The 72,089-nt window shown below is 37.8% G+C and overlaps 4 protein-coding genes and 1 pseudogene across 9 annotated transcripts; 4 read left to right on the forward strand and 1 right to left on the reverse strand.

Moving 5' to 3' along the window:
- The first annotated feature begins 27,152 nt into the window (after positions 1–27,152).
- Positions 27,153–29,059, forward strand: LOC103435237 (probable zinc transporter 10). Its single transcript, XM_008373627.4, has 3 exons — positions 27,153–27,828; positions 28,286–28,435; positions 28,514–29,059. The coding sequence occupies exons 1-3, from the start codon at positions 27,190–27,192 to the stop codon at positions 28,817–28,819; spliced, it is 1,095 nt and encodes a 364-aa protein (XP_008371849.3). The 5' UTR covers positions 27,153–27,189; the 3' UTR covers positions 28,820–29,059.
- Positions 29,060–30,746: 1,687 nt separating this feature from the next.
- LOC139196251 (fe(2+) transport protein 1-like) lies at positions 30,747–31,966 on the forward strand (annotated as a pseudogene).
- Positions 31,967–32,628: 662 nt separating this feature from the next.
- Positions 32,629–33,288, forward strand: LOC103435253 (uncharacterized). The gene has a single exon (XM_008373640.3). It carries the CDS (start codon positions 32,629–32,631, stop codon positions 33,286–33,288), a length of 660 nt encoding a protein of 219 aa, XP_008371862.3.
- A 5,535-nt stretch (positions 33,289–38,823) lies between these two features.
- LOC103419773 (E3 ubiquitin-protein ligase RSL1) lies at positions 38,824–42,843 on the forward strand. Of its 4 annotated transcripts, none has more exons than XM_008357867.4 (4): positions 38,824–39,177; positions 39,461–40,119; positions 40,580–41,340; positions 42,176–42,843. In XM_008357867.4, the coding sequence occupies exons 2-4, from the start codon at positions 39,697–39,699 to the stop codon at positions 42,564–42,566; spliced, it is 1,575 nt and encodes a 524-aa protein (XP_008356089.2). In that variant the 5' UTR covers positions 38,824–39,177; positions 39,461–39,696; the 3' UTR covers positions 42,567–42,843. The 4 variants fall into 4 exon arrangements, with proteins under 4 accessions (XP_008356089.2, XP_008356090.2, XP_070678791.1 ...); XM_008357868.4 differs by having other exon boundaries at positions 38,830–39,177; positions 39,470–40,119; XM_070822690.1 differs by having other exon boundaries at positions 38,862–38,927; positions 39,470–40,119.
- Positions 42,844–44,812: 1,969 nt separating this feature from the next.
- On the reverse strand, positions 44,813–48,100 carry LOC103435234 (O-fucosyltransferase 23-like). 3 transcript variants are annotated; one of them, XM_070822691.1, is made up of 4 exons: positions 47,341–48,100; positions 47,010–47,191; positions 46,709–46,826; positions 44,813–46,605 (listed from the first exon to the last, which is right to left on the reverse strand). In XM_070822691.1, exon 4 carries the CDS (start codon positions 46,391–46,393, stop codon positions 45,041–45,043), a length of 1,353 nt encoding a protein of 450 aa, XP_070678792.1. In that variant the 5' UTR covers positions 46,394–46,605; positions 46,709–46,826; positions 47,010–47,191; positions 47,341–48,100; the 3' UTR covers positions 44,813–45,040. The 3 variants fall into 3 exon arrangements, with proteins under 3 accessions (XP_070678792.1, XP_070678793.1, XP_008371845.3); XM_070822692.1 differs by having other exon boundaries at positions 47,367–47,563; XM_008373623.4 differs by lacking the exon at positions 47,341–48,100 and having other exon boundaries at positions 47,010–47,240.
- Positions 48,101–72,089: the final 23,989 nt, after the last annotated feature.

Consider the following 72,089-nt stretch of genomic DNA (forward strand, 5'->3'; position numbering starts at 1 on the left):
CCCCCCAACACAGTGGGTCACCTCTCTTCGACATGGGTATCCCTGATGAGGAGCGAGCTAATCATCAAAACATTGATCAACATGAGACTTCTCTTAACCCAGATGCTTCGACCCGAAATAGAAGAAGTGGAGGAAGACACCTCCTTGTAAAAGGGTTGGAAGAATTGAAAGCCATTTATCGTGACTGCCGAGACTTCCTAAAGCAACGTCGAGAGAATCCCCTCCACATATGCTCGAAGATCAATGACCCAAGGGTTTCTGAAAGACTCGGTCCCCTCCCACGACCCAGGCCAGCTGCCAATCTAGGGAAGGAACGACAGGTCCCAGAGGAACGTGAATGTACGGGGACTCTGAGGTATTCCGACAGACTCGCCCTAAAAGTTAGTATGGCGAGTCCAAGAAAAAACCACACGCCCTTTCTCAAACTTTCCTACTTCCAAGAGGCGATGGAGACTTACGAAAGAAAATTCCAGTGGTACATGACTCCACTTAGGACCCCCTTGTCCTACAGCTCATTGAGGAAGTAAACAAGTTGAATGCCGAATGTCAGGCCGAGATACCTGACCGGAACCAACCCAGGCCTGGCCCTCTCACAAGAAAGATCATCGACACCCCCTTCAAGCAAAGATAAAACAAAAGCTTGGTTTACAACTCTATACTGGAATGGAGGACCCAATTGAACACCCTAACCTCTTTGAGTCCACCATGGCATATCGGATGTACACCGACGAAGAACGATGTCTTCTCTTCCCCTCCACCCTCTCTGGCGGAGCTCTAAACTGGTATTGCCGTCTTCCACCTGAGACAGTAGACTCATTTGAGGAATTGAGGAAACTGTTTCTCTCTCAACACATCTTCCAGACCGATCACTTGCATTTTGCAGATGATCTGTACACTATTCGCCAGAAGCCGGACGAGTCACTATGAGAGTATGATGGTCGCTTCAGCCATGAGTATTCTCGCTGCGCTGAGGCAGATGACAACACTGCCTCAAGGCCTTCACGGTAGGCCTACGTGATTGTTTCTTCAAGTACATGATCAATGCCAACACTTGGAAGACTTACTCTGAGGTGATGGCACAAGCTTACAACCACGCCTCCGCCGAAGCAATGACATACCAAGGGAACCCCCATATGGTTAACCCATATCAACAAATGGGAAGTGGAAGTCAAGTTTTACCAAGTGAAGATATATTGACCATTCAGACACCCATTGCATCATCTCCTGCCTCATTTAGTTACTCACTAAGTCACCAAACGTATCTGTCTCTTGGTAAGATGAATGATTTTAACTCTCAGCAAGCCCATTACAACAAGAGGGATAAAAGTTCGTATCAAGACAACCAGGGGTGAACGTACCATTGATTATTATGACTATGGGGCCAAGCTTCACTCTTTCAAAATGGAGGACTATGTACTGAAGGAAATGCTATTATAAGAAGGCATACACATTACAAATGTTTTGACTCTCAATCGCTTGAGATCTTTTGTCACACAAGCCATTCGGCAAATATTTAAAGAAGAGGGAATTCAGACAACTTCTTCTGAATCTTTTGCGTTCTTAGCACTAGAACACTTGGTCTACGCTAACCTACCCTTATACTCCAACTCAGAGCTTCAACATGCGTACTTTGACACAAAGTATGTGATACTAAGTGTTACAACCAACATAGTTCACATATCAAAAGCATGGATCCCTTCATGCATAGCAAAACATTCATAAGCATCACTCATATAAATCAACATAAACATTATACATTCCAACACATTCATACATAAACAACATACATTCCAACACATTCGTACATAAACATCATACATTCCAACACATCCATACATAAGCCAATTGTGCTTCCAAAGGGTTCAACATACTTTGTGTCTTCGACACTTGCTACAATGTGCCTTGACACCTTGCCTTTATTCTCACCAACCAGGTGATGAAATGTGAAGAAGCAACTCATCTTCATGCCACCAACTAGGTGATGAAATGTACAACCCGTACTCTAATATCATTTGGCAACTTGCCACTCATGCCACCAACCAAGTGAGGAATGAACTCATCTTCATGCTACCACCCAGGTGATGAAATGTACAACCCGTACTCTAATATCATTTGGCAACTTGCCACTCATGCCACCAACCAGGTTAAGAAGGAACTCATTTTCGTGCCACCAACTGGGTGATGAAATGTACAACCCGTACTCTAATATCATTTGGCAACTTGCCACTCATGCCACCAACCAGGTAAAGAAGGAACTCATCTTCCTGCCACAAACTAGGTGATGAAATGTACAACCCGTACTTTCTTTCATGCCACCAACCAGGTGATGAAATGTACAACCAGTACTCTAATATCATTTGGCAACTTGCAACTCATGCCACCAACCAGGTGATGAAATGTACAACCCGTACTCTTTTTCATGTCACTAACCAAGTGATGAAATGTACAACCCATACTCTAATATCATTTGTAACTTGCCATTCATGCCACCAACTAGGTGAAGAAGGAACTCATCCTCGTGCCACCAACCAGGTGATGAAATGTGATGAAAGGTGATGAAAGGTGATGAAGGAACTCACATTCGTACCACCAACCAAGTGATGAAAGCAACTCACCATTCATTCTACCTACCAGAAGACGAGTGGTACAACTTGTACATGTGAACTCCTAGCATTCACAAATAATCAAAAACCCTCAAGCTTGACAACTCAACTAGGGGAGCACTTATGCCCAACAAGAGTTATAGTCACCAACAAAGTCTTATTGCAAGCCAACAACAACTTCAGTGCATGGCATACGAAGATCAAGCTATTCAGCCCTCTTGCATCTGCTTCAGACATTTCCCTTCTGTAACAATGCAAACACTACAACTCGTAGAAAGTTTTACACACTCTTAATCAAGACAGTGTGAAACAAAACCAATTTATGGTGCCAACAAAAGCTTCATCAATGGAGGGCAACCACAATTCTCAAAAGCTTCACACACTCTTGATCAAGACAATGTGAAGCAAAACCAATTTATGGTGCCGACAAGAGCTTCATCAAAGGAGTTCAACCACAATTCTCAAAAACTTCACACATGATAGGAGCATATTTATGCGACTTAGTTGGCTTGTTCTTCTGCATTTATGTCGTGTTTCCTTAGTTATTTTAATGTTTAAAGTCATTTTCGTGTGTTTTCAGACTCTAAGTACAAAGTATGCAAGAAGATGCATTTTGGAGGCCTTTGGAGCATGTTTCGGGCTTGGAATGGATAGCAAATGCATGGGCCAAGTGGATGGACGAATTTGAGAACTAAAGAGGCCAAGAATATGAAGAATTATGGTCCAAAAGATGAAGAAAACAGCCCAAAAATCTGTCACCCCAACTTGCATTCCTTGCCATGCAAACCACATAGAATTCCCTTTGGATTCCATGCCATGCTTGATCACTCTTGTCCCCTACATAATTTCTAATTTCATGCTTCAATTCATTTAATTATTACACTCAATTGCTTGATACCTCTTGTTCCCTTCACTCATTAGATTTTAGACAACATTTACATCCATTACATGCACCAATTGATGCTCCATCATTCACATTTGGAATCCCATGCCTTGTGTACCACATGTTGCTGCACCTTTGACCCATTTATTGACACATTTTCACCTCCCTTTCCATCTCTATGCAATGTACACAATCATTCATGCCCCCTAGCTACAATACCACTCCATTTTACCCTTCACACTTTGCATCATCACTTCATTTTCACCCTTGGACCATTGCACACCACACACACAAATTGCCATGCATTTCATCCTTAACCTAACATGATTTTCTAAGGTTTTTGGGGCCTATAAATACATGTTTACACCCCTTGGCCAAAGAATAATCCCCCATATTCATCATTTTATCACAGAAATTCGTCCATACACACCCTAGGAAGCAAAACACCCCAAAAACACCATTCTAGTGCCTAGAAAATATAACAACCACTCCACCTTCTTCCACCCTCTTTTCCTAGTTCTCCACCACCTTCCAACCATCAAACACTCTTCCACACTCACCCTAAACCCCTCCATATCATTCCCCATCCATTCTACACCATAAATCCACCCAAAAATCTGTCCACAAGCTTCATGCCGCAACAAGGAGGAAGGGAGATCCATTGATGCACTTGCTTTCCAAGTTGGAGCATTTTAGGTGTTTTCTTTCCTTTGATTTTAATGTCTAATTTTATGTATCTTTGTATTGCAAGAATGAGGAACTAAACCCCCTTAGTTGGGGGGTGATTCGAAACCATGTACATGCTTGCAATATGATTTGATTACATTCAGTTGTTATTTCATAAGTTGCGGATTCAATTCGTTCATCTACTTGATTGATAACTTATTTGTGTATGTTGATTGAGAGTGCACGCTTAGTTTTCATGCATGAATATAATGCTAGATTATGAGGGAGTTTCACCTAATAGTTACAATCTTATAATCACAAGTAGTGAATGTCGCTTGAAAACGATCGCGTTGAATGAATTCTTGGCACTAGTTTCATGCTCATCATAGTAACGAATGCCTCGTCAACACTTATAGTTCTCATTGTGCTTCATGATTCTTGATTGTATCTTTATTGTGCTCATCACGTAAGGAACCTTTGAGGAATGCTTTGAATTGTTGTATGCGCTTTTCCATCCAATTCATTAACTTAAGGAGAACTTGAAGGTTAATTTAAGCGTATCTAATTAACTTGGGGTGTTGAGTTTCATAATTTATTGAAAGAACAACTGAAAATCATTTTGTTTGCAAGTGTGTCATGTGTGGAGAAGAACCTCCTAACTAGCCTTTTATCCATCATTTTCATCCAAAAATGTTTTACAATCTGTTTTGTTTTAAAGTTTCTGTTTTGTTTTCAATTTTCGTCCAAAACAAATCCCCCTTTATTTTGAAGTCTTAGATTAGTTAGAAAGTGTTTTGATTTACGTTTCTAAGTGTTTTGATTCAAGTTTTCATCCAACTTCGTCCAAGTTCTTGTTAGGTTCTCAAAACTGCCCAGAAAGTGGTTTTTAGGCAGTTTTGAGTCATTAGGTTGCTGTTTTGAGTTTTATGTTTGTTTAAGTATTTTAAAGTATAGTTTTGCATTCTTTGAGTCTAGTTTAGTGTTTTAAATTTTGTTTTTATGTTTTTAAGTCAGTTTTCAAGTGTTTAGCAATCCCTCCTAATCCCCGCCCTAGAACGATCCCTACTTACATACTTTACTACATTTGATAAAAAAAGGGTTTAATTTTGTGTGTTAACTTATTTTACGCATCAACACACTTTTGATCAAGACAGTGTGAAGCAAAACCAATTTATTGTGCTAACAAGAGCTTCATCAATGGAGGGCAACCACAATTTTCAAAAGCTTCACACATTCTTGATCAAGACAGTGTGAAGCAAAACCAATTTATGGTGCCAACAAGAGCTTCATCAAAGGAGTTCAACCACAATTCTCAAAAGCTTCACACACTCTTGATCAAGACAGTGTGAAGCAAAACCAATTTATGGTGCCAACAAGAGCTTTATGTATGGAGGGCAACCACAATTCTCAAAAACTTCACACACTCTTGATCAAGACAGTGTGAAGCAAAACCAATTTATTGTGCCAACAAAAGCTTCATCAAAGGAGTTCAACCACAATTCTCGAAAGTTTCACACACTCTTGATCAAGACAGTTTGAAACAAAACCAATTTATGATGCCAACAAAAGCTTCATCAATGGAGGGCAACTACAATTCTCAAACCTTTGAAGCAAATTCAATTTTTATGGTTCATCTAAACCTTCAACTACTACAAGGTGTGGCTTGCATCACAATCTCTTGCTCAACAGTGTGGAAGCAAAATTTGTATATGTTGACTCTCCCACATTTTCAAATTTCTAGTTTCCCAAAAAAAAAAAAAAAAAGGGAAATTCAACAAAGCTTCATCAATGGAGGACAACTACAAATTTTCAAAAGCTTCACACTATCTTGATCAAGATAGTGTGAAGCACAATCAATTCGTGGTACCCAACAAAGCTTCACCACAAAAGCTTCACCACCAAAAGCTTCGCCAGTGGAGGACAACTACAAATTCTCAAAAGCTTCACACTATCTTGATCAAGATAGTGTGAAGCAAAATCAATTCATGGTACCCAACAAAAGTTTCAACTCCAAAGCTTCACCAACAAAAGCTTCATCAATGGAGGACAACTACAAATTCTCAAAAGCTTCACACTATCTTAATCAAGATAGTGTGAAGCAAAATCAATTCATGGTACCCAACAAAAGCTTCAACTCCAAAGCTTGACCTACAAAGCTTCAACTCCAAAGCTTCACCTACAAAAGCTTCACCCACAATAGCTTCACCCACAAAAGCTTCACCCATAAAAGCTTCACCAACAAAAGCTTCACCTACAAAAGATTCACCCATAAAAGCTTCACCAACAAAAGCTTCACCCACAAAAGCTTCACCCACAAAAGCTTCACCCACCACAAAAGCTTCACCCACAAAAGCTTCACCCACCACAAAAACTTCACCTACAAAAGCTTCACCCATAAAAGCTTCACCTACAAAAGCTTCACCCATAAAAGCTTCACCAACTGGAAGCCAAAATCAAATCTCTGTTCCATGTTGCTTGCTTAGAAGTCTGATTGCTTACCTTATCTGTTACCTCATTCGGCAAATCTCCTAGCTCGGCGACTTGAGGGACTCCTACTATAGGGTTTGTATCGCACTTGACCAAGCCCGAAACTACAAGTAAGCTTCAAGTGAAATTGATACATTACCTTGTGCATCTTCATCGGTTAAAGATACCACCCTAGATGGAGGAAAAATACTTCCAGAGAATATGCCACATCTACATATGAGACAGATAAGGCAAGTGAAAATGATAGGACACTTCGGTACTTAAAAGTTTTGTGATTACTCAATGGCTTGGATCTTGCAAGTCCCCAACCGACGAGCTTCTCTCACTCGGGAACTTAGGGGAGCACTGTTTGTACCATACTTGACCAATCCCGAAACTACTTAGCATCGGTCAATGTTATACCGTCAAGGACCCATAAGAGTTTCCCTCCAACCAAGAGGCCAATCATAGCGCGACATGTGTTGACATCAGAAGTCAATCATAGTGCGACATGTGTCAACATCAGAAGCCAATCACAACACGACACGTGTCAATGTCAGAATGAAACTAGAAACTCTCTTCTATAAATAGAGATCATTCTCTCACAATATTTTCTAATGTCATTTGTACTAAATCATTCACTAGTACTCACTAAATGAGAGCTTGAACCTATGTACTTGTGTAAACCCTTCACAATTAATGAGAACTCCTCTACTCCGTGGGCGTAGCCAATTTGGGTGAACCACGTACATCTTGTGTTTGCTTCCTTGTCCCTATCCATTTACATACTTATTCACACTAGTGACCGGAGCAATCTAGCGAAGGTCACAAACTTAACATTTTCTGTTGTACCAAAGTTCTCGCTGATTTTGTGCATCAACAAGCTTAATTAATCTTAATCGCTGGATTACAAAAAAAATTAAAATCCAACAGTTTAGATTGTGACACGTGGCCCACCGTAACATGTCTGATTTTTTTTCTTATTATTTTTTTAATTCTTAAAGCCAAAAAAGTGAACCGTTGATCTAGAAATCAATAGGGCCAGATTCAATGGTAACTGAGTGAGACTAACACACGGGCCTCACCGTCTAAAAATATGTCGGAGACGCGCCCCCACGAAGGCATGTTGCCTACACGCCTGACACAATTTTTTTTAGAACGTGACTGACGTTAGCCAAATGTCACTCCTCCGGCACTCAGACCTTGGACTTCAGCCTAACCTTTCCCACAAGTTCCCCTCAAACCAATTGCCCTACTGGGCTGGCGCAACTTTGGGGGGCAATTGGATTGGATTCGTTGCCAATCCACCACAGTGGAGTTGCTTTTATAGAGCTCCGAGGAATCTCTAGGGATCTATAAAAGAATATCTCCCAATGAGGGGCTGTTTAGTTTCAGGCTTTATATGAGGCTATATATATTTATTTATGTAGTAATTTGATTACGTAATAAATTTCTTTTGTGTTAACTTTTCTCTTAAGTTTAGTTTTTAGACGTGTTACCTCAAAAAACAATTTATGAAAATTTCCACCAAAAATTCAAATTCTGACTAAGTTAGATTTAATCACTTATGAACCGTTAGATTAGGTTTTCTTATCTTCTCTTATATGTTGGTTTGTTTCTCTGGAATCAGACAAGATAACATTTCATCTAATAACTAAATATTGTAATGTCCTTGAAATTTACGTATGTTGTTTGTTTATGTTTTCGGTTTAGGTCTCTAAACTTCCAATGTCATTTTAGTATGTAATGTGTTTTTATTTGAAAATTAATAAAAGTAAGCCTTTTTAGTAGAACATCGTATATCGTTCTTCAGCATTAGAATACAAATAAAATGGAGGAGGACCTTTGGTACAAAAAAATATGTAAAGAAAAAGAATTAAAAATAATAATAAAATGAGAATATAAGTGTAATCGCAAGTGGGGAGAGAGTGGTAGAATTGGCTCACATGGGTAGCTACTTTTAGGGGTGGGCATAAAAATCGTGGAACTGCGAAATTGAATCGAACCGCGACAAAATAAACCATAAAAAACTACATTGACAAGAAAAAGTCAACTTAGGTTCAAAAATCGAACCGAACTGTTTAGACTGGTTCCGGTTCCAGTTTTCATGTTGTCAACCACGCAGAATCAAACTGAAACATGAATATAAATAATTAATTAAATTTAATAGTATACACATGTCACTAAATGAGTGTGATCCCCAAATTTAGTAGCTCACAAGCTCTCTCCAAGAGATCGAGGTTCACACAAAGTTCAATCTGGCAATTACAGTTAGCCTTCTTTACATCCGACAATTTAATAGTTGTGATGCTTCGTTCTTGAAGTTTTCACTACTGTCTTGCTTTTCCACCAAAAGTCTTACCATATACCCTAGTTTTTCATTAGCCCTCTCAAAGCAATTGGCAATCATGTAAAGTTCTTATTTTGGTGTCTTGAGTCATCACATTTAGGAGACAACCACATAAACGCTTATCTAGTGTTATATAAATTCTAGAATGCAAGCATGAAAATAAATAAATAAATAAATAAATAAACTTTAAATACTATTTTGATTTTGTATTCAAATGATTTAGTCTTCGAAACCATAAACTGGCATAAAACGAATCGTACAGTTTTAGTAATAAATTTAAGCGGAACTGCACCGAATCAAATTTTAGATATTTTTAGGTTACTGTTTTGGTTTGTATGTGGAACCGCACCATGCCCACCACTAGCTATTTTTCTTGTGGGATCCATGGCTTTTTAGGGGTAGATGAAGCCTAATTTTTTGTTACCTAAAGAAGGAAGTTGCTAGCCTAAGTGGTTAATCTAGTCTCATTTTCCGGCTTATTGGGATTGAAATTTCTCACTAAGTAATCAAATGTAATAGCTTCATGAAGGATAAAGTCTCCAATGAGGATGCTCTTAAAATATTTTTTTGGCCCAGTGCATTAGGTTTTTTGTTTTTATAGTATAACTCGAGTATAAATGGGGGTAAGGCTAGCCGACATTCACCTCTCCCAGACCCTGCGTAAAGCGGGAGCCTTGTGCACTGGGTACGACCTTTTATAGTATAACTCGAGTATGTTATATATTAGATTTTTTACTTTCCCATATTTGTGTTAGTGCAGTAGAATTCAGTTTATTTGGTTAGGGTTTTGTTTTGTAATTCATGTGAGATTCGGTTTCTTGCAAGTCAAGTCCATACTAAAACTCTAGCCCCCTTTTCTTCAGTTTTTCTTGCCGTCCCCTACTCTTGCCCTCATGGCTTTTTATGCCGCTTCTATCTCCTCCTCCGCCGGTTCTTCTCTCTTTGGCCCTAACGCATTCTAATTTTAACCATCTCTTGTGGCTTAGTCAGATGAAATTCTTTGAGCGCGATTAGTTTAAAATATACTAGCATATAGGCACACACAAAGTATGTAAGAAAATTTTTTATTTTTATTTTTGAAATAGAAGGAGAAAGAAAGAGTGATAGAAAATGTGGGAGTGAGATTTTTTTTTTAATTTAATTTAATTTATTTTATTTTAATTAGAGATATGTTAGGATTACTTATATGTGAGGTTTTGAACAAAAAAAAATCAAAATTTGATTGTGTGAAATTACATTTTTATCCCATATTTCTTATTCATGTTCTGTTTTAATTAGAGGGTTAAATTGGCAATTTCATAAGATTTTGATTGACAATGAGTGTTTTATTAATTAGTAGAGATTAGTGGTTCTTCTAAATCCCATGGACCACTCATTTTACTTAATTGAAGAACAAAGTATAAGGGCTAAAAACTCCAGAATACAATTCAAGCAGTTGATAAAATTTTCGCATCGCATCAAGAATTCAACTATATATCGATATTATTAAATTTCCGAGCGATACGTGATGGATACGTTGGTTGGAATTGTCGATCCATCTTTTGCTCCAACAACACAAGTGGCACTGAGAAGCTCTGATCAAACCCCCAGTTAATATTACAATAATGTGCTATATTTGGAAGATTTCGGGAAGTGGGGTTGGTTTGTTTTTGGGTGTCTCATCTCATCCTTCGTAAAAAGATATTGTCCTTTGAAACTCTCAATCCCACATTAGACGTTGTGCATCTTCTTGTGGTCTCAAACTCTTGCTATATGTTATAACGTTAGATGTGGATGTCTTTGCTTTTTCACACATGCGTGTACTGATGTTAGTCATTTCACAATATTCAGTCCCACATTTTGCAAGCTTTGCAATATTCTTATTCATATATATACATACATACATACATTTTGCAAGATTTGCAATATTCTTATTCATATACATACATACATAGCATCTTAAAAAAAAATTTAATTTTTGTTAAACCAGCAAGTGAATAGTGTAAAAACTATGTTAGCTACTTAGTTTAATTTTTCATCTCCAACAACACTTTATTTTTTAACAAACTTCTAATATTATATTATTAACTTCAAACTCAACCCACTCATTTTTTTTAACAACTTTCTCTCTCTCTCTCTTTTCTCCTTGCTCAAGGTCAAGTGTACACCTTTGATTTTTTTTTTAGAAAAAAATTTGTATCCGGTCTTTAGTTTACTTTTCAAATTTTTTATATGTCAATTACATATTTTTTTAAATAAAAATTAGTAATTGATTTAAGATTTTAATACTCACACTTTTTTTTAGTTCCTAATTAATTTTCAATTCAAAATATTTCCGAAAAAAAAAATTAGAATAAGGTTGTAACTTGTACCCATTAGTTTTTTTTTTTTTTAATAAGAGATTCTCAAATTTTTTTTAATCTTAAATGTTTTCAGTCAGAGAACTTTGATATCTAGGGACTACATCCAAAATCTCCCTTTATTTTTTTAATATTTAACTTATGAACAATTGCTTTATAAATTTAAAGAGTGACTGTTCTTGCTATAATAGAGTCTTTTACAACATCTTTTAGAGATAAATTTTCTTTTTGGCTCTTTAAAATAGAAATTTATTTGTTCAACGACATCTCTTGGAGATGCTCTTAATCAACATAATATTAATACCCAACTTGACTTTGAACTCCATTACTAATGGTAAGCATGCTTGCTTACTCATTTTCTTTGCTTGGTGTTTAAGTTTGATCTTGTTTTTAGGTATTATATGTTGTATTCTTATTCTCTATAAAATATTCTGCTCATGTCAATGAAGGTTATCCAAAATAAACTATTAACATCACATATATGAATAGTAACATATACATATATACATAATATATATATATATATGTTAACAAATATATTATTAGTCCAATAGCACTCTCCTCATAAAATAAGCGAGTTATTACAAGAAAATCCATTGTTTTTAGAGATAAATTAATGGGAGAGGGAGGTGATAGAATAAATTATACTTAGAAGAACCTATGGAGGTGAATATTATATAAATCTATGCAGAAGGGATTGAATCATTGAATTGAATATGGTGTTCTTGTGTTTACTTTCGAACAGGGTTTTGGGATGCTATGAGAACTTCACAATTATAATAAGCTCAACATATCCTTGGGCAACATGGCCATAGACATAGACATGCTAACTGTGTATCTGACACAGTACACACCACTCTATGAGTTCCTGCAATTACGGTCTCTTTCTTGGCAATAACCAGAAATACTTCTCAAGAGTTTGAGCTCCATCGAGAAAGACATAAATCCCAAAACCCTAATTTATTTTCCTAATTATTTCAGGAATGGACTGTAACTGCCCCCAGAAATATTGTCCTTGTTTATAAATATTTAGATTTACCATGATTTATGGGAATGGAGATTTAAAGTTAAGTCCAGGATCTGACATATTATTCTGCCTTAACATTTTGTGGTCATCATAGATGTTTTTGAAATTAAAATGTAAATGCGTTACAATGTTTGATCAACTTAACCAACTAATTAATTAGCTGGTGGTATCCATTTAAATTAATGCACTTTTGGTGGTGTTTAAAGGGGTGGCGGTGGACAAAACCAATGCATATAGTATTGTGGATCCAGTGATGTCTCAATTGTGGTCCATCATTTTCAGATTTAATCGATGGTTCCTTTCTTCTCCAACACATTTTTATACTTTACAAAATGGGCCAACAAATTATTCATGCAGGACAACTTTTTGAGAGAAATCAAAAGGGAGGTGGGGAGGTTTTGATGCTTACTGACTCTGCCATGCTCAATTAATTTAGGATCGCAGTGGCCTTGGGAGCATAAGGTAGTGGAGTAGACTGTAGTGCAAGTTAAAGCCAACGGTAATATGCTCGTGATCATTTGCTTCACGTCGTCTATCAAAACCGATGAGAGCTGTTGGAAAGTAAAAGGTTAATTTATTCTTTAGCTAAGCACTTTGTGAGGTATTTAAAATCGGGCCACCAATTATCATATTTTGCTACAAAAGAAAAGTTCCATGTGCTAGGCTATATATATAGTCCGTGCAGATACCCAACTCTCATATTCCCTTAAATGGTTGTGTATTGGCACTTTGGCAGTACTCTTGCTTTTCGGTTGAACCTTCAAGTCCTAATCGCATAACTCAACTACCCAGCAGATGAAGATTTAATACACAAAAAGAAATGTTTAATGGATACAAAATAAGCAAGGGATTTAACTTTTACGTAAAGAAATCTTAATCACTTAAACTGTTTTGAGAATAATTACATTGCAATGTGAAAGAATTTATGTGTTTTAAAGAAGATGTTGGAACCAAAATTGGATATTTTGGTAAGAAAGTTGAGGCAACTGAAAAAATGTAATAAGAAACAAAAAATACAAACATATCAAAAGTATATATCCCTACATAACTACATCTAAAGGCAATGGCAATTATTTCAACCGGTTCGAAACTACCAAGAGGGAAAAAAGAGCTAGAAGCCAAAAAAAAATTACTGTACAACAATAATCACTTTCAAACTAAAGATTTTGCTATCTCCGTATGAGCCAACTCCACAACATGAAGCTCCGCATGGACAAAAATTTGACACTAGACTGAAAAAAACACCACAAAAACAACCCGAAGAATCTTGAAAATTCTTTAAAAATCCACCACATTCTGCATTACCCAAACTACGTATACCTATAGCAAGCACAACCGTTTATCAGGGAAACAAGCAAGAGGAATTACTATCCAAATTAAGTAGCAAGCCAAAACCAAGCGCACATTGCACAAACTCACATTAAAAAATAAATTATCATTGGTTTCATGATTGTTGTAACATAAATAGACAAATTGAAACTAAAAGAAGACCTCAACGTTGTAGTTGATCTCAATTGAAAGCTTATGAAAATATCCTGCAAACTAAAATGGAGTAGCAGAACCAACGACGAACAGTTTCATTAAACATTAGATCCTTATTACATGGATACTTACTACCACAGTTATTTATCAAATTGTTTAATTAGCAGGCCCGTCCGATTCACCCCAAACTCAGTTGTACCAATTTAGGCTGAGCCTGGGACAGACATAGGCCCCAAAGGAAAAAGTAAAATGGCATGACCCATTTTATAATGGGGTTTGCATGCCCCCACAAAATTTCCTGTCACAACTTTTGTGGCATTAGTGTTATCCTTCAGCCATATTCAGTCTCATGGTCGACTCGTTTGACATGGCTTGCTGTAAGAAAATAGTCCCCAGCTTAACGTGTGATGCAGGATTAATCAAGGGATTATTTCTTAATTTGTAATAAATTAGGTTTTTTATTTTATTTTCATAGACAAGGAAATTAAGTATCTTATTTCTTGTTTAGGCTCTAGGTTATTTTCTCTATTTAAACACAACGTAATATAGAGTTTAGGAGACTTTTAGAATATTATTATTGAATATTGCTCTTTGAGCGGCAAAGGTTCCTTGCGTTTTATCCCTTTCTCGTGTTTTTGTTCTATGTGCGGTTGTTGTGATGTGTGTGCTTCCGGATCCACATCAATGTGCCAGCCAGCACTAATTACAAACATGCTAGTCACAGTGTTCATGGGGTGATCGTTGCAAGTGGATTGCAATTATTAAGCTAACATTTTGTAGCTTAAGTAAATGTTCTCTTATCAAACAGTCTGTAAAATATTGTATCATGAACAATAATCGATCAAACTAATTTTTATCCCTTGTAGTAGGCGCTAGACTTGGAGAATGTGTTTCGCTCAGTAGCGATTGGACTCTCAATGGAAGCTACAGATAAGATAACCCAACCACAATTAAGCCGTTAATTACCGCTCTCTGCTTCTATCAACTCTTTGAAGGAATAGTACTTTGGGGGATGCATACTGCAGGTATAATTGGCTAAACAATGTCTACAAAAATGTGTTATCTCACTAATTAGTTTTAAATTGATAATTTAACATTGTAACAGTTCTAACCGTAACGATTTCACCATGAGTTGGGCAGAACATATATCAAGGTGAAGATGAAAGCTACAATGGTGTTCTTCTCATGCACAACTCCTCACTCCCAAAAAGAAGGCTTTCGGTACATTTAGTCACGAAAAAGTTTGTTACTAAAAACCCTATGACTAATTGATTTAACCTATGACTAATTGATTTAATCACCAATAAAAACACATTCGCTGCCTGAAAATGTATTAGTCACAAAATTCCTTGTTACTAAAAAAAAAAAACCAAATCCTAACTTTTAGTCACAACATCCTTTCAATTAAAACCACTCTTCATGATTAAAAAGACTCGTAACAACACTCTTATAATGACTAATAAGTATTTAGTCACAACCAATCTTCATGACTTAAAAAGATATATATAACAACCACCCGCTATGACTGAAAATCTTGATAACTACTATAGCAAAAGCTCTATTAGTCACAACAGCATTTATGACTTAAAAGAAAATAATAACTATCGACTATGACTAAAAGTCCAGGGCTTGTAACTTCTTCATATCAAGACTAATATCTTCCATTCTATCACTCACAAATGGTTTTCATGACTAATATTTCTAGAAGTATCATCATTAAAAGACGAAGAAATACCATCAAGCTAATCAAATCAATTGAAAGTTGTTTTAACAAGAATCTATCTAGAGCTATAGGAACTTCCAATATTCAGTTTTCAAATGCCAACAATGGAGAAAAGCTTCAACAACAATCTCTAAAGCTGGATGCCTTAACTATGAGGCTATATTGCTGTTGCTGTGCACACCAGGCAGAGAGAGAGCTCAGGAGCCGTTGTTGCTACTATATTGCCGCTGCTACTGTGCACCAGACATATAGAAAGCTCAGGTGCCACTGAAGCTATATTGCTGCTCGTGCCATCCATCTACACTGCTTATGTCACCAACTGAAACCAATTCTGATCATGGCTTGTAGTGCCTCTTGGCATCGCTCTAGGGATAGGTTTCTCTAAAGTATACGGTGAAAGATTTGTCCGACAGGTCTGATCGTGGTGGAACTATTGAACGCTTCATCAGCTGGCCTGCTCAATTATATGGCATCGATGGCTTTGCTAGCATCTATTTATGGGCCCCAAATTGCTAGATACCATAAAGTTTTAGATAATGGGCTTACGTACCAGTTCTTTCAGGCACTGGAGGCATGTCCTTGTTGGCTAAATTAATGGGCCTAGAGGAAGTCCAAAGGGCAAATCATTCCATAATTTCTTTTTTATTTTTTGATTGCACACAATATTATTATAAGTTGCATTAAGAGGGGATAGAGCGTTTGAACTCGAAATACAGTAAACTGATGAGGAAACTCTTGTGAAAGATGACTACTTGTAGTCATTTTCCATTTTAAATGGATGAATAGTTAGTGTGGAGCAAAAAATAATCAAGAAAATTATGGAGATGACACGTGTACTTTTGGGTTAAAATGACAAAATTACCCTCGAGACATACCGGAATTCCCACGCGCATGCAACTGACAATAACGGCTCAATCAAGGAATAGTCAAAGGTGATCAAAATAGTATTTATTCAAAACTTTCTCATCACTCTTCATCAAATCCTCACTCAAAAGGTAACTTTCAATTTTCCTATTCAATTTGGGATCAATTGACAAGTTAATATTTCACATAATATCTTGCAATTACACTAACAATTTGACCATATGTGGCCAGCCCCTATTCTTCAAATAGGATCAGTCACTCCCCTATAAATAGTCATGTTTTCCTACTAAAATGTTAGGTCATCATCTCCTCAAAAATCCCTAAACATTTTTTCTCTCAAATTCTAACTTTGGCATCGGAGATTATTCGGTCAAAGCTCCCTCCAATTCATCGTGGGCACGTGAGGCTTTTGACCTTAATCTTAGGTGTTATTATTTTATAGGTGCATTTTCGTCAAATGAGAAGACAACGGAAATTTGCATCCACAAATTGATGCTTTCATTGAGAGTTTGATTCACACGCTCGAAGAAGACTCTCGCATTCAAAGTTTCTCATTTCTCGTTCGTTTGTAAATTTTTCGTACTCTCTTATTCCTAGATTTTTTTTAATTCTTTGAATAGAGGTAAGGGAAAAATACAATGATAGGAAATTTGGAAACCACAACGAACGGAACTTCCTACATTCAAAGATCTGGATCAAATGATGGAAGACGAGATGTAGCCTCACCACAACGATTCACGAGGCTCAACGCGATGGCAAGAGTAGCAACTTTGTCACCATGGTAGCCATGAGGACCCACGTGGCAGTGGGGAATGGGCCAGCTCCATGGTAGCAAGACCATCATGCCATGGCCCAAGAGGCACAAGCCTTGGAGGCAGCCTAGCTTGCTGCCACTTCAGTAGCTAAGGCCCAGACGCTAGCAGGAGTAGCCTGGCACGCCCAAGCCCACGCCACACATCAACGTTAATCATAGGCCCGCACCATTTTGCAGTGCCAAGCCTAGGCCCACACTGCACAGTAGTCGGCCCAAGTCGGGCTGAAAAAAGAGGAAACCCATTGCACACGGGCATCCACGGCCCACCGCTCCCGCGACTCGACCAGTTTCCTTGGTCCGGCCCACTTATATGGCCCACAAAGCAATCACAACCGGTCCAAGACCGGTTCAACCGTCTTGGCTTCAGATTTCTGGACCGACGATTGAACCCGGGGTATTTTCATCCCATTTATCTGCAGATTTGACATATCCCAACTTAAATCTCGCGCCCGGAGTCCATTACACTTCCACTACTCAATGAGAAGTATACCGTCTAAGCTCTTCCACCCAAAATGGCGAACAATACTTGTCTCAACAAGTCATAGAGTTGACAAGCGCCATCGTGTAGCAGACTACCTTGGTGAATCAGCTCTTACAGCGTACTGAGATGCAGTGTGCCCCATACGAGATGTCCCGAAGTACGACAATGATAGACAACAAACCTTTCTAGCAGCTATTCGACCAGTCACAAACTGAGCGTTCTGGTAGTGTACACTTCCTACTGGGCCCATGAGATAAAATATACTCTCGTCTTAGCGTGCAGATGAGCGTGCACTCTTGGTTAGGCCCACTGATGATCATACATTCACGGTTGGGACCACCTTTCGATAATCAACATGAGCAACCTTTCAAGTGAAGTGTTCATTCGCGGTTTTGCCAGCAAGCATCTTCCACCTCACATCGGAGTAGGCAACACGACGGACGACGAGAAACAGTCACTCAATCTGGCTTAAGCTCAACTGGTAGCCTACGAGTAATTCGCTCGCCTGTTAGGAACGTATCACATACACCGCAGCCGCGACATAGACGAGCAGAGCATATAGAAGAGAAACCTAAACCAACAGGTCACGACTGAGGGCAGTCGAAAGCTCCGCTACCCCCACTAGAGGAAAATTCAGGAAGAAGTTGAGAGGTTCACGACCGAACGATTACGCGATTTATAGCGCAACAAAGCTACTAACGAAACACTCCGACGAGACATGACCAACATAAGCGAGTCACCTTTCATTGACAAGATCGAGCAAACAGGACTATCCTACATAGAATGTCGAATACAAAGATTACTTCTGTTCTAACAAATGCAACAACTTAGCCTAATGGTGCACCGGGGGTAGACGAGTACAAGAAAGACACACCAGCCCCAGCTTCGCGTTCACAACCGTGCCTACCTGCTTCATGGCTCCTAGCAGCCTTTGATTTATCACCATGGCTCCTAACTGTGTTGATCTTGCACCATGGCTCCTAAATGTGCTGATCTTGCACCACGGTTCCCAACTATGTCGATCTTGCCTTGTGGCTCACGCTGACCAAACTCATTGCACTACAAACTTCAAAACATCAAACGACGGAATAGAAGATAAGATTTTATTAGCAGCCCTTGCTAACGAAAGACTTAACGGTGAAGAAGCTTGCAATCCATTCAGATTCTCAGTTGATCACCAACCGAGCCTCAAAAAGGCACACGACGAAACATCTAACAATGGCGCAATACTTGAAGAAAGTCTGGGAGCAGCTCACCGTGCTTCCCATGTACACCTTTACGCGGGCACCACAAGCATTTCTGTCATATCCCAGTCTCGACTCCGTCGTAGCACGATATTGTCCACTCTGGGCTTACCATTCCCTTACGATTTTGTTTCTGGGAACTCAGGAGCAACTTCCCAATGGGTCACCCATCATAGGATTGCTCTAGTCCAAACTCGCTTAACTTAGGAGTTTCGATGTAATCCGAAGCCAGTGAGTTCCCAAAAGGCCTCGTGCTATAAGAACCAAAAGTGATTGTCCCATGATGTTCTTCTATCGAGTACTACCATTTTAGCACCAGGTTGTCGTTCATGACATTCCTAAAATCTCGACGAAAGAAAACTTTGTGGGAATTTTATTATATGGTATTCTAACTGATACCGCCAATGAGTCAAAACTATTCTTAGCTTCCATTCTCGAAAAGGTTGATAGAAATGACTAGATGGTAGTGGAATTGGTGGGTAAATCCCCCGTGATGCACAACTATCCATATAGTAACCCTACTTTAGGGCTATCAACTTGTCTTAAATCCACATCTTTCCTTGGCAGGGAGGTTCGTCGCTTAAATCTAGAGGCGTCCACCAAAACGATGTTCTAGAATGTTGATAGTTGTCTAAGTCATTCAAAACTTAGAGAAAAAGTTAACACATATTTCGTACTCGACGATGTGGCAAGATTTGAAATTTAGGCTCAAGAATAAAAAATGCTTACATCACGCGTGTGATGAACGCAATACTTCCTAACTTGTGCTCTGATACCATTATGTCACATCTCAGTCTCAACTCTGCCGTAGCACGATATTGTCCACTTTGGGCTTACCATTCCCTCATGGTTTTGTTTCTGGGAACTCACGAGTAACTTCTCAATGGGTCATCCATCACAGGATTGTTCTAGCCCAAACTCGATTAACTTTGGAGTTCCGATGGAATCCGAAGCCAGTGAGTTCCCAAAAGACCTTGTGCTATAAGGAGGGGAGTATCTACATATAAAGCACATCACCCCTATCCGTTGGTCGATGCGGGATCTCACAATTTCGAAGTCTCAAGCAGATTGTCGAACAAAAGCTCACAAGTTGAAGATTATTTCAGCTATCAAGAAGTCCATTTTTCCGCAGCTATGCTCACAACAACGACTTTCATGCTCTCCAGTGCAAGACGGTAAACCAATTCCTCGACATCCATATGGGTATGCTCTCAAGTAGGATAAGGTAAACTAATTCCCTGACACCTATTTGGGTATGCTCTCTAGTGCGTGAGGATAAACTAATTGCTTTCCACTGCGAGAGTGTAAACTAATTCCCTAACACCCATCTAGGTCTGCCCTCCAGTGCGAGAGAATAAACTAATTGTTCTCCAATGCGAGAATGCCACATAGCTCAAAAGATCGAATACTCGAAAACTAGCTAAGCATCAAATGGTCAGGGGGCAGCATCCACTTCGCACTTAACAGTTCGCTCATTCGTCACATCATCTTCAGCAACTCCGATCTTGGCAGCTCCGTCCTTGATTGCTTTACCTACGGCAGCTGAGAAATCAAACTCAACCAGTTTCCTTATTCTTGGCAAGCAGCCCAGACGTGGCAGTCCAAAACGTGGCCCATGCCACGCCATTTCCTCGGCCTATGCTGAGCTAGCCCTTGCCTTCAATCAAGCTGAGTAGCACAAGTTGTGGCCCCTGCCACACCACCTTCTCGGCCCATGATAAGTTAACTTCTGGCCTCTGTCAGCCGACGTGCCGCATCACCCCAACAGCTGCCTAATGGCAGCACCATCCAAGAAAAAGACAAAAAAAACTAAGTTTTTCTTACATTGGTGTGGCCAAAGAAGACAAAGAAATCAACGGAAGATGATTCTTTACACAGGCAAGCAAAGAAGAGTGCTAGGGGAGGAGGAACAAATATCCACTAGTGTTCTCTCTTTCTTGTAAGGATAAATAATTGTCTTCTGAAGTTGATTTAATCCCCTACTTAAGGTATGCCTAAATAAGCCTTAGAGGCGATTGATTTCACTTTCCTAGAAAATTCTAATTCCAAGTCCAAGTGGGAATCTGCATCAAAGTTAGAGATCTCTACACCTGCTGCATTTTCCTACGAGCAGCCCAACAAGTATGGGGGCATTTGGGAAGGCAAAAATAATCAAGAAAATTATGGAGGCAACACGTGTACTTTTGGGTTAAAAGGACAAAATTACCCTCGAGGCACACCGGAATTCCCATGCACATGCAATAGACAATAACGGCTCAATCAAGGAAAAGTCAAAGTTGATCAAAATGGTATTTATTCAAAACTCTCTCATCACTCCTCATCAAATCCTCACTCAAAAGGTAACTCCCAATTTTCCTATTCAATTTGGGATTAATTGCCAAGTTAATTGTAAGATATTGTTTCACATAATATCTTGCAATTACACTCACAATTTGACCATATGTAGCCGGCCCCTATTATCCAAATAAGGCCGATCACTCCCATATAAATAGCCATGTTTTCCCACTAAAATGTAAGGTCATTCTCTCTCCAAAAATTCCTAAACAATTTCACTCTCAAATTCTAACTTTGGCATCGAAGATTTTTTGGCTAAAACCCTCCCATTCATTGTGGACATGTGAGGCTTTTGGCCTTATTCTTAGATATTATTTTGCAAGTGCATTTTCATTAAAGAAAAAGACAGTGAAAATTTGCATCTACAATTAGTATATCAATAATCATTAGCCACTTCACACACTGTCTGCTACTATTGACTTTTCGCACGCAAGCACTGTACCGTCCTTTGTCACCTTTTGCATATGTATCTTAGATTTGGCCATTAATTCTCATTTGATTTGTTTAAAGGAAAATTAATGAAAATGTTTGAAAACGTTGAGTTTTAACGATAAAGACAAAATAAAGGGAAAAGTGAATAGTACCAAGATTGACTTTTTAGTGTAAAAATATGGGGTTTCGTTAAAATGAACAGTACCACGGGTTTTTCGTTAAAACTCCCTTTGTTTAATCTAACAATTGGGAAACAGGAGAGATGCGCGGGAGGTGAAAACGGTGTGCAAAAAAAATATTCTTTATTATCTAATAACCTTTCTCTTTCGTACTCAGCTTAACTAAGTGGTAGTTGTTGGTATATTTTGAAAGATATCATACAGAATTCCCGTTCCTTGTATATAAAATGATTAAGAACTGATAATCACAATAATGTACTTCTTCGTACCACCTGTAACGATTAGTGAGGGATAATTTTTAAATTGCTTCTTCACTTGTACCATTTTGTTGACAAAACTTGTTCCGCATCAATATAATACAATAATTCAAGGGGACAAAATTTGGATGATGCATTCCCTGTGATCTCCGTTGCAAGGCGTCTGAAAGACAAGCATTGGCTCCATAAATTAGTATAATTACTAAATTAGACAATCGAAGCACAAAAAATATGGGTTAATTACAGTGCTACCTGAGCATATTGACTTTTCAAGAGACATATTAGTTATTTAAACTGATGAAGAAAGTGATACAAGTTTGCTGAAGTACTAGGCATTACTAATGCAGCTTATCGGATGGATAAATCATTGACTAATTCTCATTGGAAATTATTTTTTATATTTTTTTTTGTCGACTCATTGGAAAATAGTTAAATTAACTAATTATTCCAAATGGTACGAAGAAGTACAAAAGAGGGCATGATGCATGCCTCCGATTACTTAACAACCACGAGAGATTTTTCAGTGTGACCGTCACACTATGTAGTACATCACCTGCCTATATAAATAATGGGTTATGTGTGTTAAAATGTTAATAACTTAAAAATTAAAATTTTCCACCACTTGCATAAAAACACGTGGTGTACCATCTGTATTCCTGTCACAGCTAAAAATTTCTCAACAACCACCCCTCATATTTAAATGCTGGTGACATACACCATCAATAGATATTTTGATAGGAATCTATCAACAAGGATCCTCTTCGGATCTTCTTTGTGGGGATCCGAAAATCAATTAATCTTATATGTTTATCATATATCGTACGGTCAGTTTTCGTTAAGTATAATTTATATTCAATTTTAAATTAAGAATTTAAAATGATTTCTAACTGCACGATGTATGATAAACGGATACAATTAATTGATCATCTGGATCCCCATAAAGAGGATCCTATTCTAGAATCTATATACACAACGCTAAGAAGACTCTTTCAATACCACTTAGTACTATGGTCTAGTAGTGTTCCTCTTCACTTGTAAGTAAGAGGTTTTAGGTTTGATTCTCGCCAAAGACGAATTTGAACCACATTATTGATTCTCGCCAACTCCCCCACTCTTTAGTGTAGATAATATCGTTTGTTCAAAAAAAAAGAAGGACTTTCTCAATTGAGACTCTCAAAAGTACGACTTTTTATGGACTCTCTACCACCCCATATTTTTAGCATAATGTTTTAAATATTGACACGAGAATTAACGTTATACTGTTAGGTGATTGAGAATCTATAGAAAGTCTCACTTTAAGAGAGTCTCTTAATGTTTCTTTAAGACTAATGCTAGGAAGACCAAGTTTCTAAATTAAATTTTAGGGTAAAAGACTGTTTACTACCCTCATGTTTCGTGGTTTTCAACATTTAGTAGATCAAGTTTTTTTCATCTCAAATTCATACCTAAAGTGTAAATTTTGGGACAATCTCATATATCCGTTAGTCAAACTGTTAACTATGCCGTTAATTGTGATGTGGCGCACATGTGGACAATGACTGGACATCACGTGTCATCCACGTATTTTTTTTTTCCTTCTTTCTTCTTCTTCTTCTTCTTCCTCCGACTGTAGCTTTTTTTTTTTTTTTTTTGTTCTTCCTCCTTCTCCTTCTTCTTCTTCTTCCTCCGAATCTTGGGAAGTTTTTTTTTTTTTTTTCCTTCTTCCTCCTTCTTCCTTCTTCTTCCTCCGAATCTGGGGAAGATGAAGGTTTTTTTTTTTTTTTTTTTTGAGGATGATGAAGAAGAAGGAAGAAGGAAGAAGGAGGAAGAAGAAGAAAGAAAAGAAAAAGTTGCAATTGGAGGAAGAAGAAGGAAGAAGGAGGAAGAAGAAGAAAGAAGAAAAAATAAATAAAAACCTTCATCTTCCCTAGATTCGGAGGAAGAAGAAGAAGAAGAAGGAAGAAGAAGGAAGAAGGAGAAGAAGGGGAAGGAAGGAGGAAGAAAAAAATAGTTGTAGTCGGAGGAAGAAGGAGGAAGAAGAGGAAAGAAAGAAGAAAGAAGAACAAAGGAAAAAAGTTGCAGTCGGAGGAAGAATGAGGAAGAAGAAGAAAGAAAGAAGAAAGAAGAACAAAGGAAAAAAAAAAAAAACCGAATCTGCAACCCAGATTCGTCGGAAGAAGAAGGAAGAAGGAGGAAAGATTCGTCGGAAGAAGAAGGAAGAAGGAGAAAGGAGAAGGATGAGGAGGAGGAGGAGGAGGAGGAGGATGAGGAAGAAGAAGAAGAAGAAGAAGAAGAAGAAAAAAAAAAAAAAAAACTTGATGTACTAAATGTTGAAAACCAAGAAGAAAAAAAAAAACTTGATGTACTAAAAGTTGAAAACCACGAAATATGAGGATATGAGGGTAGTAAACAATCTTTTACCCTAAATTTTATAAACAAAATAATGTAAACCAAATTTCGAAGAAAACTTGATATACTAAATGTTAAAAACCACGAAATATGAGGGTAGTAATCAATCTTTTACCCTAAATTTTATAAACAAAATAATGTAAACCAAATTTCTAATATTAATCACTATTCGAAAACTTGATGTACTAAATGTTGAAAACCACGAAATATGAGGGTAGTAAACAATCTTTTACCCTAAATTTTATAAACAAAGAGAAGAAGGGGAAGGAAGGAGGAAGAAAAAAATAGTTGTAGTCGGAGGAAGAAGGAGGAAGAAGAGGAAAGAAAGAAGAAAGAAGAACAAAGGAAAAAAGTTGCAGTCGGAGGAAGAATGAGGAAGAAGAAGAAAGAAAGAAGAAAGAAGAACAAAGGAAAAAAAAAAAAAACCGAATCTGCAACCCAGATTCGTCGGAAGAAGAAGGAAGAAGGAGAAAGGAGAAGGAGGAGGAGGAAGAAGAGGAGGAGGAGGAGGAGGAGGAGGAGGAGGAAGAAGAGGAGGAGGAGGAGGAGGAGGAGGAGGAGGAAGAAGAAGAAGGAGGAGGAGGAGGAGGAGGAGGAGGAGGAGGAGGAGGAGGAAGGAGGAGGAGGAGGAGGAGGAGGAGGAGGAGGAGGAGGAGGAGGAGGAGGAGGAGGAGGAGGAGGAAGAAGAAGAAGAAGAAGAAGGAGGAGGAGGAGGAGGAGGAAGAGGAGGAGGAGGAGGAGGAGGAGGAGGAAGAAGAAGAAGAAGGAGGAGGAGGAGGAGGAGGAGGAGGAGGAGGAGGAGGAGGAGGAGGAGGAGGAGGAGGAGGAGGAGGAGGAGGAGGAGGAGGAGGAGGAGGAGGAGGAGGAGGAGGAGGAGGAGGAGGAGAAGAAGAAGAAGAAGAAGAAGAAGAAGAAAAAAAAAAAAAACTTGATGTACTAAATGTTGAAAACCAAGAAGAAAAAAAAAAAACTTGATGTACTAAATGTTGAAAACCACAAAATATGAGGATATGAGGGTAGTAAACAATCTTTTACCCTAAATTTTATAAACAAAATAATGTAAACCAAATTTCGAAGAAAACTTGATATACTAAATGTTAAAAACCACGAAATATGAGGGTAGTAATCAATCTTTTACCCTAAATTTTATAAACAAAATAATGTAAACCAAATTTCTAATATTAATCACTCTTCGAAAACTTGATGTACTAAATGTTGAAAACCACGAAATATGAGGGTAGTAAACAATCTTTTACCCTAAATTTTATAAACAAAATAATGTAAACCAAATTTCTAATATTAATCACTCTTCGTTTAGGTATTGATACCACTCAATTTTATAAACAAAATAATGTAAACCAAATTTCTAATATTAATCACTCTTCGTTTAGGTATCGATACCACTCCTCTATGCATTCTGCCATTCTTAATTTTTTTTCCTCAGTTGACATGTTCCAAAGAATTATTATGGGACATCAACTAAGAGTGACAATTCTATTCATCTTCATATATCTTTTAATGAATTCCAAATCCCCACTTATTATCTTACGCGACATGTAAGATATTTAAGATAACTCTAAATCAAAATTTTAAAAGCTACTCAATACTACGGTCTGTGGTATTCCTCTTTGCTTAGAAGTGAAAGGTCTTAAATTCGAATCTCGTGGATGACGAATTCGATACCAAATTAGGCTGCTTATTGTGTGACTTAGCCGAATTCTCTTTCTTCCTAGTGTAAAAATATCGATGTTGTAAAAAAAAAAATCAAAATTTGAAGTCCAATGTATTCTTTAATTTACATTAATTTTCATGAAGATCAGAAGCTTAATCAAATAATTGCTAATTCCTCAAAAGTATATGTCAAAACTAATTTCATAAAAAGCCTGATATGAGCTGCTTCTTTTTTCATCAGAAACATTGAATTTATAGCATGGAACAAATTAAGAGCAACCAAATTTCAAAAGCCCATCAGGGAAAGAAATGGTGCCTAATTACAAACAGGGAGATAAAGATCCCAGACAATAAAAAGGCATTACGCCAAAAGGCCTAGATATACAGAAGCTGAGGAAGGCAGTACGCAGCTGCCAACCTCAATCCGAAGCCACCGGAGGACATGGCGAAGCCGTCACGTGAAAGAACACCACCAAAGAGGGATGGGACATGGAAGCCCAACAAAGATCATAGCACACACTATGCTTGTAATTGGTTGACCTGCCAAAATATTAACTGAAATATCTTCATCTGGACGGACAACGGAGTTTTACCAATTGTACATATTGTTGATATATATAAATTATAATGTTGAAAATAACCAGCTTCCTTACTTTCATGCATGGTTGCATATATAAATATATCAATGAAGAATAAAACATTTCCGTACTGCAATTCATCAATACAAACGACTTCTATTTTTTAAAGCCTTTTACAAGTCCGCAGCAAAAAAAAATATTGGACAAATCAACAAGTATATAAAATAGGTACAATATAAAATAGAGTTTGTTATTTTTTTGGCCAATAGGTATAACATTGAACTTATCACCCTAATATTTTATGTTATTGATTGCATAATAAATCTCAGAGACCTCTCTATATAAACAAGCTCTAATACACTCAAACCCAATAGTACCAATAATAACTTGAGCTAAAAATCAGGGTCAATGGCTGCCACCAAGTCACATTTGAAGCTCATCCCAATTATTTTCTTCATCCTAATTATCTCCATCCTCACCCCCAAAGCTTATTCACAGTCTGATGAGGACGAGTGCAGCACTGAAAACACCTCCTCCTGCAATGACAAGTCAGGTGCTGTGCCCCTCAAAATCATAGCCCTTGTATCAATTCTAGTCACAAGCATGATTGGAGTGAGCTTCCCTCTTGTCACTCGTTCCATACCAGCCTTCCACCCCGATCGAAACCTCTTCGTGATCGTCAAGTGCTTTGCAGGTGGCATCATTCTTGCCACTGGTTTCATGCACGTTTTGCCTGATTCATATGCCATGTTACAATCTAGTTGTTTAAAAGAAAATCCATGGCACAAGTTCCCTTTTTCTGGCTTTGTGGCTATGTTGTCTGCAATTCTGACTTTAATGGTGGACTCTATGGCCACTAGCATATACAGTAGGAGATGTAGAACTGGAGTTATCCCAGATAATGGTGAAACTCCAGCCCCGGAGGTAGACCAAGAGATGGCTGTGGTGGGTGCTGGGCATGGCCATTTTCATGCACACAACCATGTTGTTGACAAGGGAGAAAACGGAGACTCGCAACAGCTGTCCCGTTATCGTGTTGTTGCCATGGTAAGAAATAAAATGTTTTCTTATCAAAAGGTTAAATTGTTGACTAAGTTTTGATGAAGGGATTTTATATTTTTTTACTTATGTTTTCAACTCTTTCTTCTGGAGACTAATTAAGTGTCAGTAGATCAAATGGTCATTGACAACATGAATTTTTATTTGAATTTGTAATTCAGATTAATAGTGTCATAATACAAAATGTATAATGAATTTGTGATTCAGATTAACAGGGTAGCAATATAATATGCAGACCATGCTATATATAATAGTGTTAAACTGTTATTTTTATTTTTTGGAAACTTAGTGTTAAACTGTTAATATGAGTATTGATAAACTAGTTGATTAGCTTGACAGTACCTCAGATAATTAATTTAGTATACAGCAAGTCAGCTTTAATTACTCGATCGATCTTACCAATTTATAAGTGATTGATGGTGTACGTACGTGTGTATTCTTGCAGGTATTAGAACTGGGTATCATTGTCCATTCAGTTGTTATAGGGCTTTCTCTTGGAGCTTCAAACAACACCTGCACAATTAAAGGTCTTGTAGCTGCGCTTTGCTTTCATCAAATGTTTGAAGGCATGGGTCTTGGCGGTTGCATTCTACAGGTAAATAGCCTCATTCAAACTTAATTGATTAGCTCATGAACTATATATCATTTACTCATCATGGTCAATTGCATGCAGGCTGAGTACAAGTTCATGAAGAAGGCCATAATGGTGTTCTTCTTCTCAACAACGACCCCATTTGGAATTGCAATTGGAATGGCTATGACAAAATCGTACAAAGAAAATAGTCCAAAGTCACTAATCACAGTAGGACTGCTTAATGCATCATCGGCTGGCCTTCTTATCTACATGGCATTGGTTGATCTTCTTGCTGCCGACTTCATGGGTCCAAAGTTGCAACGCAGCATTAAGCTCCAGATCAAATCTTACATTGCAGTTCTTTTGGGTGCAGGTGGCATGTCTATATTGGCAAAGTGGGCTTAACAAGACTATTCATGCCATGCCATGATCATCTGAAAATTAAGCAAATACTATTGTTCTTATTTTATGTGTTTTGGTGTTAAGCCGGTCGTGTTAATTTCCTCAATGTTTGTGAAAATTTGATGTTCGTTATATGTTTCCACAAATCGATATAGATCTTTTTATGTTAGTTGTCATTGTTGTATTGTGATTACCTCAAGTGGAATAAATAGCCCAGCTCCTCAAGTTTGATGAGCAAATGAATTTAAGAGAATTCAGTAATTACAGAATGCTATTAGTTCACATTTTAAATAAATTATTGAATCTTTCTGGCTCACTTATATTCGTACGTGTAAACTAGTTTTATTTGAGGGAAAAATTTACTTCGCATTGTTTCTTAAATTGAAGACGCATAAAAATTTGGGTGTTCCAACAAAAATCTTCAATGCATGTTGAGAAGCATGCACGAGACAAACTCTCGCAAAGAATATTTTCTCATTAACAACAAACGAAGACGCTAGCCTGTGTTTTCCGTCAATTATAGGATAGTAATCTGTCCTGAGGATATCGGGCTTCGTATCTGTTTGGCTGCAGCGAAATGTACCTGAAGCAGTAACATGTCCTGAGGATTTTTCACTTGGACCATGAATCCGTAGGAACCGATCCGTTTCAAATGCACCGCATTAAGTTCGGTTTTATGTTTGAAAATATGATAATCCATCTCGTCTTGTCCGACCCTGTTTTATTTTGAAATAGGTTCCGTCTGGTTCCTCCAAAACCTGGCTCGGCCCGTGCACATCTCTACCATCCATAGAGCAGATATTGAAAAAAGAGAGACTGCCCAAATTTAATTAACTTGGCATTACTACTTGTCAACGAAAAAGAAAAAGAAATCTAGGCATTACTCAAGCCTCCGATCAAATCATTGACTAATTCTCTTGGAAAATGATTTGGATAAAATATTCCAAATGGTACAAGAAGTACATATCAATCGATGAGAATTTCTAAACTTTGTAAATATTAACTAATTACTCCAAATCGTACAAATTAGTACATCAATATATAAACCACTATAATTTGTATTCTGTTACAACAAATAATATTTTTGGATTTGAACTCCAAAAGAACTAGGCATTACTCATGCCTCCAGTCAAATTATTAACTAATAATAATGTTATATTATTAATCCACGAGAATCTCTAAAATTCTCACTATTAACTTATAATTTAAATATATCATGCAATGTATTATTTCACGTGTTAGAACGAGTGAACGACAAAGTTGATGTGTCATATTTCTAGGGTATGCTAATAACAAACAAATACACATAACTATGTGAAACAATAACACCACATAGCCAAGTTTCACTAACAAATTGCTCTTTAAATATATAGTTACGTGCACTTGAGTTTGAAGCGCAAGCCAAACACAATCACCCTCAAGCTTTACGGACTCGCTTACAAAATAGGCCATGTTGCTTGACTTCTTGTTTTACTTAATACAATTCTAAATATTTATACACCATCAAAATATAAAACACTTGGTTATTGGAAATGAAATCCGAGCAAAATAAAAACCAAAGGGTGTATAGATGTGCGTCATTTGTTTGCTTCTGGTTGAGACATCGTTCCTACCAATCCTCCTACTGTCTTCTGCCTTTCTTTTTTCTTCAAGTGGGCTTGTTCGCAAGGACAAATTAACTTCCCAAGATGATCTGTCAAAACCAATTAATAAAAGCATATTATGGACTCTCCAACAGCTACAAATTGACGAAATGTAACTAAAAAAAATCTTCATCTGGACGGACATATTTAGCCATATCTAACAATACAAACGATGTGAAAGCAACTTGTTACCTGCATCTTTGTTTGCATAAAGATAATATTAATGAAGAATAAAACCCTAACCTCCGGTACTTCAATTCTCCAATAGCTTGACTTTTGTATTGTTAATGGCTGCCGCCAAGTCACATTTAGAGCTCATCTCAATTATTTCCTTCATCCTAATTATCTCCATACTCACTGCCAAAGCTTATTCACCGTCTGAGGAGGACGAGTGCAGCACTGAAAGTACCTCCTCCTGCAATGACAAGTCAGGTGCTGTGCCCCTCAAAATCATTGCCCTTGTCTTAATTCTGGTCACAAGCATGATTGATAGAGTTTGTGAATTTGTTAGTTTATTTCTTTTTGTGATTGAGAGTGTGAGGTTTTGGATTTCTGGGAAAGATGAATGAATGCTTGCAGAGAGAACAATCAAGAATTGGATTCCTTCATTCACAGCTCACACACAATGTGTGATGAACACATTACTGTTACAAGGAGAGAGAAAGAGAGTTTCTCTCTCTTACATCAACCAAATCCAACCATTCAAGTAATATATCCTGCGAGATAGTTACAAGTGTCAAAATCTACCACTTAACTAAGATTGAATCTGAAATGCACACTTGAAATATGATCCAAGTGGTCACATTGAATTCGAAATCTAAAACAACTTCAACACCAAATTCTGCAAAACATTTATATCTCAACGATGATTGGAGTGAAAAAAAAAAAAAAAACAATGATTGGAGTGAGCTTACCTACTGGCCTTGCACCCCCATCGAAATCTCTTCTTTGATCGTCAAGTGCTTTACAGGTGGCATCATTCTTGCCACTGGCTTCATGCACGTTTTGCCTGATTCATATGAAATGTTGCAATCTATTTGTCTGAAGGAAGATCCATGGCACAATTTCCCTTTCTCAGGCTATGTGGCCATGTTGTCTGCAATTGCGACTCTGATGGGTTGGACTCCATGGCCACCAGCATATACAGCAGGAGATGTAGAACTGGAGTAGTTAACCCAGATAATATTACTGTTGCTGCCGTTTAGGTAGACCAGGAGATGGCTCCGGCGGGTGCTGGTCATGGCCATTTTCATTCCCACAATTATGAAGTCGTCAAGGAAGGAAGCGGAGACTCGCAACTGGTCCGTTATTGTGTTGTTACCATGGTGAGATATAAAATGCTCTTTTATATATATGCACGCACGCACTCACACACACACACACACACATTGTCAAACTATGCACCACAGTTCACTACTTTGCCTAATAGAGACGTTTCCTACTTCATGGGACTTTTATTCACAATGAAGTTTTGTCATTTTGTAACCAGGAAAGTGATTACGTATAAAGGCATACACTGCATACATACACTAAATAATGGCCAACATTTGTATTAGAGTCGGATAGTTTGACAAAATCGGCAGTTTTTGGGCCGGCCGGGAACGGAGGAAGAAAAGAAGAAGCCATGGGAAAGAAGCAAACACGAGGCAGGAAACCCTAGGACCAAAGGTCGGTACCATGTAGAAATAGGACTCTCGATTTAATTCCATGATGAAAGCTTGAAGAAGAAGAGATGCAGAGAGCTATTGAGAGAGAAAAGAGAGAAAGCTTGAAGAAGAAGAAACTGAATCCTTGATGAAGTTTTCTGTGTTGAATTAATACACAATCTTACACTTATATCTTGTAAGATCTTATTACAACAACCTTATCTCTACAACCTAAGCATAACAACCTTTATAACAGTCTTGTGTAATCTATATCCTCAATGACTGACAAGTGGCACAATCCTCATCATCCATTCTATATACTCTAACAATTTACAGAGGAGTTTTCGAGTTTTCCTATAAGTGGTAGGAAACTATAATATTACAATATAGAAACTTTAGGTGCAAGTAATCTATACTATATATATGGGGCTACCGTAAATATGTCTCTAACAGTGTGCTTAAAGAACCAAGTGCACAATTTGGGATTTCGCATTCTTTTGACATAGTTGTGCCCCCACCACCCATGTTTAATCCATTAGCTACAAAGGCAGCTACAATTTGTCTCTCAGTCTTTGGTCCTGGAGGGCCATTCAGTTTCGATGCATGGAAGAAACAGCAAAGGAAATCTAATTCCTCGAAAAAAGATTCTACTTCAAAGGGAGGAAATTCTAATCACGAGGCATTGGGTAATGAGTGGCTGCAATCCGGAAGATGTCCGATAGCAAAGTCATACCGTGCTGTTAGCAGTGTCATTCCACTAGTCGCAAAGGTTTTGCAGCCCCCTCCAGGAATGAAACTCAAGTGCCCGCCAGCAATAGTTGCTGCTCGAGCAGCCCTGTCGCAAACTGCATTTGCAAAGAACCTCCGCCCACAACCCCTTCCGGCAAAAGTACTTGTGATCGGATCAATGGGCATGGCAGCCAATGTTCCTTTAGGGATATGTAGAGAGCACACCAAAAAATTCTCACTATCTTGGTTCGCTGCTGTGCATGCAGCTGTGCCATTCATAGCCATACTTCGGAAATCTGTGCTCATGCCTAAATCAGCCATGGCATTTACCATTGCCACATCAGTACTAGGACAAGTCATTGGCTCCAGAGCAGAGCGGTACCGCCTCAAAGCTGCGGCTTCCAAAACATTGCCTCTGACGATTGAAACCTCCGTTGGTGGTGTGATAGAATGAAACCCTTGATAGGATACCTTGTATTCCTTGTTCCACAAGAATTGTAATAAGGATTCGACGTAACTGTGGAGTGCCGGCTGTCGACTACCTGACGCCCTCCCCCTCCTCCTTTATCCGGGCTTGGGACCGGCAATGTAAGATAAACTTACATCGGCGGAGTTCCACAAGAATTGTAATAACACTAAAAAATTGGATGATTTTCATTCTTTTGTTATAACTCTTTATATATATGACACATCACAAGTTTTTGGCTTTATCCTTAGAATTCCTTGAAAAATATATAAAACAAGGCGGTCTTACATCTTAGTTAGGGTTTTATTCTACCAGTTTCATCCTTCAGGAATAAACCTCTCGGCAGGTAATGTAGGTTATGCCCATTGATCGGGTCACTGTGTCTGCCATTTACTCCGAATCAGTGTGCCCTGTGAAAAAAAAAAAAAAAAAAAAAAAAAACATGTTTTTATTTTTTTAAACTTGAGGCTTATAAAAGAGCCACTTGGAGCAGTTCCGCTGCTGGGCATCCCCTAGGGCGTAGGCGGCATAATCCCCTCTCCCCTCCAAAATTGGTCACCAGCCCGTTACATCTATTGGGCTCCGGGGGAGCCCAGTTAGTCCCCCAGTCAACAATTGCCTGGCCCAGTCCCTAAATCATGTGATGCAATGCTGACATCAATTCTTTTAAAAAATAAAAAAATTATAAAAATAATAATAATTAAGAATATAACTATAAGTATGTAACCATGTTCTTCCACCCTACACTACATTTCAATATTTCAAATACTTTTAAGCAATCTTTTATTATTATTCAAAATTAAAAATAAAATTATTTTGTAAAATACGAATTGTCTGGGCTATTCATTTTAGGGGTGGAGATGCACTTGGACTTATTACAGAAACTTTCTATTTGTTTGGGTGGATTGAATTGATTATTGCCCAGGGGATTTTTAGGGGTGGAAATGCTCTTAATATTGCGGTCTAGTAGCATTTCTCTTTACTTAGGTTCGATTCTCAACATAAACAAATTTGAACCACATTATTGTTAACTTATTATAAGACTTAGCTCATTATCTCACCTCTTAATGTAAATAATATCGTTTGTTAAAAAAAAAAAAACTTACAAAAGTAATTGAAGATAGAGTAAACTGTCGATTTGCCCCCTAAACTTTCACCGAACTTTCGATTTCCCCCCTGAACTTTTCGATTGGAAAATTTCCCCCCTGAACTAATTTTTTTAGCCAATTTGCCCCCTACCGTTAGTTTTTCAAACATTCCATCCAAATTTCTGTTAAGTGAGACCATGTGCACAACATATGAGGGTAGTTAAGTCATTTCACTCTTAAAAATGATTAAAAAACTGAAAATTTCCCTCTAATTCATATCCTCAATTTTATTTTTCACTCATTCCTATGTATAAAAAATGACATACGGTGTTATTGTCTTCATGGCATGAACATTCTAGTAATTTTACAGTATTAAAAAAATGATTAAACAAAAACAGATCGAAGAAAAGAAAAAAAAAATACAAAAACCCCAGCCACCACCACTTCCTTTCCACACCCCCATCACCCACCCCTACGACATCCTCCCCCTACCCTCATCTCCCTCAACCGTAACCCCACTCCCTGATTTGGCCCCACCCTCTGCTACCCCAATGACCCAACCCTCTTCCTGCATCACAAATCTCTCTCTCTCTCTCTCTCTCTCTCTTCCCACTTTCTTTGTTCCTTGCATTGTTCGTAGAATAACAAATAGAGAGGGGAAGGAGGAGTCTCTGTGTGTGGGAAGGGGGAGGACCGGATATGGTGGTTGATGGGTCTCAGGGGTGGGAGGAGGTGGTAATGGTGGGTACAAGGAGATCGGCGGTAGAGGTAAAAAATAGAGGGAATTTTTTTTTTAAAATTTATTTTCAGTTTTTTAATCATTTTTAAAAGTGAAATGACTTAACTACCCTCATATGTTGTGCACATGGTCTCACTTAACAGAAATTTGGATGGAATGTTTGAAAAACTAACGGTAGGGGGAAAATTGGCTAAAAAAATTAGTTCAGGGGGGAAATTTTCCAATCGAAAAGTTCAGGGGGGAAATCGAAAGTTCGGTGAAAGTTTAGGGGGCAAATCGACAGTTTACTCTTGAAGATAAAGATTGAAATAAAACCAAGTCAACTATGAACCAACATAAACTGACCTTCCAGGACGGGGACACCAAACCTTCCAACCCCTAACTGCTATCCGTTGTCGTGTTGTTGCACTGGTCAAAACATCAGGACCCATTTTTGACATATAAAGTTGCAAGGACAAATGATGAACATAAAATGAGTGGACCGTTGACTATTGTGGACATTACGCGTAAAGACGCGAATAATTCCTATGAACTTTATGGAACTTTTATTCACAAAGGAGTTTGTTATTTGTAACCAAATATTTAATCCAACTTGAATAAATGGAGTATGGAAATTCAACTTTACAAATTTGTATATAAGTTGATGTCTTCTTAGTAGAAGCGTATTCTCAAGTATTTGATTAATGTTCCCCTATTAAAAATGATTTGTAACCATATTTAATGAACAATTTAAATTTGCCTATCAACATACACGAAAATTTATTACGCTCTAGTATATCGTGTATATCATAATTTAATTTCGACTGCCATGACCACCCTCCTGTTATCTTAATCGATCAACACTCTTTGTGGATTCTAGGTTAGCGTGCAATTTGGCATTGTAACCCGACTTCTGGTTCATTTCGCATCGCCAGTTCTGCTTATCAAAAATTGCCCACTTGGAGCTCTTGCTTCCGTGGCGCAATTCAACGAAGCAGCCATGTCGTCCTACTTATTTAAAGTTTGAGAATACGTCGAGGTCTTTGCACCCCTGATGCCTTTATCATTAGTTTTACCCTATAGAACTTGTTCACGAGCTCCAACTATTCTGAGGGAAACTTCTGAGAGAACTAACTACTAGACAGTTCGATTATTCTTTTGCCCTTACACCCAAGTCAGATGAACGATTTGCACTTCACTATTCAGTTATTGAAATTTATAGAATGACCTAAATATTAGATTTTAATAAAAGATTAAAATTGTGTAGTCTTTTTTCGTTAGAGAAAAATGTTTGACTGTTTACATCTAAGAACTTCTTTTTCTTTACAATAAAATTACAATTTGACATATTTGTATATAATTTTAATTTTTTAGGCTTTTCAAAAGTCATTTCTAAATGTATTTGCGATAAAAGAAAAATAACTCCATACTCGAAAATTTCAAATAAATATTGTTCAACGACAATAATATACACAGTCAAGTTCCTTTCTTCTCTAAGTATATTATTAATTTCTTCACACCAACGACCCTACCTGCACCAAACCTTACGCAACCAATAAATTTAAACACATATCCATTCCAACTAATAATATCAAAGCAACATGAGGATTATCCATGATTGATGATGATAGGATTGTCAGCCTGTAAAGTGCAAGGCTGTACAAGAAAGTGATTAGGTACAAATTAAGACAAACACTGCATTCATACACTAAATAATGGCCACCATTTGTATTTTGTGCTAAACAATTGCCAAAATTTGTTTAATTAATTGGTCATGATTTGGATTAAGCACTCATGCCGCACTAAAACTACAATTTAGCGCCTTGAATTTCCAATTAATTAATTATCTCTTAAGTTTAAGAGTAAAAAAAGACGTTTGACTAATGTCGTTTAACAAGATCGGGTTTGTTAATGATTGATGTCTTATTTTTTTTAATCCACTTTTAACATGGATTGTTTAATGTAAAAATACATTGTCAGGAAGTTGAAAAAATAGTCAAGAACAAGGTCACATTTTCTTCATCTAACTAGACAAGGACCATGTGCATACTGCAATCGATTCTTCCAACCCAGATAATGTGTTTATATTTTCTTCAAAGTTCCACGAATTCGTTGACTAAGAACAGAATGGCACTGTCTAGGGAGGGGCCTTGTTTGTATATCGTACAGTTAGTGAATTTCCTGGAAGCCAACTTAATGCCACGTACAATTGCACTTATATTTTTGAAAGTGCACAACTCTCTTACCTTGACTTCTTCCTCAATAATTAACGTAATTCAAAACTAGCATATGTGCACACACAAAATATGTGAGAAATTTTTTTACTTTTGTTTTTGAAATAGAAGGAGAGAGGAAGAGAGTGATAGAGAATATGAGAGTGGGAAGTTATTTATTTATTTATTTTTATTTTTTTTTTAAATTAGAGATATGTTAGGATTATATGTAGGTGAGAATTTGAAAAAAAAAACAGCAAAATTTGATTGTGTGAAATTACATTTCTTATTCATGTTCTGTTTTAATTAGAGGGTTAAACTGATAATTTCATAGGATTTTGGTTGACAACAAGTGTTTTATTAATTAGTAGAGATATTGAAGTGTGTCCTTCACCAAACAATAAAAAGCTTCAAGGATATGGAGGAGGATTCTCTCCCCTTTTCTCTCTTCCTACTTGAACGGTTACGGTTAAACCACGTCAACATCTTATATTATTTTTTTATAGAGACAATAAAACAAAAAAACAATATGTGAGAGGAGGGGAGGGAATATGATGAGAAAAAGAGGGGAGAGAATTCTACTCCCAAGAATATATCTCCCATTTTCATACATATGAAGCAATGGAAGAAGATGATTCATATAAATCAATGGAATAAGAGAGACTTTGTTTTGAGAAAATGCTTAGAGTTTTCACAAATAGTATTAAACGATAACAACTTTTTTTCTTATTGTTAAACGATAACACTTTTATTCATAGTGGTATAAAATTTTCGATTTTTTTTTAAAACAAAAATAAGATTGAAAAATGAAACGATACACTATTATTCATAATTTAAAAACAACATTACAAGCTATAAATTGTCTAAGTTTTTTCATATTCTAAGATTAGCTAAAATCTCATCTAAGTATCTAACCCATTTTGTCTTGAACTTGAGTTACCTTAGTTATTCGAACTAACACTTGATAAAAATTCAAATATAGAACAAGGTATTTCGTCGGCCACTTCGTGAAGATTCTGATATTCCAACACTGCTTTCCACCGTGTCACCGTGTCCACATTAGTCCTTAACCAAAGAAATCTCATTATGAATAATATAAATAGAAATATAAATTAAATTTCTCTTTGTGATTGATATGAAAATCAAAGGAATTTTCTTTTGGTAATATATGGAAAAAATAAAAAGAATTTAACGAAAAGTTCTGATACTATTTATTTTAATGAAAAATCATATTTTTACATTAAAAAGTCAATTATAGCATCATTCACTTTACCTTTTATTTTTTCCTTATTATTAAAACTCAAAATTTTCAACCTATTTTCAGTAGTTTTCCTAAAAATAAAGGCATACTTCTTGAGAATGTAAAAAATGAGTAATGCTATGGAGATTAAATTTTATAAACTAAATGATATAAAAATTGATGATTAAATTATTATTTAGATATTGATAAGCATATTCATTTCTTATTGATGATATATCATTTAGTTTGTAAATTTGTTTCCTTAACATTATTCGAAGAGAATTGTTTATGTGTTTAGGAAAGAGAATGTGACCAAAGCAAAGGGCCAAAGGCACTGACTTTTCTCTTACGCCAAGAACACTGCAATGGTAAGTCTGAGGATTCCTTTTCTCAGCACTCACCATCCTAATAAGTAATTAATCAAATATTTGTCATCTAAAAGAATAAAAAACGGCATCTTGTTAGTGGGTGAGGCACCAAATCAAAGGTTGAAATTTGTCAGATTAGGGTTCTTATTATACTCTTACTGCAATTAGCCAATTACAAGATACCGTCTCAGAATACAGACCCCAAAAAGGAATCTGATTCCAAAGACTTTAGTTCCCTCCTCCGGATAAGGTATTTCGAAACTTCACTTCTTTCTTGCCCAGTTTCCCTTCCAGTATCATACCCTTTTCCTATTTTTCTATGTTTATTTAATATTTTTGTACTTTTGTACAGTTTTGGAGGGATTGAATTGAAAAGTATTGTTCTTTTTTTCTTGGGTTGATTTTTGTTTATGTGGATGAGCCAACAATTATCCAATTTTGGTTCTTTTGGATTAATTCCTTGATGGGTTTTTCTGGGTTTTCGATTTGGAATTTGGAGCAGAATCGATTGGTTGATGGGTTTTTCCTTGTAGCATTTTTAGGTGATGATGCTACACTTGGCAGTTCTGGATCGATTCCTTGATGGGTTTTTCTTGCTTGATTATTTAGAGAGGCCTTGAAGGATCAGTGATTGATATCAACAATTGTTTGTGATTTGGAAGATTTTTGTTGAAAATACAGAACTCCAGATTGATTGGTAGGTTGATTGTGATTGGATTTAAGAAATAATCGCATCTTTCAGTTTAGGATTGCAGAGCTGTTGTATAAAATGGAGGGTCAGGCAATTTCTGGTGATGAGGTTTCATTAAATTTAGTTAGAGAGGAAGACGAAGAAGAGTTTCGGAGCTGTTGTGAAGACGATGATGAAGTTTGGAAGGAGATTGAAGAACCAGTGAAAGTTGAGGCAAAGGATGAGTCAAAAGATGATCTCGATGAATTTTCGGTGAAAATGTTCTTCAAAGGCATGTCCATAGCTGGGTACGGGGACGCCAGTTGTGGGCTTTCTGGAATCGGAGTTGTCATGGAAAGATCAACCAATGTTCGTGCAATTCAGGTGCAGAAAAGGCTTGATTTTTATGTGGAGGAGCCTGTGGCTGACTATTTAGCCCTGATGGATGGTCTAATGGAGGCTGTGCAGAATAAATTCCGTAGGGTGTATGCATTCACAGATTCTGAGCTGTTACATGATCAGGTAATTCTTCACTGTGTAAAAGTTATGGTTCTTTCTTCGTTTCGGCTACCATTTTAGAAGTCGTATCATATATGAAACCAAGAATTTTGTTAAGCATTTTTCTGCCCTGTCTGTCCTTTTTTCTGTCTGTTCTTCAGAATATAATTTTGTAATTTTCAACAACTTGTATTTCGAATTCAGGTGACCTATTTTGATAAGTTCATTGATTGATTATCCATTGCAATTTCCGCTTTGTGGCTGCTTGAATTCATTAATTAAAAAGGGGATTAGTTCTGTTTCGGGATCAATTATATACTCTTTTTAACAACACAATTTTTTAGGTGAGTTTTAGAAAACAACACTTTGAGTGATAACTCCCGAGGGTTACATCATGTTTCGTTATTTGAGCACTAGCACTAGTTTTGAATTATTCAAATCTTTTTATTGTAATATGTATGCCAATGACTTGAATTTCTGACAGGTTTCACATGAGGAGAAACTTGAAGTTCCAATCTTAATAGCACTGAGGCAAAGGATCCTAGAGCATGCCAGTAATCTTGAAGCTTTTGTCCTGAAACTTGTCCCCACTGTAGATCTTGAGCGGCCATCAAAATTAGCTCAAGTGGCAATTGGAGTTGTCTCTTTTCCTGCTAAGGGTGTTGAATCACTTGAAAATTGTTCCATCTGTTGCGATGATAAACCATCCCCAATGATGATCACCATGAAGTGTTCTCATAAGTTCTGCACTCATTGCATGAGGACATTTGTTGATGGGAAGGTACAATCCTCTCAAGTTCCCATCAGATGTCCTCAGCTGCAATGTATGTATTACATCTCCACTGCTGAGTGCAAATCTTTTCTTCCACTCACTTCTTATGAGTCATTGGAGAAATCCCTTGCAGAAGCGAATATTCTCCACTCAGATAGAGTGTACTGCCCATTTCCAAATTGTTCCACCCTGCTTGGTCCCCTTGAATGTTTGTCAGCTAGGGCAAGTTCATCAAGTCAGTCAGATAACAGCTGTGTCGAATGTCCAGTTTGTCAGAGGTTCATATGTGTGGATTGTGGGGTTCCTTGGCATTCTTCTATGAGCTGTGAGGAGTTCCAAAACCTCCCACTGGAAGAGAGAGATGCTGCAGATATTACCTTGCATCGCTTGGCACAAAATAACAGCTGGAGGCGTTGCCAGCAGTGTCGTAGGATGATTGAGCTCACTCAAGGTTGCTACCACATGACGTGCTGGTAAGAATCACTTTCATTATATTGTGCATTCTATTGGAAAACTATAAACATTGACTAAGTGGGTTGAGAATGCCATATTTTTCAGAACATGTCAAACATGTCTAAAGTGGACAATATAGAACTAAAGCCTGGATGAATCAACTAGAAAAAAGGCATACTGCGGGACATAAGTCTCAGAACATCTTTGTTTTCAGTTATGAAGTGAATATATCAGACATGATAGAGTACCCCAGATGTTCATGTGTGTTTATGTGCCAGACAATGTGCTTTGTGACGCATGAAAAAAATTTGTTTGAATTTCTTTGTATCTTGTCGCTTGCCTGTGAAGGAGCATAATCCTTATTACAAAAATGATTGAGCTTCAGATTGTAGTCTGTTGTTATTATGCTCTCAGAAAATTTATGGCTCATGGGAATTGGGTTCATTAGACTTGAAGTAGCATCTGTTGCGAGTAGGTCACTTATTGGGGTATGCACACACGCGTTAGAGAGTTAAACTCAGATACTGTAAGTCAGTAACAGTTGGACTAGATGGAAACTACTTAATCGTTTCATGACTCTGGCTTTCTTTTTTGCGTGGCAGCATCTTGGTGCTCTGGTTCAAACTTCTTGAGCATTTTGTCAATATCCAACTTTCTGTTTGGATAAAGTGGTGTATAATGAGAACCTGTAGGAGAAAGTAGTATGTTCCTATGATTAAAGCTGATGAAAATCAAGCCTAGGTTTATTGGTTTTGTCGAGTCATAGCGTAACTATTTGAGTAAGAACACAATGCCTCCCTTTCCATTTTGAAGTTCTTGAATATTTACCAAGCTTTTCGTGTTTCTCACTTTCAGGTGTGGGCATGAGTTCTGTTATTCTTGTGGTGCTGAATATCGGGATAGCCAACAGACTTGTCAATGTGCCTTCTGGGATGAAGACAACAATAACAACACAGAAGACTTGGTCACTCAGTCTATGCAAGAATCCGAGCAATGGGCGTGGGAAACATTCAATTCGTTGCCCATGATAATGGATGCGTACTCGGACCAAGAGAGATCACAGCTGGAGCTGATCCAGAGGTTCCTAGCTGGGGGATTCAGTTTAAGCGACCATCCCCCTTACCAGTCCCCACCGCGATGTACAGATTCTTATGTAGATGCTATGAAAGATCTCCATCAGCTTCCTTGGCTCGAGAGGTTTGTGTCCGTGATAAGTGATAACTACTATGAAGAATATATCCAGTGAATTAAAGGACTCCCGATTTGGAAAATTATCTGCACAGCTACCCGACTATGCCTTTTGATAGGAGTAAAGAGTGTCTCGCTCTATTCACCCCGGAGATATATGTGCCCTCTTTTCCTTTTTAGTTTCGTAAGCAATGTGTTCAAAGATTTGCGGCCATTAAAAGTACCTTTTGTAAAACCTAGAAGGGGAAGTATCTATATACTTGATGATAGCTTTCTTCTTGAACCAAAAAAAAAAAAAAAAAAAGGAGATGAAGAAATAAACACTGAATTGAACATTTACGATGTTATTGAATTGAAACGACATAAATGTTTTCCATTTAAGATGCTCTCTCCGAGATTCAAAACACCGTAAATACTCGTCAAATGATCTTTTATTCCGAGCAAATTTCATGTAAATGAGTTGATTGCGAGCTTTACAAGCCAATCGTACCAAAGCTCAAGCTTGGTGCGTTTACTAAAAATAATCCTTCGTTCCAGGCAAAAGTCTTATAACATCAGTTACGTGTTTTACAAGGCAAACATGCGAATGCTCAAGCTAGACTTGAACTTATCAAAACTCAAAGCTTGGCTTGTTTTTTAAACGAGCAGAGTTCGGGCGACCCACATGTAAACCAAACTCGATACAAACTCGAGTTGTATCGTGTCGATTTACATCGTACTCGTGTTCATTGAGCTTAGTTGTCCCCTATTGTATGATAGAAACTCTCTGTCTTGTATGTTTTACAAGTAAATGGGAAAGACATGAGACGTTTCACTTTGGATAAAAGGGGTTTCAATCAAGGTCACCGTCACCATATGTTTAATGCAAATTTCATGCTCAAGAGGCTTCAATCAAAACCTACCAAGAATCGAAATTGGGACGTTGGGCTTCACATTGTTTAGGATTTTTAAACTTCTTACTATTATATACAAGTGGAAATTCTCTCTCGCACATTCTTTTCATGAAAGAACGGTTGTGATTTTTTTTTTCCTTTGATGCGCAGGAGATAAAAGCTCTAGGTACAAGAGAAGAGCCATGCTTAGGTCTGTCGTCACTCGCAACAGAATTTAGCATTTTTTCATACTCATATAATATTCGAGTCCCAAATAATGCATTCATTCCATGATCATAACGTGCAATTATAATCTCTCGATTCTAAAGTTTCGTAATAGATTGCCTACAAAATTTTATTGCAAACGCGGATGCAAAAGCAAAAGCAAGGGCAAGGGCAAAGTCGGGACAAAGTCCGAGGTTTTCAGAGGGATTGCTCCTATACCAAAGTGGAGTAAACTTTACAAGTTTACAAAGCGTGTTAAAGAAGAAAAGAAACTATGACTAATTACACTCCTAATTGCACTCAATAGAAAAGCAAGCATATGTTGACTCCTAATAAAGCAAAAGTGCCCAAACACCCCAAAACTTGATGAACTCAAGGTAAATAGATCAAATATTCTGCATCCAAAATGGGTGTGACCTCTCTGTAACCTCAATCATTGATTGACACTTATTAAATTTATGACAACAAAGTTAAGAGAAATTAAATTTACAAACACGGACCAATCAATTATTAGGACCATAAAAAGATCGCATGTATTTTAAATACAGAAGATTTGATATCCAAAGTAAAATGAGAATTAGATCTTACCGTCTGAAGCTTAAGCACTAATCAACAATTAATAAAAACAAGTAAACCCTAAAGCATTGAGGTACAACCACTGACGACTGTCACCCAATTTCTCCAACGACTCCAAGCAAACAAAAAGAAACAGAATGAGCAAAGATTTTCAAATAAATACAAAGATGATGTGACAAAAGCTCAAAGTGAGTGCTCACACCTTTTTCTGTACAATATTCTTATTTTATGTTTTGCTCGAGACTTCTAATATATTCCGCTGTATTCAATACACCAAAGTTTTTTACTGTTAAATTCTCAGTTAAGGATGCATAATATATTCCCGAGCATAATAAAATATTAGGCTCTTCTTAAATAATTCTCCCAAAAAAGAAGTTTATTAGTGTTTGTATATTGTACAAGAATTCATGAAAGAGAAGAAATTCACTAACATTAGTGAAAACAATGAATATTTTTGCTCACCAATGAGTTTAAATTTTAAGATGTGTAATGGACAGATACAAATCTTAAAATTTAAACTCATCTAACGATAATAAATAGAGCGTTGAATAAAAATGCACCGTGAAAACATCCAATAAGAAGGACATCAAGGGTTCACAAACAATTTCATTAAGATTCAGGATGAAGAAAATCAATAGAATGAAAACTACATTTATGACATAAATTTGAAGTTTACATCAGTTCAAACTGTACATAATTTAGTGCTACTTCAACATTCTAAGCTATTAATTTTCTCTACAGAAAGGGAAAAGAATATCTGTGAAACCATACCAACAAATTTGCGCCGGAGGGACGGAATGATTTAGATTACGAAAAGTGGTGGAGCCTTGAAGTATGTCCGTTGATGATAAAATGATCATCAGACTTGACACGAGATGTCGTTGGAGCCATAGCTAATTGGTTGAAGACTTGAGCTAGACATGTTTGCCATCCATCTTTGAGGTCCGTTTGATTCCCCTAATATGTTGTATGCATAAGAAGGCCACCTTACATCCACACCACATGAGCTTGTGACGCCCGTTCTAATGAGCTTCTGCGTTCGATCGAGAACTATGAGATTTGAAAATGTGGAGAAACTGTTTCCCACGAAGACATCAGCCCTCAAGCACACTTCGTAGTCGATTGCAGACTGAATGAGATAAGGGAACTTCTTGTAATTCCCTTCAACTCCCAATTTCTTCTTCTCGAAAGGAATCAAGCCCGACTTCCAGCCGTTCAGAATAGATGGATCATGAAGAAGACTGTCAGCTATAGCTAAATAAACAACGACGGGCGTTTTGAGGCCTACAATGTTGCCTACTCTTTCCATGATCTCCTCCTTGCTACTACAAATTTGGGTTATGTTTGATCTTTGCTCCAGCTTCTTACAGTGAATCATCCAATCTATCTCTATCCGCATATGTACAGCCACATAAGGCACCGGCTGCACGAGAGAATTCTCTGCCGGGCTAATGCCATTTTGCGCAGACTCACTCTGGCTTTTTACTTGTGCTGCTCCCATCTCTCTAATCCTTGACAAAACTTTCTCCGCTTCGTTCATTATTTCATCAACCAAAACCAAGCACTCAAAGATTTTCGCGTAGTCCTTCACGGGCCAATGATCGTGCCACAGAAACGGATTCCTTCCAACAATTCGAATCACCTCATACTCACTGTATGGATCCTCATTATGGTGTTTCAACTGATCCATGTCCCTGTCGGGAGTCCACCTCCTTCCACTTCCTTTCTGAAGCTCAAATGCTGCTGTTCGGTTTCTAACATCCGTAAATTCACCCAATTGAACGAATCCATTGCAGAGAGAATTAAACTTGTTGAACTGGAAGACCTTATCAAAGGGAATCGGTTCCAATAGCTCAACTTCCTTGTAAAACAGGGAAGCACTCAAGCTAGGCATCAAAAGCGTCCGGTTCAAAAACTTTGCGGTCAGACAAGCTCTTGCGAACGCTATTTTCTGATTGTTTAATCCCCATACGATTTGAGGAACCTCCAAAAATTTATCTTTTCGGATTCCAGATTTCTGACCGAATGACAACGAGAGATTACTGATGAATACCAAGTTGTCCTGTTCAGTTCCATCAGAGATGGAGAATGTAGGAAGCAGAACAGCTCTAATAATCAGAGCAGTCAAAGCTAAAACAACGCATTTGCATGCGAACGAATTCAAATGGCAACCGAGAACTCTGAAATTCTTACAGTAAGGAGGCACGTCCATTTAAGATTAAATCGAGAAATCCCAGAATTTCAAATCATCCCAAGAACATAAAAATCCATCTGACACCAAAAATTCAGCACGAACCCTTTTCAATTCAGAGACAATTTGCACAAAACCAGAAGGACAATCATTCCAGCATATGAAATTCGAAGGCTTTTTATGCAGAGTTGTTGCACCAGCTGAATTCAAAGATGTCCAGGACACATGAAAATCTACATAACCAAAAAAAAAATATACACAAATTATGTAATGAAAAAAGTGACCAGAATCAAATTCGGTAAGGATTGCATGTGAATTGTGAGAAGAAAAACTTACCCAACTTTCACAAAATTAATCCGGAATTTATTGAAAGAAGCAATCATCCACGAACCCAAATTCCAAATTCAGAAAGTAGAAGACTCCGAGAAGGCAAGCATGTCATATAGTTGTCCCACTGCAAATAAAATTCAATCAGAAAACTAATAAAGGTGTCTCTTTTTAGCCCATATTTCACAGAATAAAACAACGTATAATCCAAAATTCCAAAGCCTGCAGAAGGCCTGCAGATGATGATATAAAAAAAGAAGAAGAAGAGAGAGAGAGAGAGAGAGAGAGAGAGAGACTGCATAAAACTCACATATTTGGAATTTGAATCCTGAAACTCAGAACCCAACAACAAAGAATTCCAAAAGCACAATTGGATTATGATTTCTTGAATCTAGTCTGAATTTTCTGATGACAACCCAGAAAGCAGAAGACACCACATAAGAAGAAGATGAACATGTGTCAAGGAAATCCAGAAAAAAAAAACCTGAGTTCCTGCAATCCAAAAAACGTATGACAAGCCATCACTATCACGAGAAATTTTTATTTGTGACGGGAATACAAATATTACACTACATGTTTTTATGCGAGTGGTGAAAAATTTTAATTTTTAAGTTATTAATCTTTTAACATACATAACTCACCATTTATATAAGAATGTATGATGTACCACTTCGTCAACGATCACACTGAAAAATCTATCCGCTATCACAACACCAAAGAATATCATATTTATTAAATAAAATAATCAGTTTGTAAAGGTGGAAAAAATAACAATAACCAAAAAACAGAAATAAAATTGAAAGAGGAAAGATTCTTCAAGTGGGGAAATAAAATAATGGAGGTAAAAAACAGGGCAAGAATCTTGTGCGTGACTGCATGATGTTGTTGGCAATTGGCAAGAAAAAGACCAAAAGGGAAGTGAAAAGGACCTTAGAGATGAGTAATGTGGAGATCCATAAATGTCTAATCAGGCAAGGCAAAAACGGACGAACATATGAAAATCTTATTCCTCTGCCACATGCATTGCACAATAGGTAAAAAAACATCACTTTCTCTTATACGTCGTTTTGTTTTGTGGCATACATTGCAAATTAAACGGCGGTGACTTTACGTTGTCTAGCACTTGTGCGATGACTTATGTAGTTATCGGTGTATGTACAAGGTCAGTCTGGCTCCGGATCAAGAAGATCACAGCTTGAGGATGCCGAAGACTATCATGGTCAGTGATCGTATATGTACCAAGTGGAAGAGACCAAGGTTTGGAACTATTAAGATAAATACTGATGCGGCTTGGTGTAAAGATACTCTGCGTATGGGGGTGGGCTGGCTGGGGCGGGATTTCGCTGGTTTACTCCAGGCTGCTGGCGGGTCTGGGACTGGATTCAGCCACAGTGCAGCTGCTGCTGAAGCTTCTGCCATCAGGTTTGCCTTATTGTCTTGCATAGACCATGGGTTTGATGACATTATCATTGAATCTGACGCAAGTACGATTATTATGATGTTGAAGAAAGAAATCTTGGTTGATTTTAGTATCGAATGCATTCTTGATGACATTGAGATTCTAGCGCAAAAGCTGAGGTCTGTCTCTTTTGCTTTTGTGCCTAGAGAGGGCAACCGTGCTGCTCACTCGGTGGCTAAGTATGTATTCAAGGAGGGACGTTCTTTCTCTTGGGATTGTATTGGCCCTGAATTTCTGTTTAATTTCCTTGCTAAGGATGTAAACCTTTCTATTCGTCTTTAATATATTTCTATCTTTCGTTAAAAAAAAAAAAATGTAGTTATCGGTGTGGACCTGTTGTGTTTATTATTTTTGTTACAAATTTGTACTGGTAACGTGTTGTATGATAGGATAGGGCAGTGTTTGTGGTAGCCGTATAGAAGTTTACTGTAGTTTGTTTTATTGCACAAATTTACTTCACATCAATTTTTTAATCACTGGAGCTTATGTACCCGATTGGCACCTCTGTAATTATTTGTGAAGTTCAATGAAATACCACTTCATCGCTTCTTGTAAAAAAACAACGGTTTTCCATATATCAAGGAAAATAGTTCAAATTCAACGATTATGAGTAAGTGCACGACGAAAAAGTCCAAATTCAACAATTGAGAGTAATTACATGTCGTACATTGTTGCATAATCAATTTTTTAAGATGAGTCATCAGTTCAAATATTTCGGGTTTGAATTTTCCAACTAACAAGTCTCGAGTTTATTTGATGTCCATGTGATTTGAAAGTGACCACAACTTTTGAAAACTTATTTTGTATTACATTATGAATGGTGAGAATATTTTCCTACTACCATTAAAAAACTTTAGGGCGTATAAAACAAATTATCAACTATACCATCTTATAAATGTACTTTTTGTTCACTAAGGTAAGAACCCAAGAAAAAAGCATGGGGAGGGAGACCTTTTGTGAGTCGGGACCTGGGGAAGGACCGAATGTTATGAGATTTATTTGAAAGTGTTTTTAAAATTGCTCAAAGTGTTTTTGGTGAAAATATTTTTTTTTACCAACCTTAGTAAAAATGAAATCAAATCTTGAAAAAACACTTTTAAATGCTTTTAGAATCTAATAACATTTTATTTAAAATCATTTTTAATCATTTTAAAATCACCTCTAAACGAGTTTATAATATTTACGATGGGACTTGTGAGTTATAACGTGTGGGTGCATTTTTCTTCCAACGCCTTCATGCTGTTGAATATGTTGACCCACACAATTAAGCAAATTTCAAAGAAATCGGTTGGGGGTCTTCCAAATATCTAGCAAAGTCGTTGGTGATCGTATATGTATATTAAATCTTTTGTTTTTGTGGGGCAATTTGCTCTTGTTTATTTTGTTTCCATATGGATGAGATACTAGTTTGTTTTTTTTTTTTTTTGGTCGAAATGGATGAGATACTAGTTAGCTGTTGTCTATTTGTGAAATTGCTAGTGGGGCTCTAGAGTAACATGGATGAAGATCATGATTAAATACAATAAAAACCAACCAATGGGCATAGGTTAATCACGATAAGACTGAATAAAGCCTAACTGGGTGGGACAAGAATTTAAAAAAAAAATGATGTTCACTCCCAAATGCTTGTTGAGCGGATTAAGAGTATTCTCTTTTACACCAGATGTTTCAAAAGTTTGAATTTTTTTACAAATATTGCTCATATTAAAAAATACAACTTTGATCTTTAAGTATGCTCCAAGTATTTTTATTAATATATTCATTTTAATAAATAATTTTAAAAAGGCATATCAGAAAATAATAAAAATAAAAATATTCTAGCAAGGCACATGGGATATAAAAATAATATCATTAACAATAAACATATTCCCATAGCTACGGTTTCTTTATCACCACAATTCCTCAACCGGAGGCTACCCCATAGAAGGATAAGGACATATCACAAGTCTACTTACAAAAGGGGTTTTTTAGCCTTTTTTTTTGGGTTTTCTAGATCACCACCAAGCGAGATTGCAGACAGCGGAACTCAAACTTAGAACTTTATCTAGCGAAGAGAACGGTCTTTATCAACTCAACCAACTCTTGATGTTAAAGTTCTTGTTCTTCCGTCTCTTCTAGTTTCTCGTAATTTGTTTGCTTTTCCCTTCATCGGTTGTAAAAACTTGGATTGAATGTAAAGGAGGATGCTTCAGTCATGCAGTAAAAAACAAGTACGTACGAGTCATTGAGAGGTAATCATACTTCATTTCTATCCCGTGAAACCCACCGTTGCCCATGAACGTGGGGTTTGATCCTAAATTTTCTTGCTAGCTAAGCTAGATCATTTAAAATAGCCATATAAAATAGTGCACTTGCACTCCCCATCTCATGCAAATAAAACGAAAACTACCCGTAAACGGCTTCATCCCCATTTAAACGTAAAAGATTTGTACTTGAAGAGGTTAAATGCAATTAATCATGCACAATATTCTAGTTCGATTCTCCTTGCTCTTATTATTCTCGTTATTACAAAAATGTCATTCTACAAAAATATCACATGCATGATCTTATTACTTGAAAGACCATATGGCATGTTGATGTAATTTTAAAAATTCACCTAATTTATAATAGTACTTTGAGCAAATTTATGACTATGATTTTACAGTTAGTTTTCGTCTCACAGAATAATATACTTCTCTAATTTCTCATTTTTCTTGTTAAAGAGAAAATTAATATGAACAACTGTGATGAAGTTAAGATGTGGTACCTTGGAGAAATCGAACGAAAAAACGAAAAGAACGAAAAGCACAGATGACTTCTGAGTCTGGTGCGGTCCAATGGTCCCCCAACACACACATCTTGCCTTCTCAATCATTCTCGACCTGGGTCCATTCACAAAAGAGAGTTCGAAGGTGATATGGGTCATCAATCCCACATTGCCCAAATATCGATGTTTGCAAAGTGCCATGGAAGACATGACCACATGAAGCTCTTGAAATTTAGAGGGTACAGGAAGGGGGAGGGAAACGGGAGAGGATGATGATAGGAAAGTAATACATAACTACAAAGTTTAAATCTTTACAGAAAATAAGGGACATAATTAAGCCAACATACAAGCTTTCTAAATACTATAAAGAATTAATATAAAGAGATAAAGTAACGTTAGATAGACTAACTTTTTAGGCTAAATTTACAAATTATGTGATGTGTCACTATTAAAAAAATAAACACGTTAATCAACATTTAAGTAATAATTTAATCATCAACCACTATGTCATATGGATTACAAAGTATTGTTTAAATAGATGATCTCTGTAGCAATATCCAAATGAGTAAAATAATGTATCTCCATCCAGTAATAACAATATAGTTTATAACCTTGTCACGATGCCTACGACCTTTAGTGTCGCCTACCAATCAAGTAGTATAATGGATTGCCATTTTGTAAGAGAATAAAAGTTAGGGTTTATGGGAGAAAGAAGAGAGTGAAAATAGGTTTGGGCGCATAGGAGGGGTATTCGAAATTGGAAGTAGTGGCGTTGGCATATAGTCAATCGCATCAGAAGCCCTTGAAAACCCTAATAAAGCTTTTTTTTCCTTTTTCTTTTTCATCATCTCTTTCTTCATTCACGTCCCATTGTCACTTGATAAGTCCAGTTTGGTAGTAGTAGAAGTTTTAGGGTTAGATTCTGGCATCCTGTCAAAGTTCTTGGGCTTAATTTCTAAAATATGTGATTTTTGTCCAAATCTGATAGCTCCAACATCCGTTTTGAGAAAAGTTGGATTGGATCAGCTTTGCGAAAATAAATGATATATTTGGGAAATTTGGCTAGTCCTATGATGAATGTTGTGATATTATGCTTCCATATTTGGGTGTCGTTTTTGAAAGTTTCGTTAGAGGACAATTTTTTAGGCATCGAAGTTTAAGAAGAGAACTGAAATATCACTTAGTACTACAGTTTTGTGGTATTCATCTTTATTTGTAAGTGAGAAGTATTCAGTTTGATTCTCGCCCATGTGAATTCAAACCACATTATTACTAGTCCATTATGAGATAAAACCCCGCTATCGTTTGTTCACAAAAAAAAAAAAAAAAAAAAAAAAAAAAGAAAAGAAAAGAAAAGAAGAGAACCGAAATATAGCTATATATACCTCAGGTACATACACGACCCAACGAACTTACCTACTTGAAAGTCCAGAGTTTCCAACCCCCAAAACTCTGAATTAACGAACCATCTAAAGATAACTTAACATAGGCATGATTGTATGAGAAGATGTGTATTTTAGCATTGTTTCTGTTGTAGTTGTTGTTCCTATCCAACTGTACATGTTATTTATACCTAAATGGGTAAAGGTTTGCTGACCTGCCACACGGAGAAATTAGTGGACCTCAGTTGAAAACCCTAACTTTATAACAGAAGCCCTAACTTATCCCCCCCCTTGCAAGAAAAGCATATATACAGCACCCTATAACTCAACAAGTTGTGCCATCCAATTTCAATTTTACTTACTAATTACTGAAAAACTGAGGAAGAAGATGGCTAAGACTTCAAAGTCAATCTGTCTTTCTGTGCTTTTTGTTATGTTCATCGTCTTTGCAGTTGTAGGTAAGAAAGAAGGAGTTTCTACATGTACCGGAAACAGTTGTCATGTAATGTAATATTCCACGTGCTATAATACAGATGGAAGACATAGTTAATATATATGTCTTACTTCCATAGTGCATTAACAAGAAAATAAATACATGTGTTATAATTTGAGTAAAATGGTAACATCACATGAGTGCACAGAAAAATCTCTAGTAAACTCCATCGACCCTTTTTCTCCTTTTTCTTTTATTTCGATCTTCAAATATGACTATATATGTTTCTTGCACAACGCAGATAGCGGGTTTGTAGGATGCCGTGATTGGTCGTATAGTAGCACCTGGCAGGGTACATGCTTGTGGAGTCCAAACTGCAACAAGGCATGCACAAAAGAAGGTGCAACTGCTGGAGCCTGCGTACTTTTCAAATGTGTTTGCTACGATGGTAAAGGTTGTCCGCAGGACCGCCTCCCTGCTCACTAGCGACACCTACATGCACCAGAAATACTCCAAAACTGCGTTCAACTTTCAATGTATATGTATGTACTTGACACGTATTACAATCGACTACGTACCTATAGCTCCATCTGTGTGTAAATGATCGATGCAGTTTTTGTACTATGTATATTACTTACGAAGGTTTCATATGTAATGTTCGCTTACTCGTACATATAGTAAGCTAAGTGATGTAAAAGTACGATAAGTATTTGTTGACCCTAAAAACTACAAAGCCTACGTGGCGCGCAGGCCGAGTAATCTATAAGCTAACTACGTCCTTCGGTGATTGCGGGGCGTGCCAACTCATCGGCCGAGCTCGGCCGAGGAGTAAATTTGTTGATGTTGCGTTAGGTCGCGCTACGGACTTCTGCGTCTTGCGATTGCGGCCGAGAAAGGAACACGTCTCGGCCTCTTGGGCTCTCGAACCTGAAGACAAGGTTACTATTCTTACGAAGTTCAATATCAAATTCGGCTTTCAATGTGCTGAATGTAATAACTGTAACACCTCACTTTGCCGAGAAGGCTAATGAGATGACCTCGACCAATAAGGGTTCAGAAACCCTTCTCGACCGAGACTTGGATAGGTAATCAACCGTTCTCGCCACAGTGCTGTTGATGCCAACGGAAGATACTGCGAGACCGATTGATTCTACGGTGACAGAGCTATCTATGCCGACTTAAGATATCACAGGTTGCTTCCACAGTGCTGTTGATGCCAACGGAAGATGTGTCAGCGAAAAGGAAAAAGAAAAATCACAAGTTGTGAGAATTTGCGCAGGGCAATTTTGTGTTGATTTGCAGGGGGCTTCCTTAATGCACAGCTTCCCCTATTTATAGCGCTGGTCCTCGAGCCCGAGTTACAATCCTATTCGGACTAGGTTTCCCTCCCTGGATCAACATCACCTCGACCAATCCTATCTCCACTAGGACTACGAATCTAGTCCTTAACTGAGCCGGATTCGCTTTCTGGATTACTGATCCCATCGAGAGTCCCTATTGTACTAGGACTCGGCTTGCGTTCTGATTTAACCGATCTAGGCTTGGAAGCCCATGAGCTGAACGATCCATGGCCCTTTCGCCGCACGGCCTCCCGGGCCGAGAGTGATCCTACCCTCGGCCCAAACTATTATTTTGGGCCCAAACAGTATTACGTATGATGATGTTGTTTATTTGTAGAGGCTGTGTAAGGTTGTAATTGTACATCATATTTCATTCTGCTTGTGGTGCAAAAATAGGGCGCACAAAGGGAGGAAAAGGGTAAGAGAGATATAACTAGAAGGTTAATTGATATATAATTGCACTCTAACCTATTTGTGCACTTACTTTTTTAATGAAAAATCTTCTCTGTTGACGAACAAACCTAAGGGGCATAATTAACCTAAGCTAAAGAACAAAGTAATTAATCTCAATTTACCCACCCACTTAAACCCACAACATATACTACCCTAGAACGATCTTCTCTCGTTGTCTCACACATTTAGATGGCTGCAAGTGTAGGGTAGAGTAGAGCAGTGCTTGTGGTAGCCATATAGGGGTTACTTTAGTTTGTTTCATTGTGTAAATTTAATTCAAATCAATTTCTTAGTCATTGGAGCTTATGTACCTCATTGACAACATTTGTAATTGTTTGTGAAGTTCAACAAAATACCATTCTATATGGAATCCCTTTCTAATACCAAGGAAAAAAAAATCCAAATTCAATGATTAAGAGTGCATGAGGAAAAAAAAATCATAATTCAACGATTAAGAGTAATTGCACGTGGTATATTATAGCATGATCAATTTTCTTAAGATAAGTCATTAGTTCAGATATTTCAAGTTTGAATTTTCTAACGTACCAAGTATTGAGTTTATTGTATGTCCACATAATTTGTATGTAACTACAAGTTTTGAAAACTTATTTTGTATTGCATTATAAATAGTGAGAATATTTGCCTCCTACCATAAAAAACTTTAGGGCGTATAAAATAAATCATCAACTCTACCATTTTATAAAAGGAAAACTAATGAAAATGACTTGAAAAATTTTAATTTTAATAAATAACCATGTTATAAGTTTTGTTTAATGATTAGTACAAGACCCATGTTAAAGTAGTCCAACTAAAAATGGCCTAACTATAATAAATTATGATTTGTCGATTTTACCCCTAACTTTTTTAGGTTGAGTTTCAGATTTTCATCGTTAATGGAGTTCATCGTTGTTTTGCAGACCTTATTCTTTTTCTTTGAAACAAAAATATAGATCCTCATGCTATTTAATTTATATTTTGTATTATTTCGTTGAAACGTGATCGTCGTTATTATTCATAAAGTATTCAAGGTACTGTTTTTTAATTTTTCTTTGTTAGTGGAGTTTATCATTTGTTTCTCCATAAAATAAATTTGAGATCAGCATGTTATTCAATAATAACGACGGGTCACTGTTTCTGGACTGTAAAAATAAACTGTTTCTAGATTTTAAGTAACATTGTTTCTTAAATGTAAATTCTTTGTATTTGGATTCAAAGCAAAATAAGCATCATGTTTCTTAAATATAATCAACTGATGCATGAAAGAAAAGAAACAATCAAAAGTTAAAACATAGACTGTTTCTGGATTTTGGTTCTTTTCTTTCCAGATACAGTGTTTGTTTGTGCACAGAAAAAACAAACACTGTATCTGATTTTTTGTTCCAGAAATAGTGTTATGTTTTGAGTTATCTAGAAACAGTTTTATGTTTTGGTTCTTCTTTTTTTTTCCTATTTACAGACACTTGACATGTATGTACATCACTGGGACCGTAGGTCCTTATTGAATATGATTGGAATAAAATACTAACACTATAAATTGTTCGTGGTGCAAATAAGAGGATGAGGATGAGGACGATGACGATGACGAGGAAAAGGAGGATAAGGGCACGAAAAGGGTAAACAATAGTTTTGGATGGTTTTTTATTAAATTTTGAGCCCTTTTGGTTAAACAACATTTTATGATGGTTTTGGTTAAATAATTGTTGGCTCAAGCCTTTTTCATTAAAGCTTCATTTTATAAATGTACATTTTGTTTACCAAGTAAAAACCCAAGAAATAGTATGGGGGGAGACCTTTTGTGAGTTGGGACCGGAGAAGGTTTGTATTTTTAAAATGGTTGAAAGCAATTTTAGTGAAAATATTTATGATATTTTAATTAGTAAAAATGCAAGTGAATATTAGAAAAATACTTGAAGTGTCTCATGTAGGAAACACATAACTGATGCTTCATGAAGAAAGCGTTTCAAGTACTTTTGAAACCGAAAAATATTTTCCTCTAAAAGCGCTTTCAATTATTTTTAAAACACTTTCAAACGAGCTTAATATCTATGATGATACTAGTGAGTTATAACATGTGGATGCACAAGTTCAAATAAACCGCCGGGGGGAAAGGGTAGGTGGGTGTGGATGTTTTCCAAATCTCTAGCAGTCGTCGGTGATCTAGTTGGTTGTCGTCTGTTTGTGAAATTGCTTGTGGGCTCTGGTGTAACACGGATGGGATTTTGATCTCTCCTGGGTTAATGGAGAGGATACTCCTGACCAATCATCGTGGACCGTTAGATTTTTATCTAACAATTATAATTATTATAACTTTAAAATGACTTCCTGCTTGTAATCGTTGGATAAAGATTCAACGGTCCACGATGATTGGTTAGGAGGATCCTCTCCATTAGCTCAGGAGAGGATCCAAATCCACACGGATGAAGATCATGATTAAATACAATAAAAAAAACCAATTGGCATAGGTTAATCATGACAAGACTGGAAAAAGCCGAACTTAACGGGAAAAGAATTGCCACAATTTTGAATAAAAAAGATGTTCACGGAGAGCTTCGGTGGTTAAGAATATTTTTTTTACACCAAAGGTTCTTTTCGTTTGAATCTCTTTTTACAATATTGCCCATATTAAAAAAATACATTTTTATTTTAAATTCGATTCTCGTTAAAAATAAATTCGAACTACATTATTACTAGTTTATTGTCAGATTAAGTTCCCTTTTATTATAAATAATATCATTTATTAAAAAAATATGCTCCAAATATTTTTATTAATAAGTTCATTTGTATCAACTCTACAATTTTAGCCTTTCTAATCAATATACGCATATGTTTGGATTGGAAAAAAAAGTCAATGTATATTTGTTTAGGCCCGATTTTACACTATCGGTTCGTGCGATCAAAGCTGTTGATGAACATGACTCTCAACCGTTGGATGACAGGATAATTGAGATAATTATTATTGAAAGATACATTGTGGTTTTAATCATGATATTATCTTTTAATGGTGAATTATCTTGACATTTTTTTTGTACGGAATAAATGAGTTTCAAATTATCTCTAATTTAGAAGCGATAACAGAGTTCAAATGTGAGGCCGCGGAGAGACTTTTATTTGGAGATCGATTCCGTGCAAAAGAATCCAGTTCAGATAAATTGGCAATGGGAGTGGTGTTTGATGAATGCCGTGCAGGTCCTTAATGTGTTATTAGTTAAACACGTGGCCCAGTTTGCGAGAGTTATATGGAGTTAGGCTTTTGGGTTAATTCAGTTGACATGCATGCACGACAGTAGAGATTGATGACTTGTGGTGTTGGTGTTGTCAGATTGAGTATATGATCATAAAAATTGATGATGGGTTACAGTGTCCATGCCCTGTGAAAGACTACCAACTATATATATATATATGGTCTAGGCCATCAGACATCACGCCCTTCATCAATCCATATGTATATATAATATATATATATATGGTATATATAATATATATATATATATATATATATATATATATATGGTCTAGGCCATCAGACATCACGCCCTTCATCAATCCGCTTTATATATATATATAATGGATGGTTGTTTAGATAAATATTATTTGTTCAAAGCCTAGCATGTAGGTTATCTTGGGAATCTTAATGGGATAAAGCATGGCTACGGATGGGTTTTTGATAAAGAGATGAGAAGCCTAGGTGGACTAGAAATGTGATGTGATAAGCCTAGATGGACTGTTAAGTTTGAAAAGTCTTGGAACAAATATCACGGCTCAGTTTGAAGGATAGCCTTGGTTTCTGGGTTCTGATACGAATCAACTTCAGGAATTAGAATTGCAATTAAACTCTACAACATCATCTGACCGTGCAAAGTAAGTACTTCAGTGCTATAAATACAGATGTAGTGGCAACGGGAAGAGGTCTCCAATTCAACATACAACTGCCCTGCGCAAACTCTCTCAACAACTTTGAGATTTTTGTTTTCTCTTTTCGCTGACACATCTTCCGTTGGCATCAACATCACTGTGAAAGCAACCGGTGATATCTTAAGTCGACATAGATAGCTCTGTCATCGTAGAATCAGCCGGTCTCGCGATATCTTCCGTTGGCATCAACAGCACTACGGCGAGGACGATTGGTTGCCTATCCAAGTCTCGGTCGAGAAAGGTTTCCGAATCCTTATTGATTGAGGTCATCTCATTAACCTTCTCGGCGAAGTGAGGTGTTACAGTTTATTGAACTCGGCGCATTGCATGCCGAGTTATTTTATGATTGAATATTCCCAAGTGGGATTTAGAGTTCGGCATTCAGATGGCCGAACCACGTTCACTATTAAGACTTATATTCGCTTTGAGTATTTATGCCCTTACACTTTGGGGTCGATTCGGCGAGAGTTTACTCTGACGAATAACATCAGTATGACCGAATCCGACGACGGCGGTTCGTGAACTTCGTAAGAATAGTAACCTTGTCTTCAGGTTCGAGAGCCCAAGAGGCCGAGACGTGTTCCTTTCTCGGCCGCAATCGCAAGATGTAGAAGTCAGCCGCGCACCCAACGCAACATCAACAAATTTACTCCTCGGCCGAGCTCGGCCGACGAGTTGGCACGCCCCGCATTCACCGAATGACGTAGTTAGCTTATAGATTACTCGGCATGCGCGCCACGTAGGCTTGGTAGTTTTTAGGGTCAACATTTTAGCACGCCCAGTGGGACACAGTGCTAAAACTACGAAGTTCACATGATCTATCTCGATCAGACTTCAAGGGATGAGTGTCATCGCCTATTAAAGAAGCAAAAACAACTTCTCGAGAGATTGGGAAGAATTTCTGAAAGGCAAGAGACCGGGGGGCAAATTTCCACTCCGGCCACAACCAATACTCGGCCTAAGAAAATTGTAAATTTGACCGAAGAACAAAGGCCACCTATTTTTTCGGTCGAGACTGAAAGTGTGGTAGGCCTAGAAGAAAAAGTTCAAATCTCTGAGTCACAAATCAACTTGGAAAATGATTCGTCAGAGGAGTGTTCTAATGACGAACAAGACCGATACACGGCTGCAGACCATAAAACCACATCGATTGATATGGTAATTGGAGACATGGTCTTAAACGTCGAGACTACGCTAATTGACATGATATCTTAAGTCGACATAGATAGCTCTGTCATCGTAGAATCAGCCGGTCTCGCGATATCTTCCGTTGACATCAACAGCACTGCGGCGAGGACGATTGGTTGCCTATCCAAGTCTCGGTCGAGAAAGGTTTCCGAATCCTTATTGATTGAGGTCATTTCATTAACCTTCTCGGCGAAGTGAGGTGTTACAGTTTATTGAACTCGGTGCATTGCATGCCGAGTTATTTTATGATTGAATATTCCCAAGTGGGATTTAGAGTTCGGCATTCAGATGGCCGAACCACGTTCACTATTAAGACTTATATTCGCTTTGAGTATGTATGCCCTTACACTTTAGTGTCGATTCGGTGAGAGTTTACTCTGACGAATAACATCACTGTGACCGAATCCGACGACGGCGGTTCGTGAACTTCGTAAGAATAGTAACCTTGTCTTCAGGTTCGAGAGCCCAAGAGGCTAAGACGTGTTCCTTTCTCGGCCGCAATCGCAAGACGTAGAAGTCAGCCGCGCACCCAACGTAACATCAACAAATTTACTCCTCGGCCGAGCTCGGCCGACGAGTTGGCACGCCCTGCATTCACCGAATGACGTAGTTAGCTTATAAATTACTCGGCCTGCGCGCCACGTAGGCTTGGTAGTTTTTAGGGTTAACAATATTTTATGTGCAAGAAAATTCACGCCCATGTAAACACCATAAAAATTAAATAATTTTAACAAAGTATAATAATAAAATATAAATATTCTAGCAAGGCTGACACACTTTGACCCGGAATGTCCACCTAGACTCCGAATCGAGCTGTGATGGCCGACTCCCAAAGGGTGACGAAGCCATGAAGTATAGGGATGTGGAAAATGTGGTTAAATTTAAACCTAAAAGTGCCTAAATATAAGAGGGCACTTGTGAGCGGGAAGAAACTCATTTCACACGTGATGTCAAAGCATGGTAAAGTACAATAAAGCAAAAGAGGAATTATACCGTTGGTAGTATCCCGACAACAACAGTTTGCTAGAAATCCTCATCGACATGAAAGCTCATCCACTAAAACCTGGAGGGGCAAAAAATAAGGGTGAATGTGCCTGAAAATAAAGCTTTATAAAAACCTTTTCGAAAACATAATAACCCCTTGCCATAAAATAAATATAGTTTCCAAAATATACATACTACGTATAGTATGAAAATACTTACCAGAGCCAACAGTATCTCAAGAATGCAATACAAATACGTCATAAACTTTCATAAATAAACATATGACATACGTAATCACATATTCTTGATAAATGAACATATCATATCGAGTGCTCATCGACATATGTTAACACACGAGTTCATGTAGAGATATTCTGACATAAACATGACTGGGTGTAATCATGACTTACACTCTAGTACTACAATCACGTGAAGACTAGCACTATGTGCATCACATATGAGTCCTAATTGCCTATAGCAATGTAGGACATAACTAGCACTTACAATGGATCCAATGTGAGCGTACGGTGCGATGTGAACATACACGTGAAAGACTGGCCTTGGCCCGGGCGAGTACTAACACCGGTGTAGCAAACGATGAGCAGATAACATAAATATAGTCATGCCACAGTGATTTGATAATTCTAGTCATTATTCATAGCCGTAAATTTAATTAAGACATCCCGTAAAATTTATAGTGATTTCATAATTCTCGTCGTTATGTCATTTCCTATAAAAGTTAATTTAGTTACGGCAATCATATAGAAAATTCATTATTAGATGTATATATATATGGAAAACTAAACAATATATATCTCAAAGAAAAGACCCACTCACAAATCATGTCATTGAGTCGAACCCACCTCGCGGGCATCGAAGATCCTTGCGATGTGTTTCACCTAGAAATGAAACCATTTACGTAAATATAATGTAGTAACGCAATTACGTGTTTTTGTACAAAGTATAGCTAATAAAAGAAGTATTTGAAAACAATCGAATTTCAAAAAAGGGACGGCGGATTCAAATGAAGCACGTCGAGAAACCTAAAGAGGGACCTCGGGTTCCACCACGCGTCACCACACCCGTCGCGGCAATGTGGCTTCACTGGCAGTCACGTGCTACTCGCAGTGGCTACCCACACATTTTTTTCCGCGAAATATGCAATTTTTGTAGATTGCAAGGTTGACTTCTAGAGCTCCAAACAAGCTCAAATCTCAACCAAAATCGGTGATACAAAAACCCAAATACACCGAGAAGATAGGAGGACAAGAGGGACAAAGAATGACATAGAGGGATACAACTTGGTGGTCTGGTGTGGTTGTGGAGCTCGTTGGAGAAGACGGCGGTGATGGTGGTGCAGTGTACGACTACATTGGTTTTCACAGAGGGTGAGAGAGTTTGAAAGTTTGAGAGTAGAGTGAGGTGGTGATCTGAATTTTTTACGCCCGTCGGAGTGGCCCCTATCGTAAGTGGCTGGTGATGGTGGGTCGATGCTTGTCGTTCCGGCGAGGTTGGTATGGTGTGGCGTGGGCTTTCTGCACTTGTAGAAAGAGAGAGATGAGACGGAGTTGAGAGATGAGAGAGAGTGAAATAAGGGAATGAGAGATGAAGTGAAAGAGTGGGGTGTGGTCCCCACGTGGCTCACAAAACAAGCCATAAAATATCTCTAAACAGAAAATTACCAAATTGTCATTCACATTTGTAAGAAGGTAAAGTCTTTATCGTAACTCTAAATTCGATTCTGCTTGCGCCTACGCATTTGTATCGTCGAGTACTTCGAGGGTACGATAAATTAATAGTTCATATGTGTCACGTAATGACAATCAACGAAAGTCAATAATACTAGAGGCATTTTTGTCAATTCACTCTTTTAGAATTTATAAATTAGTAAAATTAGAGACAGGTTGTCGCAAAGGCACATGGGATGCTCTAAATGGTTTGATTGAAATAAAATAATATGTCAACAAGAAATAATGGTACAAATAGATAGTAACTATAGTACTATTTTATCGGAATTTAGGAATTTTTCTCTGAAACATTTCATCAAATACACGAACCATGTCTCCAAAGAAAAACATTATTTGGGTGGTTGATCAAGTTATATATATCTCAAGAATTATAAAAAACAAAAGTTATTAGTTCAAGTTACTACATTCAAGTATATATATAACATATATTTTGTTTGTACCATACTTGACCAATCCCAAAACTACTGAGCACTGGTCAACGTTATACCGTCAAGGACCCAGAAGAGTTTCTCTCTAACCAAAAGGCTAATCACAGCACGACACGTGTTGACATCAGAAGCCAATCATAGCGCGACACGTGTCAACATCAGAAACCAATCACAACACGACACGTGTCAATGTCAGAATGAAACTAGAAACTCTCTTCTATAAATAGAGATCATTCTCTCACAATATTTCCTAATGTCATTTGTACTAAATCATTCACTTGTACTCACTAAAGGAAAGCTTGAACCTATGTACTTGCGTAAACCCTTCACAATTAATGAGAACTCCTCTACTCCGTGGACGTAGCCAATCTGGGTAAACCACGTACATCTTGTGTTTACTTCCCTATCTCTATCCATTTACATACTTATCCACACTAGTAACTGGAGCAATCTAGCGAAGGTCACAAACTTAACACTTTCTGTTGTACCAAAGTCCTCACTGATTTTGTGCATCAACATTTGGCGCTGTCTGTGGGAACGACACTTATTCCCACTCTCTTCAGCTTTGTCAAGCTGGTTTTCACCATTCGTACACTCTCTTTTGACCAGGCATCCCTCTCCAACATGGGGAGCGAAGGAAGCCACAGCACACAGAATGACACCCCTCTTGCACCTAGTACGAAGCAACGCAAGAAGGAAGGAAAAAGGGTTGCTCGTCAAGCTAAAGTCGATTAGCTAGAATTTTAAAACAACAGGATAGCAATGAAGAATGAAGTCCTCCAAGAGTAGTATGAGAAACACTTTGAGATGCTCCACGAAACTAGGCGTACTCAAACACGCGAACTCGTTACCCTTGTGGACATCAACCATCATATGGATGCCTCCCAACAAGGTGGGTCAACTTCTTGCGACATGGGTATCCCTGATGAGGAGCGAGCTAATCATCAAAACATTGATCAACATGAGACTTCTCTCAACCCAGCTGCTTCGACCCGAAGCAGGAGAAGTGGAGAAAGACACCTCCTTGCAGAAAAGTTGGAAGGATCGAAAGCCATTTATCGTGACTGCCTAGACTTCTTAAAGCAACGTCGAGAGAATCCCATCCACATAAGCTCGAAGATCAATGACCCAAGGGTTTCTAAAAGACTCGGTCCCCTCCCACGTTCCAGGTCGACTACCAATTTGGGGAAGGGGCAACAAGTCATAGAGAAACACGAAGATATAGGGAATTCAGAGATGTTTCGACAGACATACCTTGAAAGTCAGTACGGCGAGTCCAGGGAAAAATCACATGCTCTTGATCAAACCTTTCTGCTTCCAAGAAGAGATGGAAATTTACGAAAGAAAGCTCCAGTGGTATATGACTCCACTTAGGACCCTCTTGTCCTACAACTTCTTAAGAAAGTAAACAAGTTGAAGGCCGAACAACAAGCTGAGATACCTGATTGGAACCAACCTTGGCCTGACCCTCTTACAAGGAGGATCCTCGACACCCATTTCAAAGCAAAGACAAAGCAGAAGCTTAGCTTGTAACTCTATACTGGAAAGGAGGACCCGATTGAACACCTTAACCTCTTTGAGTCCACCATGGCATACCGGATGCACACCGATGAAAAACAATGTCTTTTCTTCCCCTCCACCCTCTCTGGTGGAGCTCTAAACTAGTATTGCTGTCTTTCACCTGAGACGATAGACTCATTTGAGGAATTGAGGAAACTGTTTGTTTCTCAACACATTTTCCAAACCGATCTTTTGCATTCTGCAGATGACTTGTACACTATTCGCCAGAAGCCAGACGAGTCACTACAAGAGTATGCCGGTCGCTTCAGCCATGAGTATTCTGGCTGCGCTGAGGCAAATGACAAGACCGCCCTCAAGGCCTTCACGGCAGGCCTACGTGATTGTTTCTTCAAGTACATAATCAATGCCAATACTTGGAAGACTTACTCTGAGGTGATGGCACAGACTTACAACCATGCCTCCGCCGAGGCAAGGACATATCAAGGGAAACCCCCCACAGCCACCCCTTATCAGCAAGTAGGGAGTGGAAGCCACATCCAACCAAATGAGAAGACCTCGACCTTCTAAACGGCAGCAGTGCCTCCCCCTGCCTTACTTAATACTTTGCCAAGTCAACAGACATATCAATCTCAGGGCAAAAGGAAAGATTTCCATCCTCACCAGTCTCATTTTAGTAAAAGGAGTAAGGGAGCACTACCTCAACCTACATGCTTCGCTCACAAAGCTTCAACATATAAGCTTCAATAAAAGGAAAAATTCAAAGAACTTAGTGAAGAAAGCCTTGGTGTATTTAACACAATACGTTGAAATGAAGCAAAGCTTGTTTATTAATATCTCCGATAAGTTACAAATATGAACATATACATGAATAAAAATAAACAAACAAGAGGGAGCCTTCATAAAGGTTGCTCAGGAGAAGTCTCAGCAGTCGGCAGAGCCCCAGAAAGATGAGGCACCATATGGTGATTATTCGGAGCCTCAGTATTAAGCAGAACCCCAGAAGGAGGAGGCATCGAAGGTTGATCATTTGGAGATTCATTACGCGGTACAACCCCAGAAGACAAAAGTAATAAATGCCTTTGGAACAAACCCACAAACCTCTGATGATCAAGTAAAATCTGACCATCAGATTCTTGCATCTGATCGAGCTTCCTCTTCATGTTTGTAGCATAGTCATGTGCGAGCATGTGCAACTGTTTATTCTCATGCTTGAGCCCTCTGATCTCCTGTTTGAGACTTATCACTTCAGCTGCTAATGATTCAACTTGGCGGGTTCGAGCAAATAGGCGTTGGGCCATATTAGACACAGAACCTGCACACTGAACACTAAGAGCCAGAGAATCCTTAACAGTCAACTCATTAGACCGTTTGGAAAGTAGTCTGTTATCTTTGGGAGTGAGAAGGTTCCTGGCCACCACCGCAGCGGTCATATCATTCTTCATCACAAAGTCCCCAATGGTAAGAGGACCAGTAGGGGATAAGAAGGATGGGCGCCATATGTTGTCTTGAGAAGGCATGGCTGCCTCTTCACCAAAGTTCAAGTCAAAACGACGGTCATATGGGCCATACATTATTAGAAATGATGAAGAAGAAATGAGGTGCAATAAATCTCTGAAGTAAGGGGAAAATTCCTACAAGCAATAACTCTCTGAATGTACTCTTTGCACACAATTGATGCCCTTATAAAAGAAAGGGCAACAGGGCTGTTGGTTCAAAAATTGAAGAGGCACCACTCTTCGAATTTCGAAGAGGCACCACTCTCCGATTTTCGAAGAGGCACCACTCTCCACAAGCAACATCAGCTCCCCGGGTACCATAGATAACTTTGCCAAAGATCTCTAACAAAATTTAGACACATAAATTTTGAAGGTCCATCTACCCTACTATTACCCACAAGGGTAAAAGAATAGCACCACTGCTTGATAACTAGAAAGTCCCAATGTGTGTCAACCTCCATGCTCCGTGGCAAGGCAGACTGGCAAAAATGTCCAACATTTACTCACATTCGAGAAAACACTCCCAACAAGATTGCTTGCTCAAAAATCGAAGATGAACCATTCTCCAAATCTCAAGAGTCAGATTCCCAACAGGATTGATTTCTCAAAAATCGAAGAGGCACCGTTCTTTGAATCTCAAGAGCCAGATCCTCAACAGGATTGCTTGTTCGAAAACCGAAGAGGCACCGCTCTCCAAACTTCGAGAGCCAGATTTCCTTGGATAAAGCTTGTTTGCAATCTTCATACGCAACATCAGCTTTCCAGATACCACATACCACTTTTTCAAAGCGCTCTGACAAAGTTAAAACATGTGAAGCTTGTAGCTCCCACTACATTGCTATGTCCAATAAGGGTAAAGGAATAACATTATTACTTGCTCAAAAATCGAAGAGGCACCGCCCTCCAAATCTGGAGAGCCAGACTCCCAACAGGATTACTTTTTCAAAAATCGAAGAGGCACCGCTCTCTGAATCTCAAAAGCCAGACTCCCAACAGGATTGCTTTCTCAAAAATCAAGGAGGCACCGCTCTCTGAATCTCGAGAGCCAGATCCCCGACATGATTACTTGTTCGAAAACCGAAGAGGCATCGCTCTCCAAATTTCGAGAGCCAGATTTCCTTGGATAAAGCTTGTCTGCAATCTTCACACGCAACATCAGTTTTCCAGATACCACATACCACTTTTTCAAAGTGCTCTGATAAAGTTAAAACACGTGAAGCTTGCAGCCCCCACTACATTGCTACGACCAAGAAGGGTAAAGAAATAACATTACTACTTGTTCTTTGGGAGACTCCTATATATGTCGACCTCCATCCTCCACGGACAGGCAGACTTGCAAAAATGCTCAACCCTTCCTCATATCTGAGAAGGCACTCCCAACGAAGCCTCTAGAAATACTCAGCTTTCTTCCCCCCCCCAATAATACCTATGCAAACCAGCCACACAAGAGCAAGAGTATCCCATATCATTCTTTTTCCATGTCTTTTCCTTTGGCCTTGTTCTTACCTGCAAGACAAGGAGAAAGAGAACAATCAGTCAGCACTTGGAATCAAGCTTCCAGTCAAAAACTGACTGCCTGGAACCCCTTGCCTGATTACTTACCTGGCATTGCTCTCGAGTACTCATCTTCAACATCTTATGCTTCCAGAGAAGATACCACATCTGCCTGAGGAACATATAGGGCAAGTGAGAAGGATACAAGGAAGCATGTGGAGACAAGCGTAACAGAACATATGCCGATACATCCACTACTTTGTCAAGAGCAAAAGTATCCCATATCATCAGGGTCGAACGTACTCTAGATTTGATGGACTTGTTTTGACCCTCAAATTCTTGAGTTGGCCTTATACTCTGGAGGAAACCAGAAAACCCTCCAGCCCAGTTCAAGAATAAGCCTGTGGAAAGTTACTTCTTCAAAAGCAAAAGTATCTCATATCATCTCTTCTCCATTTACTTCTCCTTATCCTTGTTGCTATTTACGACACAAGAAGAGGGAGAACAATCAACCAGAAGCCGAAGTCGAACCTCTGATCCAGGTTACTTGCTTGGAAGGCTGATTGCTTACCTTGTATGTTACCTCTTTCGGCAAATCTCCTAACTCGGCGACTTGGGGGACTCCTACTATAGGGTTTTGTATCGCACTTGACCAAGCCCGAAACTACAGGTAAGCTTCAAGTGAAATTGATACATTACCTTGTGCATCTTCACCGGTTAAAGATACCACCCCTGGATGGAGGAAAATTATTTCCAGAGAAGATGCCACATCTACATATGAGACAGATAAGGCAAGTGAAAATGATACCACACTTCGGTACTTAGAAGTTTCGTGATTACTCAATGGCTTGGATCTTGCAAGTCCTCAACCAAGGAGCTTCCCTCACTCGGGAATTTAGGGGAGCACTGTTTGTACCATACTTGACCAATCCCGAAACTACTGAGCACCAGTCAACGTTATACCGTCAAGGACCCAGAAGAGTTTCCCTCCAACCAGGAGGCCAATCACAGCACGACACGTGTCGACATCAGAAGCCAATCATAGTGCGACACGTGTCAACATCAGAAGCCAATCATAACACGACACATGTCAATGTCAGAATGAAACTAGAAACTCTCTTCTATAAATAGAGATCATTCTCTCACAATATTTCCTAATGTCATTTGTACTAAATCATTCACTTGTACTCACTAAATGAGAGCTTGAACCTATGTACTTGCTTAAACCCTTCACAATTAATGAGAACTCCTCTACTCCATGGACGTAGCCAATCTAGGTGAACCACATACATCTTGTGTTTGCTTCCCTATCTCTATCCATTTACATACTTAGCCACACTAGTGACTGGAGCAATCTAGCGAAGGTCACAAACTTAACACTTTTTGTTGTACCAAAGTCCTCACTGATTTTGTGCATCAACATTTTTCATTGAACTATATAAAAAATATGTTTGCGTAACACTCCTCTAACATTTAACTAGAGTAGTACTATAACACTAAAACACTCATGACAAATTAAGATGTATTTATTTATGTTTAGCTACCCTTTTTAGGGTGGTGCTATTCATACACACTATTGATGTACAAAATCGGGTTGATCTTGTAACAACGTAAATCCGACCATGAATTACACAAACGCACAAGAACATAAAGATATATCGTGGTTCACCCCAAGTTGGAGTTATGTCCACACTGGTATCGATTCGGTTTTACTATGTAAATTGAAGGTTACAATGTACATGGAGACTGTAAGGCTAGGGTTTGCTCTCTTTGCTCTCCTTTGCTCTTCCTTAAATTGAGGGTGAAAGATCCCTCTTATATAATAAGGGTTTCCTTCACCTCTTACATACATCTTAGGCTAGGTCATGAGGCCCAATATATGGTACAACACACGCATTTTTACTTTTCAAAGAAGATTGGCTTCATTTACCATGTCACTCCCAGTTAATTTATGTCCTTTAATTTCCTTTATTCGATCCGGCAACTGAAAATGAAAATTAGTGTGTGGAAGTAAATAGGGGTGTGCGGATAGCACCACCCTTTCTTGATCACCACACTTCCTCAACCGCTGCCTTCAACAATGTACTGGTTCTTCCATCTCTTCCACTTTCTCGTGATTCGTTTGTTTTTCCCTTCATCGATTGTAAGAACTTGAATTGAATGTAAAGGAGGATGATTCAGTCATGCAGTAAACCCCACCGCTGGCCATGAACGTGGGATTTGGTCCTATATGTTCTTGCTAGCTATAAAAGCTAGACCATTTGTAACAGTCAAATAAACTGCACTTGCACTCTCATCTCATGGAAATAAAATGTAAACGGTAAACAGCTTCATCAAAATTTAGTTTCTAAATTTCCACATCAATTTTTTTATTTTTTGTACTTCACTTTAAATGCAATTAATCATGCACACAAGATCGTATTTCGATTCTCCTCTTTCCTATTACTATTATTCTCATTTCTACAAAAATGTCATACTACAGAAAGATTACATGATCTTATTACTTGTAAGATCATGCATCATGTTGATGTAAAATTCACCTATTTATGACTATGTGATTTTGTAGTTAGTGTTAAAGTCCCACAGAACAATATATATACTACTCTAATTTATCTTTTTTTCTTGTTAATTAAAAGGAAAAATTAACACAAACAACTTTGATTAAGTTAAGAAGATGTGGTATACCTTGGAGAAGTCGAACAAAAAAAACCAAAAGCACAGATATGATGTCTCGGTCTGGTGCGGTCCAATCCCCTAACACACACGTCGATCCATAGCACGTCTCGACTTCACCCATGATGCAGCCTTCTCAATCCTTTCCATCTGGGTCCATTCACATAGAAAGTTCGAAGATGATATCTGGATCCATTCACAAATTAGAGAGTTCCAGTGCTGGCAAGCTTACTTTTTTGTGAATTCTTCTTTTTACAGTTTCATTTGTCGGTCATTTAATATTTTTAGACATCGAGGTTTAAGAAGACAACTGAAATGTAGCTATACCTCAGGTACATACATAACCCAAGGAACTCACTTGCTTGAAAGTCCGGCCACTTTAAACCCACAAAACTCTAAATTAACGAACCATGAGATCTACACAGTTAGGTTAACACAAGCATGATTATATGAGAAGATGTGTATTTTAGCAATGTTTCTGGTGTAATTGTTGTTTCTATCCAAATGTACATGTTGTTTATACCTAAATGTGGTAAAGGTTTGCTTACCTGGCCACGCGGTGAAATGAGTGGACCACAATTGAAACCCCAACCTTATAACAGAAGCCCTAACTTATTCCCCCTCGCAAGAAAAGCATATATACAGCACCCTAAAGCTCGAACAAGTTGTGCCATCCAATTGTAATTTTAATTATTATTGAAAACCTGAGGAAGAAGATGGCTAAAACTTCATAGTCAATCTGCCTTTCAGTGCTTTTTGTTATGTTCATCGTCTTTGCAGTTGCAGGTAAGAAAGAAGGTGTTTCTACGTGTATCGGGAATAGTTGTCACGTAATATAAGATTTCACGTGTTATAATGTAGATGGAAGACATAGTTGATATGTCTTACTTCCATAGTGCATTAACAAATAAACAAATACACATGTTATAATTTGAGTAAAATAGTAACACCACGTGATAATATTTCAAGTACACAGAAAAATCTCTAGTAAACTCCATTGAACCTTAATTTCTCTCCATTATTCCTTTTTCTGTTATTTCGATCTTCAAATATGACTATATATGTTTCTTGCACAATGCAAATAGCGGCCTTGTAGGATGCCGTGATTGGTCGTATAGTAGCACATGGCAAGGTTCATGCTTGTGGAGTCCAAACTGCAACAAGGCATGCACAAAAGAAGGTGTGACTGCTGGAGCCTGTGTACTTTTCAAATGCGTTTGCTATGATGGTAAAGGTTTCCGCAGGGCCGCCTCCCTGCACACTAGCTACACCTGCATGCACTCGAAATACTCCAAACATGCATTCAACTTTCAATGTATACGTATGTACCTGGCACGTATTACATTCGACTAACTACGTACCAGTAGCTCCTCCATGTGTTTGTAAAGGATCAATGCAATTTCTATACTACCTACGAAGGTTTCATACGTAATGTTTGCTTACTCGTATGTATAGTAAGCTAAGCGATGTAAAAGTACGATAAGTTTTACACATGATGATATTGTTATTTGTAGAGACTATGTAAGACCGTAATTGTACATCATATTTCATTTTGCTTGTGGTGCAAAAATAGGATGCACAGAGGAAGGGGAAGGGTAAGAGAGATATAATTAGAATGTTAATTGACATATAACTAATTGCACGCTAACCTATTTGGGCACTTACTTTTTTCATGAAGAATCCATTTGTTGATGAGCAAACCTAAGGGGCTTAATTAACCTAAGCTAAAGAACAAACTAACTAATCTCAATTCACCCACCCACTTAAACCCACAACGCACTACCCCAGAACATCTTCTCTCCTTATCTCGAGAAAAAATCTCTCCTTATCTCACACATTTAGGTGGCTACAGTAGTGTGGGGTAGGGCAGTGTTTGGTAGCCATATGGGGGCTGCATTAATTTCTTGGTCCCTAAAGCTTATGTACCCAATTGACAATCTTTGTAATTATTTGTGGAGTTTAATGAAATACCATTATATCGCTTGTTGTATAAAACGGCAGTTTTCTATGTACCAAGAAAAAATGTTCAAATTCAACAATTAAGAGTAATTGCATGTCGTATTATGGCTTGATCAATTTTCTTAAGATAAGTCATCGGTACAGATATTTCAAGTTGGAATTTTCTAACGTACC

Source organism: Malus domestica, chromosome 05 (assembly GCF_042453785.1).
Source record: "Malus domestica chromosome 05, GDT2T_hap1".
Taxonomy (NCBI): domain Eukaryota; kingdom Viridiplantae; phylum Streptophyta; class Magnoliopsida; order Rosales; family Rosaceae; genus Malus; species Malus domestica.

Excerpts from the sequence above, each read along its gene's own strand:
- LOC103435237 (XM_008373627.4), top strand. The coding sequence starts at position 27,190 with ATGGCTGCCACCAAGTCACATTTGAAGCTCATCCCAATTATTTTCTTC. Across the intron at positions 27,829-28,285 it reads GTTATCGTGTTGTTGCCATG|GTATTAGAACTGGGTATCAT; the intron begins GTAAGAAATAAA and ends GTATTCTTGCAG. Across the intron at positions 28,436-28,513 it reads TTGGCGGTTGCATTCTACAG|GCTGAGTACAAGTTCATGAA; the intron begins GTAAATAGCCTC and ends AATTGCATGCAG.
- LOC103435253 (XM_008373640.3), top strand. The coding sequence starts at position 32,629 with ATGTTTAATCCATTAGCTACAAAGGCAGCTACAATTTGTCTCTCAGTC.
- LOC103419773 (XM_008357867.4), top strand. The coding sequence starts at position 39,697 with ATGGAGGGTCAGGCAATTTCTGGTGATGAGGTTTCATTAAATTTAGTT. Across the intron at positions 40,120-40,579 it reads CTGAGCTGTTACATGATCAG|GTTTCACATGAGGAGAAACT; the intron begins GTAATTCTTCAC and ends AATTTCTGACAG. Across the intron at positions 41,341-42,175 it reads TGCTACCACATGACGTGCTG|GTGTGGGCATGAGTTCTGTT; the intron begins GTAAGAATCACT and ends TCTCACTTTCAG.
- LOC103435234 (XM_070822691.1), bottom strand. The coding sequence starts at position 46,393 with ATGGACGTGCCTCCTTACTGTAAGAATTTCAGAGTTCTCGGTTGCCAT.